The sequence below is a fragment of the Taurulus bubalis genome, assembly GCF_910589615.1.
Source record: "Taurulus bubalis genome assembly, chromosome: 12".
NCBI lineage: Eukaryota > Metazoa > Chordata > Actinopteri > Perciformes > Cottidae > Taurulus > Taurulus bubalis.
The window spans coordinates 27,707,878-27,779,966 of NC_136600.1; the positions used below are offsets into that span (position 1 = coordinate 27,707,878).

At 40.5% G+C, this 72,089-nt stretch overlaps 2 protein-coding genes across 2 annotated transcripts; both read left to right on the plus strand.

Annotated features, from left to right (window-relative positions):
- Window positions 1-1,924: 1,924 nt before the first annotated feature.
- On the plus strand, window positions 1,925-26,607 carry LOC306744738 (gamma-aminobutyric acid type B receptor subunit 2-like; the record flags this gene model as incomplete). The annotated part of the gene is made up of 18 exons (XM_079227419.1): window positions 1,925-2,140; window positions 3,148-3,285; window positions 3,941-4,099; window positions 4,209-4,310; window positions 4,694-4,759; window positions 4,861-5,049; window positions 5,646-5,888; window positions 23,030-23,090; window positions 23,239-23,319; window positions 23,395-23,545; window positions 23,673-23,802; window positions 24,033-24,236; window positions 24,482-24,586; window positions 25,441-25,626; window positions 25,709-25,831; window positions 25,909-25,984; window positions 26,187-26,292; window positions 26,404-26,607. The coding sequence occupies 18 exons, from the start codon at window positions 1,925-1,927 to the stop codon at window positions 26,564-26,566; spliced, it is 2,499 nt and encodes an 832-aa protein (XP_079083545.1). The 3' UTR covers window positions 26,567-26,607.
- A 25,710-nt stretch (window positions 26,608-52,317) lies between these two features.
- Window positions 52,318-68,718, plus strand: tmem116 (transmembrane protein 116; the record flags this gene model as incomplete). Its single annotated transcript, XM_079227422.1, has 11 exons — window positions 52,318-52,392; window positions 54,109-54,155; window positions 54,229-54,292; window positions 54,970-55,080; window positions 66,675-66,779; window positions 67,298-67,332; window positions 67,404-67,487; window positions 67,554-67,674; window positions 67,744-67,885; window positions 67,967-68,046; window positions 68,413-68,718. 11 exons carry the CDS (start codon window positions 52,318-52,320, stop codon window positions 68,578-68,580), a joined length of 1,032 nt encoding a protein of 343 aa, XP_079083548.1. The 3' UTR covers window positions 68,581-68,718.
- Between the last annotated feature and the right edge of the window lie 3,371 nt (window positions 68,719-72,089).

A 72,089-nucleotide genomic window follows, 5' to 3' on the forward strand; every position in this document is an offset into this window, starting at 1 on the left:
GTGAGGTGTGTAGAGCAGCAGGACCTGGTCTTAGTGAGGTGTCTAAAGGAGCAGGACCTGGTCTTAGTGAGGTGTGTAGAGGAGCAGGACCTGGTCTTAGTGAGGTGTGTAGAGCAGCAGGACCTGGTCTTAGTGAGGTGTGTAGAGCAGTAGGACCTGGTCTTAGTGAGGTGTGTAGAGGAGCAGGACCTGGTCTTAGTGAGGTGTGTAGAGGAGCAGGACCTGGTCTTAGTGAGGTGTGTAGAGCAGCAGGACCTGGTCTTAGTGAGGTGTGTAGAGGAGCAGGACCTGGTCTTAGTGAGGTGTCTAAAGGAGCAGGACCTGGTCTTAGTGAGGTGTGTAGAGCAGCAGGACCTGGTCTTAGTGAGGTGTGTAGAGCAGTAGGACCTGGTCTTAGTGAGGTGTGTAGAGCAGCAGGACCTGGTCTTAGTGAGGTGTCTAAAGGAGCAGGACCTGGTCTTAGTGAGGTGTGTAGAGCAGCAGGACCTGGTCTTAGTGAGGTGTGTAGAGGAGCAGGACCTGGTCTTAGTGAGGTGTGTAGAGGAGCAGGACCTGGTCTTAGTGAGGTGTGTAGAGGAGCAGGACCTGGTCTTAGTGAGGTGTGTAGAGGAGCAGGACCTGGTCTTAGTGAGGTGTGTAGAGCAGCAGGACCTGGTCTTAGTGAGGTGTCTAAAGGAGCAGGACCTGGTCTTAGTGAGGTGTGTAGAGGAGCAGGACCTGGTCTTAGTGAGGTGTGTAGAGGAGCAGGACCTGGTCTTAGTGAGGTGTGTAGAGGAGCAGGACCTGGTCTTAGTGAGATGTGTAGAGCAGCAGGACTTGGTCTTAGTGAGGTGTGTAGAGGAGCAGGACCTGGTCTTAGTGAGGTGTGTAGAGGAGCAGCAGGACCTGGTCTTAGTGAGGTGTGTAGAGCAGTAGGACCTGGTCTTAGTGAGGTGTGTAGAGCAGCAGGACCTGGTCTTAGTGAGGTGTGTAAAGCAGCAGGACCTGGTCTTAGTGAGGTGTGTAGAGCAGCAGGACCTGGTCTTAGTGAGGTGTGTAAAGCAGCAGGACCTGGTCTTAGTGAGGTGTGTAGAGCAGCAGGACCTGGTCTTAGTGAGGTGTGTAAAGCAGCAGGACCTGGTCTTAGTGAGGTGTGTAGAGCAGCAGGACCTGGTCTTAGTGAGGTGTGTAGAGCAGCAGGACCTGGTCTTAGTGAGGTGTGTAAAGCAGCAGGACCTGGTCTTAGTGAGGTGTGTAGAGCAGCAGGACCTGGTCTTAGTGAGGTGTGTAAAGCAGCAGGACCTGGTCTTAGTGAGGTGTGTAGAGCAGCAGGACCTGGTCTTAGTGAGGTGTGTAGAGGAGCAGGACCTGGTCTTAGTGAGGTGTGTAGAGGAGCAGGACCTGGTCTTAGTGAGGTGTCTAAAGGAGCAGGACCTGGTCTTAGTGAGGTGTGTAGAGGAGCAGGACCTGGTCTTAGTGAGGTGTGTAGAGGAGCAGCAGGACCTGGTCTTAGTGAGGTGTGTAGAGCAGTAGGACCTGGTCTTAGTGAGGTGTCTAAAGGAGCAGGACCTGGTCTTAGTGAGGTGTCTAAAGGAGCAGGACCTGGTCTTAGTGAGGTGTCTAAAGGAGCAGGACCTGGTCTTAGTGAGGTGTCTAAAGGAGCAGGACCTGGTCTTAGTGAGGTGTCTAAAGGAGCAGGACCTGGTCTTAGTGAGGTGTCTAAAGGAGCAGGACCTGGTCTTAGTGAGGTGTCTAAAGGAGCAGGACCTGGTCTTAGTGAGGTGTCTAGAGGAGCAGCAGGACCTGGTCTCAGTGAGGTGCAGTGACACTGATCCGCCTGCTGAGGACCCTGATCTGACATCTGGTGTCCACGTTGATCCTTTTATCTCCCGGCTGCTTACTGAGGATTACGGGTCCCTGCAGGAGCAGCAGAGGGACCGCGTTCATGAAGATGATGGCGGTGTTCAGGTTGCTGCCGGTCTGCTGGCTCCTGTTGGGTCCGGTTCCGGCTCGGGTCCTCCACCCCCTCCCCGTGCTGTGGGTGCTGCCGGACAGGGACCGCCTGGTGGCCCCGGCGGTCCGGCTGGCTCTGCAGGACCTGAGGAGACAGCCGCCCCCTCTGGGGAACTACGAGATCAAGCTCCAGCTGCTGGACTCACAGGTGGGTCACCTGGGGCCGGGTCACCTGGGGACCGGGTCCCCAGAGTCTGAGGTCTGTGTGAATGTTACTGTCTTCTACTCACGATGCTCATAATGGTGTTAGATTATTGATTATTGATGACTTTATATACTGGTAGTAGTTTAATCTACAATAAAACTTCATTTAGTATTCACCCCTAAAGCGGTCAGATGAATGTAGTACAACATGTACCTCTGAGATGTATAAAGTACAACATGTACCTCTCAGATGTAGTACAGTATAAAGTACAACATGTACCCCTGAGATGTAGTACAGTATAAAGTACAACATGTACCTCTGAGATGTAGTACAGTAGAAGTACAACATGTAGTACACTAAAAAGTACTATATGTACCTCTGAGATGTATAAAGTACTATATGTACCTCTGAGATGTAGTACAGTATAAAGTACAACATGTACCTCTGAGATGTAGTACAGTAGAAGTACAACATGTAGTACACTAAAAAGTACTATATGTACCTCTGAGATGTATAAAGTACTATATGTACCTCTGAGATGTAGTACAGTATAAAGTACAACATGTACCTCTGAGATGTAGTACAGTAGAAGTACAACATGTAGTACACTAAAAAGTACTATATGTACCTCTGAGATGTATAAAGTACTATATGTACCTCTGAGATGTAGTACAGTATAAAGTACAACATGTACCTCTGAGATGTAGTACAGTATAAAGTACAACATGTACCTCTCGTTGAAGCCCCCCTGTCCTGCTTCGTCTCAGGTGAGACTGGTCTAAACAGGTTCTGACTGGTCTGAACTGGTCCTGACTGGTCTGACCTGGTCCTGACTGGTCCTCACTGGTCCTCACTGGTCCTCACTGCTCCTGACTGGTCCTGACTGGTCCTGACTGGTCTGACCTGGTCCTGACTGGTCCTCACTGGTCCTGACTGGTCCTCACTGGTCTTGACTGGTCCTGACTGGTCTGACCTGGTCTCAGAGGTGTCTCATGTGTCCTCGTCCTCAGTGTGACCCGGCTGAATCCCTCAAAGCTCTGTTTGATGCCCTGTGGGCGGGGCCAGACTACCTGCTGCTGTTTGGAGGGGCGTGTCCTTCTGTGACGCCGCTCATCGCTCGCTCTCTGCCGGCTCTCAACCTGCTACAGGTACACAGCGGGTCCACTTCCTCTAGTCCGCTTCCTCTAGTCTGCTTCCCCTAGTCTGCTTCCTCTAGTCCGCTTCCTCTAGTCTGCTTCCTCTAGTCCGCTTCCTCTAGTCCGCTTCCTCTAGTCCGCTTCCTCTAGTCTGCTTCCCCTAGTCTGCTTCCTCTACTCCACTTCCTCTAGTCTGCTTCCTCTAGTCCGCTTCCTCAAGTCTGCTTCCCCTAGTCCGCTTCCTCTACTCCACTTCCTCTCGTCTGCTTCCTCTCGTCTGCTTCCTCTAGTCTGCTTCCTCTAGTCCGCTTCTAGTTCGCTTCCCCTAGTCCGCTTCCCCTAGTCCGCTTCCTCTACTCCGCTTCCACTAGTCCGCTTCCTCTACTCAGCTTCCTCTAGTCTGCTTCCTCTAGTCCGCATCCACTAGTCCGCTTCCACTTTACACTATCCCTAGCACACTTCCCTAGCACACTTCCCCAGCACACTATCCCTAGCACACTTCACCTAGCATACTATCCCTAGCACGCCTCACCTAGCATACTATCTCTAGCACACTTCACCTAGCACACTATCCCAGCATACTTCCCTAGCACGCCTCAGAACATTTCTAAACTAAAGAACGTCTGTCAGGTAACTTTGCGGTGCTTCCTGTCCTCGGATGTCTCAGGTGTCTTTCTCAGCCTCGTCCAACAGGAAGTGGAACGGGAACCTGTTCAGCACGGTGCCGTCGGACCGAGCTCTGAACCAGGCCACGGTGAAGCTGCTGCAGCGCTTCAGGTGGACCAGAGTCGGTGTGATCACTCAGGAGGGGCCCCGGCTCTCAGAGGTGAGGGGTCTTCCTTCTCCTGGTTGGTCCTTCAGCACCACCTTTATCCTCCTGGTCGGTCCTTCAGCACCACCTTCATCCTCCATCTCTTCTGTGTGTTCCGGTCCAGATGAAGAAGGACCTGAACCGGCAGCTGCTGAAGGCCGACGTTCAGGTGGTGTTCTGGGGAAGTCTCTCTGAAGACGTCTGCAGCAGCTTGAGGAGGCTAAAGGTCCGGAGCACGTTTAGTTCTGGACTTGAAGGTCCGGAGCACATTTAGTTCAGGTCCTGAAGGTCTGGAGCACTTTTAGTTCAGGTCCTGAAGGTCTGGAGCACATTTAGTTCTGGACTTGAAGGTCCGGAGCACTTTTAGTTCAGGTTCTGAAGGTCTGGAGCACATTTAGTTCAGGTCCTGAAGGTCTGGAGCACATTTAGTTCTGGACTTGAAGGTCTGGAGCACATTTAGTTCAGGTCCTGAAGGTCTGGAGCACATTTAGTTCAGGTCCTGAAGGTCTGGAGCACATTTAGTTCAGGTCCTGAAGGTCTGGAGCACATATAGTTCAGGTCCTGAAGGACCTCTTGGAGTCTGACTTCTCACTGCTGCTTTGTTTACAGGAACAGGACGTTCGGATCGTCATCTGCCAGTTGGAGGAGGAGTCTGTCTCCTCGGTTTTTTGCTGTGTAAGTCTCTACATGTGGGTCTACATAAAGGTCTCCTACCAGTTGGACTAGTTATTTAAAACAGGCAATGCCAATAGTGAAGCTGTGATTCTGTGCTTCAGGCCTACAGGCTGAACATGCTGGGAGCTCGGTACCAGTGGCTGGTTGTTGATGGAGGAACCGCTGGATGGAGGCTAGAGGGAATGGATCCTGGCTGCACGGCCTCCAGGCTGCTGCCGGCTGCCGGTGGATCCATCAGGATGCAGATGAGAGCGCTCGGCAACACAGAGACCCCAGGGATCTCCGGACAGGTCAGGAACCAAGACCTCACTCCCACCGATGCACCATCACCTTCTAACCACGACCTCACTCCCACAGATGCACCATCACCTTCTAACCACGACCTCACGCCCACCAGTCATCTTCTAACCACAACCTCACTCACACCGATGCACCATCACCTTCTAACCATAACCTCACTCCCACCAGTCACCTTCTAACCACGACCTCACTCCCACCAGTCACCTTCTAACCACGACCTCACTCCCACCAGTCACCTTCTAACCACGACCTCACTCCCACCAGTCATCTTCTAACCACGACCTCACTCCCACCAGTCACCTTCTAACCATAACCTCACTCCCACCAGTCACCTTCTAACCACGACCTCACTCCCACCAGTCACCTTCTAACCATGACCTCACTCCCACCAGTCACCTTCTAACCATGACCTCAATCCCACCAGTCATCTTCTAACCACGACCTCACTCCCACCAGTCACCTTCTAACCATGACCTCACTCCCACCAGTCACCTTCTAACCGTGACCTCACTCACACCAGTCACCTTCTAACCACGACCTCACTCCCACTGAATGTTTTTTCTGTTTCTGTGCTCTGCGTCGGCAGACTCCTCAGGAGTACCAGGACTCCTACCTCAGACAGGTGACCCAGGACGGGTCAAAGGTCAGCCCCCTTCACACCTTCGCCTACGACGCTGTCTGGGTGGCTGCCAGCGCGCTCAGCCAGGTGATGGAGACTGTAAAGCTCCGAGAGAAGTACGGCAGCCAGAGAAACGTGAGCACTACTGGGGAGGAAGTCCGTAGGACGCTGCTGGAGGCCATGAAGGAGACGCAGTTTGAAGGAGTCACGGTGAGCAGGTTGACACACCTGAGAAGCACCTAAGACACACCTGGGATAAACACACCTGAAACACACCTGAGATGAACAAACCTAAACCACACCAGAGATAAACACACCTGAGATAAACACGCCTGTGATGAACACACCTGAGATAAACACACCTGAAACACACCTGAGGTAGACACATCTGAGGTACACTCACCTGAGATAAACACACCTGATATAAAGTCACCTGAGATAAAAACACCTGAGGTAAACCTGAGATGAACACACCTGAAACACACCTGAGATAAACACGCCTGAGATAAACACACCTGAGATAACTCACCTGAGATAAACAAACCTGAAACACAACTGAGATAAACTCACCTGAGATAAACTCACCTGAGATAAACACACCTGAAACACACCTAGATAAACACACCTGAGATAAACTCACCTGAAACACACCTGAGATAACTCACCTGAGATAAACTCACCTGAGATAACTCACCTGTGATAAACACATCTGAGACACACCTGAGATAAACTCACCTGGGATAAACTCACCTGGGATAAACACACCTCAGATAAACACACCTGAGATAAACACACCTGAGACATACACACCTGAAATAAACACACCTGAGATAAACACACCTGAGATAAACACACCTGATATAAAGTCACCTGAGATAAAAACACCTGAGGTAAACCTGAGATAAACACACCTGAAGCACACCTGAGATAAACACACGTGAGATAAACAAGCCTGAGAAACACACCTGAGATAACTCACCTGAGATAAACCTGATATGAACACACCTGATATAACTTACCTGTGATGAACACATCTGAGATAAACACACCTGAGATAAACACACCTGAGATAAACACACCTGAGATAAACTCACCTGAGATAAACTCACCTGAGATAAACTCACCTGTGATAAACTCACCTGTGATAAACTCACCTGAGAAAAACACACCTGAGACAAACACACCTGAAATAAACACACCTGAGATAAACACACCTGAAATGCACCTGAGATAAAAACACCTGAGGTAAACCTGAGATAAACATGCCTAAGATAAACACACCTGAGATAAACGCACCTAAAATAAACTCACCTGAGAAACACCTGAGATACACTCACCTGAGATAAACACACCTGAGATAAACACACCTGAGATAAACAAGCCTGAGATAATCACATCTGAGATAAACACACCTGAGATAAACACACCTGATATAAAGTCACCTGAGATAAACTCACCTGAGATACACTCACCTGAGACACACCTGAGATAAACACACCTGAAAAAAACACACCTGAGATACACTCACCTGATATAAAGTCACCTGAGGTAAAAACACCTGAGGTAAACCTGAGATAAACACACCTGAGGTAGACACACCTGAGATAAACTCACCTGAAACACACCTGAGGTAGACACACCTGAGATACACTCACCTGAGAAAAACACACCTGATATAAAGTCACCTGAGATAAACTCACCTGAGGTAAACCTGAGATAAACACGCATGAGATAAACTCACCTGAGATAAACCTGATATAAACACACCTGAGATAAAAAAAAGCCTGAGATAATCACACCTCAGATAAAGTCACCTGAAACACACCTGATACAAACACACCTGAGACACACCTGAGATACACTCACCTGAGACACACCTGAGATACACTCACCTGAGACACACCTGAGACACACTCACCTGAGACACACCTGAGACACACTCACCTGAGACACACCTGAGATACACTCACCTCAGACACACACCTGAGACACACACCTGAGAAACACCCCTGAAACACACCTGAGATGAACACACCTGAGATAAACACACCTGAGATAACTCACCTGTGATAAACTCACCTGAGATAAACACACCTGAGACAAACACACCTGAAATAAACACACCTGAGATAAACACACCTGAAATGCACCTGAGATAAAAACACCTGAGGTAAACCTGAGATAAACATGCCTAAGATAAACACACCTGAGATAAACGCACCTAAAATAAACTCACCTGAGAAACACCTGAGATACACTCACCTGAGATAAACACACCTGAGATAAACACACCTGAGATAAACAAGCCTGAGATAAACAAGCCTGAGATAAACACACTTGATATAAACTCACCTGAGATACACTCACCTGAGACACACCTGAGATAAACACACCTGAAAAAAACACACCTGAGATACACTCACCTGAAATGCACCTGAGATAAAAACACCTGAGGTAAACCTGAGATAAACATGCCTAAGATAAACACACCTGAGATAAACGCACCTAAAATAAACTCACCTGAGAAACACCTGAGATACACTCACCTGAGATAAACACACCTGAGATAAACACACCTGAGATAAACAAGCCTGAGATAATCACATCTGAGATAAACACACCTGAGATAAACACACCTGATATAAAGTCACCTGAGATAAACACACTTGATATAAACTCACCTGAGATACACTCACCTGAGACACACCTGAGATAAACACACCTGAAAAAAACACACCTGAGATACACTCACCTGATATAAAGTCACCTGAGGTAAAAACACCTTCGGTAAACCTGAGATAAACACGCCTGAGATAAACACGCCTGAGATAAACACACCTGAGAAACTCACCTGAAACATACCTGAGGTAGACACACCTGATGTAAAGTCACCTGAGATAAACACACCTGAGGTAAACACACCTGAGGTAAACACACCTGAGATAAAAACACCTGAGGTAAACCCACCTGAGATAAACTCACCTGAGATAAACACACCTAAGATAAACACCTGAGACAAACACACCTGAGACAAACACACCTGAGACAAACACACCTGTGATAAACACACCTGAGACAAACACACCTGAAATAAACACACCTGAGACAAACACACCTGAAATGCACCTGAGATAAAAACACCTGAGGTAAACCTGAGATAAACATGCCTAAGATAAACACACCTGAGATAAACACACCTAAAATAAACTCACATGAAACACACCTGACGTAGACACACCTGAGATACACTCACCTGAGATACACTCACCTGAGATAAAAAACACCTGAGGTCAACCTGAGATAAACACACCTGAGGTAGACACACCTGAGATAAACTCACCTGAAACACACCTGAGGTAGACACACCTGAGATACACTCACCTGAGAAAAACACACCTGATATAAAGTCACCTGAGATAAAAACACCTGAGGTAAACATGAGATAAACACGCATGAGATAAACTCACCTGAGATAAACCTGATATAAACACACCTGAGATAAAAAAAAGCCTGAGATAATCACACCTCAGATAAAGTCACCTGAGATAAACACACCTGAGATAAAGTCACCTGAAACACACCTGATACAAACACACCTGAGACACACCTAAAATACACTCACCTGAGACACACCTGAGATAAACACACCTGAGACACACCTGAGATAGACACACCTGAGATACACTCACCTGAGACACACCTGAGATACACTCACCTGAGACACACCTGAGATACACTCACCTGAGACACACCTGAGATACACTCACCTGAGACACACCTGAGATACACTCACCTCAGACACACACCTGAGACACACACCTGAGAAACACCCCTGAAACACACCTGAGATGAACACACCTGAGATAAACACACCTGAAATAAACACACCTGAGATACACTCACCTGAGACACACCTGAGATAAACACACCTGAAAAAAACACACCTGAGATACACTCACCTGATATAAAGTCACCTGAGGTAAAAACACCTGAGGTAAACCTGAGATAAACACACCTGAGGTAGACACACCTGAGATAAACTCACCTGAAACACACCTGAGGTAGACACACCTGAGATACACTCACCTGAGAAAAACACACCTGATATAAAGTCACCTGAGATAAAAACACCTGAGGTAAACCTGAGATAAACACGCATGAGATAAACTCACCTGAGATAAACCTGATATAAACACACCTGAGATAAAAAAAGCCTGAGATAATCACACCTCAGATAAAGTCACCTGAAACACACCTGATACAAACACACCTGAGACACACCTAAAATACACTCACCTGAGACACACCTGAGATACACTCACCTGAGACACACCTGAGACACACTCACCTGAGACACACCTGAGATACACTCACCTGAGACACACCTGAGATACACTCACCTCAGACACACACCTGAGACACACACCTGAGAAACACCCCTGAAACACACCTGAGATGAACACACCTGAGATAAACACACCTGAGATAACTCACCTGAGATAAACTCACCTGAGATAAACACACCTGAGACAAACACACCTGAAATAAACACACCTGAGATAAACACACCTGAAATGCACCTGAGATAAAAACACCTGAGGTAAACCTGAGATAAACATGCCTAAGATAAACACACCTGAGATAAACGCACCTAAAATAAACTCACCTGAGAAACACCTGAGATACACTCACCTGAGATAAACAAGCCTGAGATAATCACATCTGAGATAAACACACCTGAGATAAACACACCTGATATAAAGTCACCTGAGATAAACACACTTGATATAAACTCACCTGAGATACACTCACCTGAGACACACCTGAGACACACTCACCTGAGACACACCTGAGACACACTCACCTGAGACACACCTGAGATACACTCACCTGAGACACACCTGAGATACACTCACCTCAGACACACACCTGAGATACACTCACCTCAGACACACACCTGAGACACACACCTGAGATGAACACACCTGAGATACACTCACCTGAGATGAACACACCTGAGATAAACACACCTGAGATAAACAAGCCTGAGATAATCACATCTGAGATAAACACACCTGAGATAAACACACCTGATATAAAGTCACCTGAGATAAACACACTTGATATAAACTCACCTGAGATACACTCACCTGAGACACACCTGAGATAAACACACCTGAAAAAAACACACCTGAGATACACTCACCTGATATAAAGTCACCTGAGGTAAAAACACCTTCGGTAAACCTGAGATAAACACGCCTGAGATAAACACGCCTGAGATAAACTCACCTGTGATAAACTCACCTGTGATAAACACACCTGAGACAAACACACCTGAAATAAACACACCTGAGATAAACACACCTGAAATGCACCTGAGATAAAAACACCTGAGGTAAACCTGAGATAAACATGCCTAAGATAAACACACCTGAGATAAACGCACCTAAAATTAACTCACCTGAGAAACACCTGAGATACACTCACCTGAGATAAACACACCTGAGATAAACACACCTGAGATAAACAAGCCTGAGATAATCACATCTGAGATAAACACACCTGAGATAAACACACCTGATATAAAGTCACCTGAGATAAACACACTTGATATAAACTCACCTGAGATACACTCACCTGAGACACACCTGAGATAAACACACCTGAAAAAAACACACCTGAGATACACTCACCTGAAATGCACCTGAGATAAAAACACCTGAGGTAAACCTGAGATAAACATGCCTGAGATAAACACACCTGAGATAAACGCATCTAAAATAAACTCACCTGAGAAACACCTGAGATACACTCACCTGAGATAAACACACCTGAGATAAACACACCTGAGATAAACAAGCCTGAGATAATCACATCTGAGATAAACACACCTGAGATAAACACACCTGATATAAAGTCACCTGAGATAAACACACTTGATATAAACTCACCTGAGATACACTCACCTGAAACACACCTGAGATAAACACACCTGAAAAAAACACACCTGAGATACACTCACCTGATATAAAGTCACCTGAGGTAAAAACACCTTCGGTAAACCTGAGATAAACACGCCTGAGATAAACACGCCTGAGATAAACACGCCTGAGATAAACACACCTGAGAAACTCACCTGAAACATACCTGAGGTAGACACACCTGATGTAAAGTCACCTGAGGTAAACACACCTGAGGTAAACACACCTGAGGTAAACACACCTGAGGTAAACACACCTGAGGTAAACCCACCTGAGATAAACTCACCTGAGATAAACTCACCTGAGATAAACACCTGAGACAAACACACCTGAGACAAACACACCTGTGATAAACACACCTGAGACAAACACACCTGAAATAAACACACCTGAGACAAACACACCTGAAATGCACCTGAGATAAAAACACCTGAGGTAAACCTGAGATAAACATGCCTAAGATAAACACACCTGAGATGAACACACCTAAAATAAACTCACATGAAACACACCTGACGTAGACACACCTGAGATACACTCACCTGAGATACACTCACCTGAGATAAAAAACACCTGAGGTAAACCTGAGATAAACACACCTGAGGTAGACACACCTGAGATAAACTCACCTGAAACACACCTGAGGTAGACACACCTGAGATACACTCACCTGAGAAAAACACACCTGATATAAAGTCACCTGAGATAAAAACACCTGAGGTAAACCTGAGATAAACACGCATGAGATAAACTCACCTGAGATAAACCTGATATAAACACACCTGAGATAAAAAAAAAGCCTGAGATAATCACACCTCAGATAAAGTCACCTGAGATAAACACACCTGAGATAAAGTCACCTGAAACACACCTGATACAAACACACCTGAGACACACCTAAAATACACTCACCTGAGACACACCTGAGATAAACACACCTGAGACACACCTGAGATAGACACACCTGAGATACACTCACCTGAGACACACCTGAGATACACTCACCTGAGACACACCTGAGATACACTCACCTGAGACACACCTGAGACACACTCACCTGAGACACACCTGAGACACACTCACCTGAGACACACCTGAGATACACTCACCTCAGACACACACCTGAGACACACACCTGAGAAACACCCCTGAAACACACCTGAGATGAACACACCTGAGATAACTCACCTGTGATAAACACACCTGAAATAAACACACCTGAGATAAACACACCTGAAATGCACCTGAGATAAAAACACCTGAGGTAAACCTGAGATAAACATGCCTAAGATAAACACACCTGAGATAAACGCACCTAAAATAAACTCACCTGAGAAACACCTGAGATACACTCACCTGAGATAAACACACCTGAGATAAACACACCTGAGATAAACACACCTGAGATAAACACACCTGAGATAAACACACCTGAGATAATCACACCTGAGATAAACACACCTGATATAAAGTCACCTGAGATAAACACACTTGATATAAACTCACCTGAGACACACCTGAGATAAACACACCTGAAAAAAACACACCTGAGATACACTCACCTGATATAAAGTCACCTGAGGTAAAAACACCTTCGGTAAACCTGAGATAAACACGCCTGAGATAAACACACCTGAGAAACTCACCTGAAACATACCTGAGGTAGACACACCTGATGTAAAGTCACCTGAGATAAACACACCTGAGGTAAACACACCTGAGGTAAACACACCTGAGATAAAAACACCTGAGGTAAACTCACCTGAGATAAACTCACCTGAGATAAACACACCTGAGACAAACACACCTGAGACAAACACACCTGAGACAAACACACCTGAGACAAACACACCTGAGACAAACACACCTGAGACAAACACACCTGAGACAAACACACCTGAAATAAACACACCTGAGACAAACACACCTGAAATGCACCTGAGATAAAAACACCTGAGGTAAACCTGAGATAAACATGCCTAAGATAAACACACCTGAGATAAACACACCTAAAATAAACTCACATGAAACACACCTGATGTAGACACACCTGAGATACACTCACCTGAGATACACTCACCTGAGATAAAAAACACCTGAGGTAAACCTGAGATAAACACACCTGAGGTAGACACACCTGAGATAAACTCACCTGAAACACACCTGAGGTAGACACACCTGAGATACACTCACCTGAGAAAAACACACCTGATATAAAGTCACCTGAGATAAAAACACCTGAGGTAAACCTGAGATAAACACGCATGAGATAAACTCACCTGAGATAAACCTGATATAAACACACCTGAGATAAAAAAAAGCCTGAGATAATCACACCTCAGATAAAGTCACCTGAGATAAACACACCTGAGATAAAGTCACCTGAAACACACCTGATACAAACACACCTGAGACACACCTAAAATACACTCACCTGAGACACACCTGAGATAAACACACCTGAGACACACCTGAGATACACTCACCTGAGACACACCTGAGATACACTCACCTGAGACACACCTGAGATACACTCACCTGAGACACACCTGAGATACACTCACCTGAGACACACCTGAGATACACTCACCTGAGACACACCTGAGACACACTCACCTGAGACACACCTGAGACACACTCACCTGAGACACACCTGAGACACACTCACCTGAGACACACCTGAGACACACTCACCTGAGACACACCTGAGACACACTCACCTGAGACACACCTGAGATACACTCACCTGAGACACACCTGAGATACACTCACCTGAGACACACCTGAGATACACTCACCTGAGACACACCTGAGATACACTCACCTGAGACACACCTGAGATACACTCACCTGAGACACACACCTGAGATACACTCACCTGAGACACACACCTGAGACACACACCTGAGAAACACCCCTGAAACACACACCTGAGAAACACCCCTGAAACACACCTGAGATGAACACACCTGATATAAAGTCACCTGAGATAAAAACACCTTCGGTAAACCTGAGAGAAACACACCTGAAACACGCCTGAGATAAACACACCTGAAATAAACTCACCTGAGAAACACCTGAGATACACTCACCTGAGATACACTCACCTGAGACACACCTGAGATAAACACACCTGAAAAAAACACACCTGAGATACACTCACCTGATATAAAGTCACCTGAGGTAAAAACACCTTCGGTAAACCTGAGATAAACACGCCTGAGATAAACACGCCTGAGATAAACACACCTGAGAAACTCACCTGAAACATACCTGAGGTAGACACACCTGATGTAAAGTCACCTGAGATAAACACACCTGAGGTAAACACACCTGAGGTAAACACACCTGAGATAAAAACACCTAAGGTAAACTCACCTGAGATAAACTCACCTGAGATAAACACACCTAAGATAAACACCTGAGACAAACACACCTGAGACAAACACACCTGAGACAAACACACCTGAGACAAACACACCTGAGACAAACACACCTGAGACAAACACACCTGAGACAAACACACCTGAAATAAACACACCTGAAATGCACCTGAGATAAAAACACCTGAGGTAAACCTGAGATAAACATGCCTAAGATAAAAACACCTGAGGTAAACCTGAGATAAACATGCCTAAGATAAACACACCTGAGATAAACACACCTAAAATAAACTCACATGAAACACACCTGAGATACACTCACCTGAGATAAAAAACACCTGAGGTAAACCTGAGATAAACACACCTGAGGTAGACACACCTGAGATAAACTCACCTGAAACACACCTGAGGTAGACACACCTGAGATACACTCACCTGAGAAAAACACACCTGATATAAAGTCACCTGAGATAAAAACACCTGAGGTAAACCTGAGATAAACACGCATGAGATAAACTCACCTGAGATAAACCTGATATAAACACACCTGAGATAAAAAAAGCCTGAGATAATCACACCTCAGATAAAGTCACCTGAGATAAACACACCTGAGATAAAGTCACCTGAAACACACCTGATACAAACACACCTGAGACACACCTAAAATACACTCACCTGAGACACACCTGAGATAAACACACCTGAGACACACCTGAGATACACTCACCTGAGACACACCTGAGATACACTCACCTGAGACACACCTGAGATACACTCACCTGAGACACACCTGAGATACACTCACCTGAGACACACCTGAGATACACTCACCTGAGACACACCTGAGACACACTCACCTGAGACACACCTGAGACACACTCACCTGAGACACACCTGAGACACACTCACCTGAGACACACCTGAGACACACTCACCTGAGACACACCTGAGACACACTCACCTGAGACACACCTGAGACACACTCACCTGAGACACACCTGAGACACACTCACCTGAGACACACCTGAGACACACTCACCTGAGACACACCTGAGATACACTCACCTGAGACACACCTGAGATACACTCACCTGAGACACACCTGAGATACACTCACCTGAGACACACCTGAGATACACTCACCTGAGACACACACCTGAGACACACACCTGAGAAACACCCCTGAAACACACACCTGAGAAACACCCCTGAAACACACCTGAGATGAACACACCTGATATAAAGTCACCTGAGATAAAAACACCTTCGGTAAACCTGAGAGAAACACACCTGAAACACGCCTGAGATAAACACACCTGAAATAAACTCACCTGAGAAACACCTGAGATAAACACACCTGAGATAAACACACCTGAGATACACTCACCTGAGACACACCTGAGATAAACACACCTGAAAAAAACACACCTGAGATACACTCACCTGATATAAAGTCACCTGAGGTAAAAACACCTTCGGTAAACCTGAGATAAACACGCCTGAGATAAACACGCCTGAGATAAACACACCTGAGAAACTCACCTGAAACATACCTGAGGTAGACACACCTGATGTAAAGTCACTTGAGATAAACACACCTGAGGTAAACACACCTGAGGTAAACACACCTGAGATAAAAACACCTGAGGTAAACTCACCTGAGATAAACTCACCTGAGATAAACACACCTAAGATAAACACCTGAGACAAACACACCTGAGACAAACACACCTGAGACAAACACACCTGAGACAAACACACCTGAGACAAACACACCTGAGACAAACACACCTGAAATAAACACACCTGAAATGCACCTGAGATAAAAACACCTGAGGTAAACCTGAGATAAACATGCCTAAGATAAAAACACCTGAGGTAAACCTGAGATAAACATGCCTAAGATAAACACACCTGAGATAAACACACCTAAAATAAACTCACATGAAACACACCTGAGATACACTCACCTGAGATAAAAAACACCTGAGGTAAACCTGAGATAAACACACCTGAGGTAGACACACCTGAGATAAACTCACCTGAAACACACCTGAGGTAGACACACCTGAGATACACTCACCTGAGAAAAACACACCTGATATAAAGTCACCTGAGATAAAAACACCTGAGGTAAACCTGAGATAAACACGCATGAGATAAACTCACCTGAGATAAACCTGATATAAACACACCTGAGATAAAAAAAGCCTGAGATAATCACACCTCAGATAAAGTCACCTGAGATAAACACACCTGAGATAAAGTCACCTGAAACACACCTGATACAAACACACCTGAGACACACCTAAAATACACTCACCTGAGACACACCTGAGATAAACACACCTGAGACACACCTGAGATACACTCACCTGAGACACACCTGAGATACACTCACCTGAGACACACCTGAGATACACACACCTGAGACACACTCACCTGAGACACACCTGAGACACACTCACCTGAGACACACCTGAGACACACTCACCTGAGACACACCTGAGATACACTCACCTGAGACACACCTGAGATACACTCACCTCAGACACACACCTGAGACACACACCTGAGAAACACCCCTGAAACACACCTGAGATGAACACACCTGAGATAAACACACCTGATATAAAGTCACCTGAGATAAAAACACCTTCGGTAAACCTGAGAGAAACACACCTGAAACATACCTGAGGTAGACACACCTGATATATAGTCACCTGAGATAAAAACACCTTCGGTAAACCTGAGAGAAACACACCTGAAACACGCCTGAGATAAACACACCTGAGATAAACTCACCTGAAACATACCTGAGGTAGACACACCTGATATATAGTCACCTGAGATAAAAACACATTCGGTAAACCTGAGAGAAACACACCTAAAACACGCCTGAGATAAACACGCCTGAGATAAACTCACCTGAGATAAACCTGTGATAAACTCACCTGTGATAAACTCACCTGTGATAAACACACCTGAGATAAACACACCTGAGATGAACACACCTGATATAAAGTCACCTGAGATAAAAACACCTTCGGTAAACCTGAGATAAACACGCCTGAGATAAACACGCCTGAGCTACACGCACCTGAGGTAGACACACCTGAGATACACTCACCTGAGATACACTCACCTGAGATAAACACACCTGATATAAAGTCACCTGAGATAAAAACACCTGAGGTAAACACACCTGAGGTACACACACCTGAGATAAACTCACCTGAGATAAACCTGAGATAAACACACCTGAGATTGTTAATGCGTGCTAATTATTGGATGCCTGGTGTAGCCTCCAGAAGAACTCAGTTCAACAACTTCTCTCGTTCTCTATATTTATTTACTAAATGATCACAAGCAAAGTAGTCAGCGCTGCAATTGCAAAAGCAGTGAGTGGTACAGCCTACACGCAGGTTGGGTCAAGAACAACTGCCCCCCAAACGGAAGTGGGGCCTTTCATACACAGGTTATCGTCACAGGTTCGTCTCGCCTCGTCCTAACATCTGATTGGCTCTATCCTGTCAAGAGGAGGAGAATCCCGTGTTCTCATCTTTTCTCACAAGACTGGACCGTGCAACGACCCGTCTGCTTCACTAATGTCAACATACTGATAAACAGTTGTGAGTGTTGAAGTGCGCAGGCGTGTGACTGACTTCCCTTGAGAACTGGACCTTTCATAGACACAACCAACTCCAGCTGCATAGCTGTGTTATACTGACCTCGCTGACCTGAACTTTAATAGGCAATAAGAGTAATGGAGAATATCTGCAGAATATAAGGATTTATATTATCAATCCCCCCTTTTACATAATTTATTATGTAAACTAAACAATAATATAAAGCTCAAACCATGGTCTATATCAGTTCATAACTATGTGTGTTAATTATTTAACAGACTGGAAATCTCTAACAGACATGGGTTACATCAGTTCATAACTCTATGTGTGTGTTACTTAACAGAGTGGAAATCTCTAAACAGACATAACAGCACGCCTATGTTATAAATGTTTTTATAGAAAGCTAACATATTTTTTTGTTCTCTCTGCCTGAGTGTTCTGCCAATTCATGGGACATTGCTCTCAGACCATCTAAGGCCTTAGTGAAAGATCCATCTGGGGCTATGTTATTCGGGATGAAAGTGCAACAAGTTTGGCCAAACATTGAGCACATTCCTCCCTTCTCTGCTAACAAGATAACTCACCTGTGATAAACACACCTGAGATAAACTCACCTGAGATAAACACACCTGATACACAGCTAAGATAAACACACCTGAAATAAACACACCTGAGATAAACTCACCTGAGATGAACACACCTGAAACGCACCTGAGATAAACACACCTGCGATAAACACACCTAAAAACACACCTGAGATCAACTCACCTGTGATAAACACACCTGAGATAAACTCACCTGAGACAAACACACCTGAGACAAACACACCTGAGACAAACACACCTGAGACAAACACACCTGAGACAAACACACCTGAGATGCACTCACCTGAGATAAACACACCTGATATAAAGTCACCTGAGATAAAAACACCTGAGGTAAACCTGAGATAAACACACCTGAAACACGCCTGAGATAAACACACCTGAGATAAACAATCCTGAGATAACTCACCTGTGATAAACACACCTGAGATAAACTCACCAGTGATGAACACACCTGAGATAAACCTGAGATAAACACACCTGAGATAAACACACCTGAGATTAACACACCTGAAATAAACCTGTGATAAACACACCTGAGATAACTCACCTGTGATGAACACACCTGAGATAACTCACCTGTGATGAACACACCTGAAACACACCTGAGATAAACTCACCTGTGATGAACACACCTGAGATAACTCACCTGTGATGAACACACCTGAGACACACCTGAGATAAACTCACTTGGGATAAACACACCTGAGACAAACACACCTGAAATAAACACACCTGAGATAAACACACGTGAAATGCGCCTGAGATAAACACACCTGAGATGAACTCACCTGAAACACACCTGAGGTAGACACACCTGATATAAAGTCACCTGAGATAAAAACACCTGAGATAAACACACCTGAAACACACCTGAGATAAACACGCCTGAGATAAACACACCTGAGATAAAGAAGCCTGAGATAAACACACCTGTGATAAACACACCTGAGATAACTCACCTGTGATAAACACACCCGAGACACACCTGAGATAACTCACCTGTGATAAACACACCTGAGATAACTCACCTGAGATAAACACACCTGAAATAAACACACCTGAGATAAACACACCTGAAATAAACCTGAGATGAACACATCTGAAACTCACCTGAGATAAACTCACCTGAGATAAACACACCTGAGGTAAACACACCTCAAACACACCTGAGGTAGACACACCTGAAATAAAGTCACCTGAGATAAAAACACCTGAGGTAAACCTGAGATAAACACGCATAAGATAAACACACCTGAGATAAAGAAGCCTGAGATAAAGACACCTGAGATAAACACACCTGAAACACTTCTGAGATAAACACACCTGAGATAAACACACCTGATATAAAGTCACCTGAGATAAACACACTTGATATAAACTCACCTGAGATAAACACACCTGAAAAAAACACACCTGAGACAAACACACCTGAGACACACCTGAGATGCACTCACCTGAGAGACAACTGAGATAAACACACCTGAAACACACCTGAGATGAACACACCTGAGATAAAAACACCTTCGGTAAACCTGAGATAAACACGCCTGAGATAAACACGCCTGAGATAAACTCACCTGAAACATACCTGAGATACACTCACCTGAGATAACAACACCTGAGATAAACACGACTGAGATAAACCTGAGATAAACACGACTGAGATAAACACGACTGAGATAAACACACCTGAAATAAACACACCTGAGAGAAACTCACCTGAGATAAACACACCTGAAACGCACCTGAGACAAACACACCTGAGATAAACACACCTGAAACGCACCTGAGGTAGACACACCTGAGATACACTCACCTGAGATAAACACACCTGATATAAAGTCACCTGAGATAAAAACACCTGAGGTAAACCTGAGATAAACACACCTGAAACACACCTGAGATAAACTCACCTGAGATAAACACACCTGATATAACGTCACCTGAGATAACAACACCTGAGATACACTCACCTGAGATAAACACGACTGAGATAAACCTGAGATAAACACGACTGAGATAAACACGACTGAGATAAACACGACTGAGATAAACACGACTGAGATAAACACACCTGAAACGCACCTGAGGTAGACACACCTGAGATACACTCACCTGAGATAAACACACCTGATATAAAGTCACCTGAGATAAAAACACCTGAGGTAAACCTGAGATAAACACACCTGAGATAAACACACCTGAGATAAACACACCTGAGATAAACTCACCTGAGATAAACACACCTGAGATAACTCACTAGTGATAAATACACCTGAGATAAACACAACTGAGACACACCTGAGATAAACACACCTGAGATTAACACACCTGAGATAAACCTGAGATAAACACACCTGAGATAACTCACCTGTGATAAACACACCCAAGATAAACTCACCAGTGATAAATACACCTGAGATAAACACACCTGAGATTAACACACCTGAGATAAACCTGAGATAAACCTGAGATAAACACACCTGAGATAACTCACCTGTGATAAACACACCTGAGACACACCTGAGACAAACTCACCTGGGATAAACACACCTGAGATAACTCACCTGTGATAAACACACCTGAGACAAACACACCTGAAATAAACACACCTGAAATAAACACACCTGAGACAAACACACCTGAAATAAACACACCTGAAATAAACACACCTGAGGTAAACACACCTGAGGTAAACACACCTGAGGTAGACACACCTGAGATACACTCACCTGAGATAAACACACCTGATATAAAGTCACCTGAGGTAAACCTGAGATAAACACACCTGAGATAAACACACCTGAGATAAAGAAGCCTGAGATAAACTCACCTGAAACACACCTGAGATAAACTCACCTGTGAAAAACACACCTGAGATAACTCACCTGTGATAAACACACCTGAGACACACCTGAGATAAACTCACCTGGGATGAACACACCTGAGATAACTCACCTGTGATAAACACACCTGAGACAAACACACCTGAAATAAACACACCTGAGATAAACACACCTAAAATGCACCTGAGATAAACACACCTGAGATAAACCTGAGATAAACACACCTGAGATAAACACACCTGAGATTAACACACCTGAGATAAAGAAGCCTGAGATAAACTCACCTGAGATAAACCTGAGATAAACTCACCTGTGATACACTCACCTGTGATAAACACACCTGTGATAAACACACCTGAGATAAACACACCTGAGATAAAGAAGCCTGAGATAAACTCACCTGAAACACACCTGAGATAAACTCACCTGTGAAAAACACACCTGAGATAACTCACCTGTGATAAACACACCTGAGACACACCTGAGATAAACTCACCTGGGATAAACACACCTGAGATAACTCACCTGTGATAAACACACCTGAGACAAACACACCTGAAATAAACACACCTGAGATAAACACACCTAAAATGCACCTGAGATAAACACACCTGAGATAAACCTGAGATAAACACACCTGAGATAAACACACCTGAGATTAACACACCTGAGATAAACCTGAGATAAACATACCTGAGATAAACACACCTGAGATAAACACACCTGAGATACTCACCTGAGACACGCCTGAGATAAACACACCTGAAACACACCTGAGATAAACACACCTGATATAAACTCAACTGAGATAAACACACCTGAGATAAACACACATACCCACATATACATGTGTATGTTTATTTATATTCATGAATATATATTTGTTTGTTTGTTGTTTCAGGGTCCAGTGATGTTTCGTAACGGAGAGAGAATGACGTCCATCGAACTGATCCAGCTTCAAAGTGAATGTTTGATATTATTGACTCCTGATCAGCAGTGTGTACATGATTGATTACTGATCAGCAGTGTGTATATGATTGATTACTGATCAGCAGTGTGTATATGATTGATTACTGATCAGCAGTGTGTATATGATTGATAACTGATCAGGCAGCAGGTATGTGGTGGTGGGAGACTTCAACACTTCCACCCAACAGCTGCGAGTGCTGAACCAGCTGCTGAAGTTTCCAGGTGAGTCCCTGAATGCATCACAGGCCGTCTCAGTGACCCGTTGATCAGGATGACGCTGACCGTTTGCTGCTGCAGGCCCAGGACCAGCCAGAGACCGGACTCTGGTCTTCGTGCAGCGGCAGCACGTCAGCTTCCTACTGTACAGCACGCTGTCCTCAGCTGCAGCGGTGACCATCTTCATCACGCTGACCGTCCTCTTCCTCACTGTCCTCCGCCGTGAACACGGGTACTTTTCCAACGTTCACTTTAACAATAATCAAGATGCAAATATTCAAACATACACATAAATGTAGGGATTATAAACATGAAAGCCTGCGTTATGGATCCATCCTGCTGTATATTCATGTCTGCAGGCCTGGAGCCCAGGACCAGCTGCTGCTGCTGGTCCTCCTGCTGGGCCTCCTGCTGGCCTCCTCCTCCGTTCTGCTCTCTGGTCTGGACGAGGCCTCTTGGTCTCGCTGGACGTCCCAGCTGCTCTGCTCCGTGAGTCCCTGAAGACCTCAGAGTACTTTTACTGGAGTACTGCACTCACTGTACTACGGAGTATTTCCTTGCTCATGTGTTATGATGGATGCTTATCGTGGATACATAATATTTTTACTGTTGGTACTTCAGGTATGTAAAGGTGCTGTCACGTGTAGAGCAGTATTTGTACACAGTAGTACTGCGAGTACACGTCTGCCTCACGGGTCCCGTCCTGCTGGCCTCCACAGGTCCGGCTGTGGACCGGGTCCCTGGGCCTCACAGGGGTCTTCTCCGTGCTGTTCCTGCGGTCCTGGAGGCTTCACGCGCTCTGCAGCGTCCGGCGGCGTCCGGCCGGCTGCGCGCTGCTGCTGCTGCTGCTGGACGCGCTGCTGCTGGGCAGCTGGGCGCTGGTGGACCCGCTCAGACGGGACGCGCTGCAGCTCGGAGCGCAGGTAGGACCGCAGGACCGGCTCCTGGGAGGACTGGTACTAGAGTTCTACTAAAATACAGTTAAAGTACACGAGTGCCACACAGCTAAAGTAGAAGACTTTCAGTAAACAAGACAAAAAGGTTTAAGCCAGTTGTTTAATCTCATGAATGTATTTTAGTTTTGTATATAACAAATGTAACTGAGTAAAATGTACAATGTAGTATAAAGGAGCAGGACCACCACTGACCTCTGACTTCTTTGTCTCAGAGCGTCTCTCAGGATGAAGTGGTCCAGCTGGTCTCTGAGTGCTGCAGCAGCTCCAACATGCAGCTGTGGCTCGCTGCCGTGTGCGGATACAAAACTGCTCTGCTGGTCAGAACCCACCGGAACCTGCTGGCTAGAACCTGCTGGCTAGAACCTGCTGGCTAGAACCTGCTGGCTAGAACCTGCTGGCCTAGAACCTGCTGGCCTAGAACCTGCTGGCTAGAACCTGCTGGCTAGAACCTGCTGGCTAGAACCTGCTGGCCTATAACCTGCTGCCTACAACCTGCTGCCTAGAACCTGATGGCTAGAAGTTCCTGGCCTAGAACCTGCTGGCTAGAACCTGCTGGCTAGAACCTGATGGCTAGAACTTCCTGGCCTAGAACCTGCTGCCTAGAACTTCCTGGCCTAGAACCTGCTGGCTAGAACCTGCTGGCTAGAACCTGCTGGCCTAGAACCTGCTGGCTAGAACCTGCTGGCTAGAACCTGCTGGCCTATAACCTGCTGCCTAGAACCTGCTGCCTAGAACCTGATGGCTAGAAGTTCCTGGCCTAGAACCTGCTGGCTAGAACCTGCTGGCCTTGAACCTGCTGGCCTTGAACCTGCTGGCCTTGAACCTGCTGGCCTTGAACCTGCTGGCTAGAACCTGCTGGCTAGAACCTGCTGCCTAGAACCTGCTGGCTAGAACTTCCTGGCCTAGAACCTGCTGGCTAGAACCTGCTGGCTAGAACCTGCTGGCCTTGAACCTGCTGCCTAGAACCTGCTGGCTAGAACCTGCTGGCTAGAACTTCCTGGCCTAGAATCTGCTGGCCTTGAACCTGCTGGCTAGAACCTGCTGGCTAGAACTTCCTGGCCTAGAACCTGCTGGCTAGAACCTGCTGGCCTTGAACCTGCTGCCTAGAACCTGCTGCCTAGAACCTGCTGGCCTAGAACCCTAGCCCTCTGCTGATGCTCCCTCTCTTCAGGGTCTGGGCTGTCTGGTGGCCTGCAGCGTGCGGACGCTGGGCGTGTTCGTGGTGGCGGCGTTCAGCGCGTCGGGACTGTTGGGGTCGCTGCTGACGGCCCACAATCCTCCTGTGCAGCTGTGCGTGACCGGCTGCCTCGTCCTCTGCTGCAACCTCTTCATCCTCAGCTGGCTGTTCGGGCCGAAGGTCAGTGTGTCCGTCTGAGGAGTGGGAGGCAGAGCCTCCGTCCTCGGGGACGACGCCCACATGCAGGTTCCTTTCTTTGCAGCTCCTGCGTCGGCACGGCAGCGAGCTGCAGCAGCCGGCGGCCGCGAGGGAGGACGAGGACGAGGACGAGGACGGCACGAGGCTGAGCCGCCTCAACCGGCAGATGAAGACCCGCACCGCTCAGGTGAGGACGCGGAGACGTCGGCTCACTTCCTGTGTGAGCGAGTTCCCGCTCAGCGCCGTCTCATGTGTTCTTCGCAGCTGGACGCGGAGATGGAGAACATCAGCTTGATGCTGTGTGAGACGTGCCGGCCCGCGGCGAGGAGGCGAGACCCGGGTGAGGACAGGAAGTCACACTTGGTGATGGAGCTAGCTAGACTAGCAGTTTCTCCCTGCTTCCACTCTTTGTGCTATGCTAGCCTAGTTAGCTTCATCACCAAAGAAGAAAGAAACAAAGAAACAAAAAATGCCATATCCTGATGTTATAACATACATACATATATATGTTTATACGTATATGACCTGTCTGGTCTCAGCAGGCGGACTCAGATCGGTGACGTGGTCTCATGAAGCTCAGGTCTGTCCTGAGGACAGAAACCCGGAGAGGGAACCTTTGAGTCCAGACAGCATCAACTCTCCTGACCAGTGAGAAGTCTTGTTCCTGCAGTCGTAGTACTAATACCCTGCAGTATTAGTACTAATACCCTGCAGTAGTGTTGTACTAGTCGTTTGACTTCCTTTCCGTGTTTCTCTCAGCGTGCGGCGTCGTCTGTCCGTCCAGCTGCCGATCCTCCATCTTTCCTACCTGCCCGGCGGCGTCAGCGCCAGCAGCTCCGGTCTGTTCACGACGATGACTTCCTGTTCCCCTGAGACCGCTGACTTCCTGTCTGTTCACGATGATGACTTCCTGTTCCCCTGAAGCCGCTGGACCAATCCCACGCCAGCTGTGACCTTCAATGAGAGCGCTTTATTTTAACATTACATTGATTTGTATTAAGAATATGAATACTTCACATTTGCAATTAAAATGTTTTCTAATGAACTAAATATCCTGAAGTGCTTCCTGTTTAATCAGCTGATTTCAGCACAAACCTCTTCAGGCACTGCTGTGTGGGAGTTATGGGAGTTATGGTTTAGAGACGTACAATCTGATCTTTATTGAAGATATAGTGGCCGAAGCTGCAGGGCTCAGCATACTGATGAGGCCGGTGTCAGGAAGGTCACCAAAGGTCAGGAAGGTCACACATATTATTTCTAACTAACAAAGGTATGGAAACAGAACAAACCGGGTAATTTCCTTTCAAACCTTTTGTTAAGAAACCATAATGTCCGAGAGGAGATTAATGCCATATTCACCAATTATTACAAATGACTGTACACATCAGAAGTACATAAAGGGGACTCAAACAAACGGCTTTTTGGAATATGTAACCCTTCCACAGATGGATGAGCACATTCCTTCTGAGGGGTGACAGGAAGCTGATGACGGCTTTGCTCCGGGAATGAACGGCTCCTTTAGTACCGAACCCAGAGGAGCCGTCCTCGCCTGAAGGGTACTTGGTATGTATTGTACTTACTTATGGATAAACAATACTTGGTATGTATTGTACTTACTTATGGATAAACAATACTTGGTATGTATTGTACTTACTTATGGATAAACAATACTTGCTATGTATTGTACTTACTTATGGATAAACAATACTTGGTATACATTGTACTTACTTATGGATAAACAATACTTGGTATGTATTGTACTTACTTATGGATAAACAATACTTGGTATGTATTGTACTTACTTATGGATAAACAATACTTGGTATGTATTGTACTTACTTATGGATAAACAATACTTGGTATGTATTGTACTTACTTATGGATAAACAATACTTGCTATGTATTGTACTTACTTATGGATAAACAATACTTGGTATGTATTGTACTTACTTATGGATAAACAATACTTGCTATGTATTGTACTTATGGATAAACAATACTTGCTATGTATTGTACTTATGGATAAACAATACTTGCTATGTATTGTACTTACTTATGGATAAACAATACTTGGTATGTATTGTACTTACTTATGGATAAACAATACTTGCTATGTATTGCACTTATGGATAAACAATACTTGGTATGTATTGTACTTACTTATGGATAAACAATACTTGGTATGTATTGTACTTACTTATGGATAAACAATACTTGGTATGTAATGTACTTACTTATGGATAAACAATACTTGCTATGTATTGTACTTATGGATAAACAATACTTGGTATGTATTGCACTTATGGATGAACAATACTTGGTATGTATTGTACTTATGGATAAACAATACTTGGTATGTATTGTACTTACTTATGGATAAACAATACTTGGTATGTATTGTACTTACTTATGGATAAACAATACTTGGTATACATTGTACTTACTTAGGGATAAACAATACTTGGTATGTATTGTACTTACTTATGGATAAACAATACTTGCTTGGTATGTATTGTACTTACTTATGGATAAACAATACTTGGTATACATTGTACTTACTTATGGATAAACAATACTTGCTTGGTATGTATTGTACTTATGGATAAACAATACTTGGTATGTATTGTACTTACTTATGGATAAACAATACTTGGTATGTATTGTACTTACTTATGGATAAACAATACTTGGTATGTAATGTACTTACTTATGGATAAACAATACTTGGTATGTATTGTACTTACTTATGGATAAACAATACTTGGTATGTAATGTACTTACTTATGGATAAACAATACTTGGTATGTAATGTACTTACTTATAAATAAACAATACTTGGTATGTAATGTACTTACTTATGGATAGACAATACTTGGTATGTAATGTACTTACTTATGGATAAACAATACTTGGTATGTAATGTACTTACTTATGGATAAACAATACTTGGTATGTATTGTACTTACTTATGGATAAACAATACTTGGTATGTATTGTACTTACTTATGGATAAACAATACTTGGTATGTAATGTACTTACTTATGGATAAACAATACTTGGTATGTAATGTACTTATGGATAAACAATACTTGGTATGTATTGTACTTACTTATGGATAAACAATACTTGGTATGTATTGTACTTACTCATGGATAAATAATACTTGGTATGTAATGTACTTACTTATGGATAAACAATACTTGGTATGTAATGTACTTACTTATGGATAAACAATACTTGGTATACATTGTACTTACTTATAAATAAACAATACTTGGTATGTAATGTACTTACTTATGGATAGACAATACTTGGTATGTAATGTACTTACTTATGGATAAACAATACTTGGTATGTAATGTACTTACTTATGGATAAACAATACTTGGTATGTATTGTACTTACTTATGGATAAACAATACTTGGTATGTATTGTACTTACTTATGGATAAACAATACTTGGTATGTATTGTACTTACTCATGGATAAATAATACTTGGTATGTAATGTACTTACTTATGGATAAACAATACTTGGTATGTAATGTACTTACTTATGGATAAACAATACTTGGTATACATTGTACTTACTTATGGATAAACAATACTTGGTATGTATTGTACTTATGGATAAACAATACTTGGTATGTATTGTACTTACTTATGGATAAACAATACTTGGTATGTATTGTACTTATGGATAAACAATACTTGGTATGTATTGTACTTACTTATGGATAAACAATACTTGGTATACATTGTACTTACTTATGGATAAACAATACTTGGTATGTATTGTACTTACTTATGGATAAACAATACTTGGTATACATTGTACTTACTTATGGATAAACAATACTTGGTATGTATTGTACTTACTTATGGATAAACAATACTTGGTATGTATTGTACTTACTTATGGAAAACCAATACTTGGTATACATTGTACTTACTTATGGATAAACAATACTTGGTATGTAATGTACTTACTTATGGATAAACAATACTTGGTATGTATTGTACTTACTTATGGATAAACAATACTTGGTATCTATTGCACTTACTTATGGATAAACAATACTTGGTATGTATTGCACTTACTTATGGATAAACAATACTTGGTATGTAATGTACTTACTTATGGATAAACAATACTTGGTATACATTGTACTTACTTATGGATAAACAATACTTGGTATGTATTGCACTTACTTATGGATAAACAATACTTGGTATACATTGTACTTACTTATGGATAAACAATACTTGGTATGTAATGTACTTACTTATGGATAAACAATACTTGGTATGTATTCTACTTACTTATGGATAAACAATACTTAGTATGTATTGTACTTACTTATGGATAAACAATACTTGGTATGTAATATACTTACTTATGGATAAACAATACTTGGTATGTATTGTACTTATGGATAAACAATCCTTGGTATGTAATGTACTTACTTATGGATAAACAATACTTGGTATGTATTGTACTTACTTATGGATAAACAATACTTGGTATGTAATGTACTTACTTATGGATAAACAATACTTGGTATGTATTGTACTTACTTATGGATAAACAATACTTGGTATGTAATGTACTTACTTATGGATAAACAATACTTGGTATGTAATGTACTTACTTATGGATAAACAATACTTGGTATGTATTGTACTTACTTATGGATAAACAATACTTGGTATGTAATATACTTACTTATGGATAAACAATACTTGGTATGTATTGTACTTATGGATAAACAATACTTGGTATGTATTGTACTTACTTATGGATAAACAATACTTGGTATGTATTGCACTTATGGATAAACAATACTTGGTACGTATTGTACTTACTTATGGATAAACAATACTTGGTATGTATTGTACTTACTTATGGATAAACAATACTTGGTATGTAATGTACTTACTTATGGATAAACAATACTTGGTATGTATTGTACTTACTTATGGATAAACAATACTTGGTATGTAATGTACTTACTTATGGATAAACAATACTTGGTATGTAATGTACTTACTTATGGATAAACAATACTTGGTATGTATTGTACTTACTTATGGATAAACAATACTTGGTATGTATTGTACTTACTTATGGATAAACAATACTTGGTATGTATTGCACTTATGGATAAACAATACTTGGTATGTATTGTACTTACTTATGGATAAACAATACTTGGTATGTAATGTACTTAACTATGGATAAACAATACTTGGTATGTATTGTACTTACTTATGGATAAACAATACTTGCTATGTATTGTACTTACTTATGGATAAACAATACTTGCTATGTATTGTACTTACTTATGGATAAACAATACTTGCTATGTATTGTACTTACTTATGGATAAACAATACTTGGTATGTATTGTACTTACTTATGGATAAACAATACTTGGTATGTAATGTACTTACTTATGGATAAACAATACTTGGTATGTATTGTACTTACTTATGGATAAACAATACTTGGTATGTATTGTACTTACTTATGGATAAACAATACTTGGTATGTAATGTACCTACTTATGGATAAACAATACTTGGTATGTATTGTACTTACTTATGGATAAACAATACTTGGTATGTATTGTACTTACTTATGGATAAACAATACTTGCTATGTAATGTACTTACTTATGGATAAACAATACTTGGTATGTATTGTACTTACTTATGGATAAACAATACTTGGTATGTATTGTACTTACTTATGGATAAACAATACTTGGTATGTATTGTACTTACTTATGGATAAACAATACTTGGTATGTATTGTACTTACTTATGGATAAACAATACTTGGTATGTATTGTACTTACCTATGGATAAACAATACTTGGTTTGTATTGTACTTACTTATGGATAAACAATACTTGGTATGTATTGTACTTACTTTTGGATAAACAATACTTGCTTGGTATGTATTGTACTTATAGATAAACAATACTTGGTATGTAATGCACTTACTTATGGATAAACAATACTTGCTTGGTATGTATTGTACTTACTTATGGATAAACAATACTTGGTATGTATTGTATTTACTTATGGATAAACAATACTTGGTATGTATTGTACTTACTTATGGATAAACAATACTTGGTGTACATTGTACTTACTTATGGATAAACAATACTTGCTTGGTATGTATTGTACTTACTTATGGATAAACAATACTTGGTATGTAATGTACTTATGGATAAACAATACTTGGTATGTATTGTACTTACTTATGGATAAACAATACTTGGTATGTAATGTACTTATGGATAAACAATACTTGGTATGTATTGTACTTACTTATGGATAAACAATACTTGGTATGTAATGTACTTACTTATGGATAAACAATACTTGGTATGTAATGTACTTACTTATGGATAAACAATACTTGGTGTGTATTGTACTTACTTATGGATAAACAATACTTGGTATGTAATGTACTTACTTATGGATAAACAATACTTGGTATGTATTGTACTTACTTATGGATAAACAATACTTGGTATACATTGTACTTACTTATGGATAAACAATACTTGGTATGTATTGTACTTACTTATGGATAAACAATACTTGCTTGGTATGTATTGTACTTACTTATGGATAAACAATACTTGGTATGTATTGCACTTATGGATAAACAATACTTGGTATGTAATGTACTTACTTATGGATAAACAATACTTGGTATACATTGTACTTACTTATGGATAAACAATACTTGGTATACATTGTACTTACTTATGGATAAACAATACTTGGTATGTATTGTACTTACTTATGGATAAACAATACTTGCTTGGTATGTATTGTACTTACTTATGGATAAACAATACTTGGTATACATTGTACTTACTTATGGATAAACAATACTTGGTATGTATTGTACTTACTTATGGATAAACAATACTTGCTTGGTATGTATTGTACTTACTTATGGATAAACAATACTTGGTATGTATTGCACTTATGGATAAACAATACTTGGTATGTATTGTACTTACTTATGGATAAACAATACTTGGTATACATTGTACTTACTTATGGATGAACAATACTTGGTATACATTGTACTTACTTATGGATAAACAATACTTGGTATGTTTTTGTACTTACTTATGGATAAACAATACTTGCTTGGTATGTATTGTACTTACTTATGGATAAACAATACTTGGTATGTATTGTACTTACTTATGGATAAACAATACTTGGTATGTATTGTACTTACTAATGGATAAACAATACTTGGTATACATTGTACTTACTTATGGATAAACAATACTTGGTATGTATTGTACTTACTTATGGATAAACAATACTTGGTATACATTGTACTTACTTATGGATAAACAATACTTGGTATGTATTGTACTTACTTATGGATAAACAATACTTGGTATGTATTGTACTTACTTATGGATAAACAATACTTGGTATACATTGTACTTACTCATGGATAAACAATACTTGGTATGTATTGTACTTACTTATGGATAAACAATACTTGGTATACATTGTACTTACTTATGGATAAACAATACTTGGTATGTATTGTACTTACTTATGGATAAACAATACTTGGTATGTATTGTACTTACTTATGGATAAACAATACTTGGTATACATTGTACTTACTTATGGATAAACAATACTTGGTATGTATTGTACTTACTTATGGATAAACAATACTTGGTATGTAATGTACTTACTTATGGATGAACAATACTTGGTATGTAATGTACTTACTTATGGATAAACAATACTTGGTATGTATTGTACTTACTTATGGATAAACAATACTTGGTATGTAATGTACTTACTTATGGATAAACAATACTTGGTATGTATTGTACTTACTTATGGATAAACAATACTTGGTATGTATTGTACTTATGGATAAACAATACTTGGTATGTAATGTACTTACTTATGGATGAACAATACTTGGTATGTATTGTACTTATGGATAAACAATACTTGGTATACATTATACTTACTTATGGATAAACAATACTTGGTATGTATTGTACTTACTTATGGATAAACAATACTTGGTATGTATTGTACTTACTTATGGATAAACAATACTTGCTATGTATTGTACTTACTTATGGATAAACAATACTTGCTATGTATTGTACTTACTTATGGATAAACAATACTTGGTATGTATTGTACTTACTTATGGATAAACAATACTTGGTATGTAATGTACTTACTTATGGATAAACAATACTTGGTATGTAATGTACTTACTTATGGATAAACAATACTTGGTATGTATTGTACTTACTTATGGATAAACAATACTTGCTATGTAATGTACTTACTTATGGATAAACAATACTTGGTATGTATTGTACTTATGGATAAACAATACTTGGTATGTAATGTACTTACTTAGGGATGAACAATACTTGGTATGTATTGTACTTATGGATAAACAATACTTGGTATACATTATACTTACTTATGGATAAACAATACTTGGTATGTATTGTACTTATGGATAAACAATACTTGGTATACATTATACTTACTTATGGATAAACAATACTTGGAATACATTGTACTTACTTATGGATAAACAATACTTGGTATGTATTGTACTTACTTATGGATAAACAATACTTGCTTGGTATGTATTGTACTTATTTATGGATAAACAATACTTGGTATGTATTGTACTTACTTATGGATAAACAATACTTGGTATGTAATGTACTTACTTATGGATAAACAATACTTGGTATACATTGTACTTACTTATGCATAAACAATACTTGGTATGTATTGTACTTACTTATGGATAAACAATACTTGGTATGTATTGTACTTACTTCTGGATAAACAATACTTGCTTCGTATGTATTGTACTTATGGATAAACAATACTTGGTATGTAATGTACTTACTTATGGATAAACAATACTTGGTATGTAATGTACTTACTTATGGATAAACAATACTTGGTATGTAATGTACTTACTTATGGATAAACAATACTTGGTGTGTATTGTACTTATTTATGGATAAACAATACTTGGTATGTAATGTACTTACTTATGGATAAACAATACTTGGTATGTATTGTACTTACTTATGGATAAACAATACTTGGTATGTATTGTACTTACTTATGGATAAACAATACTTGGTATGTATTGTACTTACTCATGGATAAACAATACTTGGTATGTATTGTACTTACTTATGGATAAACAATACTTGGTATACATTGTACTTACTTATGGATAAACAATACTTGGTATGTATTGTACTTACTTATGGATAAACAATACTTGCTTGGTATGTATTGTACTTATGGATAAACAATACTTGGTATGTATTGTACTTACTTTTGGATAAACAATACTTGGTATGTATTGTACTTACTTATGGATAAACAATACTTGCTTGGTATGTATTGTACTTACTTATGGATAAACAATACTTGGTATACATTGTACTTACTTATGGATAAACAATACTTGGTATGTATTGTACTTAGTTATGGATAAACAATACTTGCTTGGTATGTATTGTACTTACTTATGGATAAACAATACTTGGTATGTATTGCACTTATGGATAAACAATACTTGGTATGTATTGTACTTACTTATGGATAAACAATACTTGGTATACATTGTACTTACTTATGGATGAACAATACTTGGTATACATTGTACTTACTTATGGATAAACAATACTTGGTATGTTTTTGTACTTACTTATGGATAAACAATACTTGCTTGGTATGTATTGTACTTACTTATGGATAAACAATACTTGGTATGTATTGTACTTACTTATGGATAAACAATACTTGGTATGTATTGTACTTACTTATGGATAAACAATACTTGGTATACATTGTACTTACTTATGGATGAACAATACTTGGTATGTATTGTACTTACTTATGGATAAACAATACTTGGTATACATTGTACTTACTTATGGATAAACAATACTTGGTATGTATTGTACTTACTTATGGATAAACAATACTTGGTATGTATTGTACTTACTTATGGAAAACCAATACTTGGTATGTATTGTACTTACTTATGGATAAACAATACTTGCTTGGTATGTATTGTACTTATGGATAAACAATACTTGGTATGTATTGTACTTACTTATGGATAAACAATACTTGGTATGTATTGTACTTACTTATGGATAAACAATACTTGGTATGTATTGTACTTACTTATGGATAAACAATACTTGGTATGTATTGTACTTATGGATAAACAATACTTGGTATACATTGTACTTACTTATGGATGAACAATACTTGCTTGGTATGTATTGTACTTATTTATGGATAAACAATACTTGGTATGTATTGTACTTACTTATGGATAAACAATACTTGGTATGTAATGTACTTACTTATGGATAAACAACACTTGGTATACATTGTACTTACTTATGGATAAACAATACTTGGTATGTAATGCACTTACTTATGGATAAACAATACTTGGTATACATTGTACTTACTTATGGATAAACAATACTTGGTATGTAATGTACTTACTTATGGATAAACAATACTTGGTATACATTGTACTTACTTATGGATAAACAATACTTGGTATGTAATGTACTTACCTATGGATAAACAATACTTGGTATGTATTGTACTTACTTATGGATAAACAATACTTGGTATGTATTGTACTTACTTATGGATAAACAATACTTGCTATGTATTGTACTTACTTATGGATAAACAATACTTGGTATGTATTGTACTTACTTATGGATAAACAATACTTGGTATGTAATGTACTTACTTATGGATAAACAATACTTGGTATGTAATGTACTTACTTATGGATAAACAATACTTGGTATGTATTGTACTTACTTATGGATAAACAATACTTGCTATGTAATGTACTTACTTATGGATAAACAATACTTGGTATGTATTGTACTTACTTATGGATAAACAATACTTGGTATGTATTGTACTTACTTATGGATAAACAATACTTGGTATGTAATGTACTTACTTATGGATAAACAATACTTGGTATGTATTGTACTTACTTATGGATAAACAATACTTGGTATGTATTGTACTTACTTCTGGATAAACAATACTTGCTTCGTATGTATTGTACTTATGGATAAACAATACTTGGTATGTAATGTACTTACTTATGGATAAACAATACTTGGTATGTAATGTACTTACTTATGGATAAACAATACTTGGTATGTAATGTACTTACTTATGGATAAACAATACTTGGTGTGTATTGTACTTACTTATGGATAAACAATACTTGGTATGTAATGTACTTACTTATGGATAAACAATACTTGGTATGTATTGTACTTACTTATGGATAAACAATACTTGGTATGTATTGTACTTACTTATGGATAAACAATACTTGGTATGTATTGTACTTACTCATGGATAAACAATACTTGGTATGTATTGTACTTACTTATGGATAAACAATACTTGGTATACATTGTACTTACTTATGGATAAACAATACTTGGTATGTATTGTACTTACTTATGGATAAACAATTCTTGCTTGGTATGTATTGTACTTATGGATAAACAATACTTGGTATGTATTGTACTTACTTATGGATAAACAATACTTGGTATGTATTGTACTTACTTATGGATAAACAATACTTGGTATGTATTGTACTTACTTATGGATAAACAATACTTGGTATGTATTGTACTTATGGATAAACAATACTTGGTATACATTGTACTTACTTATGGATAAACAATACTTGCTTGGTATGTATTGTAATTATTTAGGGATAAACAATACTTGGTATGTATTGTACTTACTTATGGATAAACAATACTTGGTATGTAATGTACTTACTTATGGATAAACAATACTTGGTATACATTGTACTTACTTATGGATAAACAATACTTGGTATGTAATGCACTTACTTATGGATAAACAATACTTGGTATACATTGTACTTACTTATGGATAAACAATACTTGGTATGTAATGTACTTACTTATGGATAAACAATACTTGGTATACATTGTACTTACTTATGGATAAACAATACTTGGTATGTATTGTACTTTTGGATAAACAATACTTGGTATACATTATACTTACTTATGGATAAACAATACTTGGAATACATTGTACTTACTTATGGATAAACAATACTTAGTATGTTTTGTACTTACTTATGGATAAACAATACTTGCTTGGTATGTATTGTACTTACTTATGGATAAACAATACTTGGTATGTATTGTACTTACTTATGGATAAACAATACTTGGTATGTATTGCACTTATGGATAAACAATACTTGGTATGTATTGTACTTACTTATGGATAAACAATACTTGGTATGTAATGTACTTACTTATGGATAAACAATACTTGGTATGTAATGTACTTACTTTTGGATAAACAATACTTGGTATGTATTGTACTTACTTATGGATAAACAATACTTGGTATGTATTGTACTTACTAATGGATAAACAATACTTGGTATACATTGTACTTACTTATGGATAAACAATACTTGCTTGGTATGTATTGTACTTACTTATGGATAAACAATACTTGCTTGGTATGTATTGTACTTATGGATAGACAGTACTTGGTATGTATTGTACTTACTTATGGATAAACAATACTTGGTATGTATTGTACTTACTTATGGATAAACAATACTTGGTATGTATTGTACTTACTTATGGATAAACAATACTTGGTATGTAATGTACTTACTTATGGATAAACAATACTTGGTATGTATTGTACTTCCTTATGGATAAACAATACTTGGTATACATTGTACTTACTTATGGATAAACAATACTTGGTATGTAATGTACTTACTTATGGATAAACAATACTTGGTATGTATTGTACTTACTTATGGATAAACAATACTTGGTATACATTGTACTTACTTATGGATAAACAATACTTGGTATGTAATGTACTTACTTATGGATAAACAATACTTGGTATGTATTGTACTTACTTATGGATAAACAATACTTGGTATACATTGTACTTACTTATGGATAAACAATACTTGGTATGTAATGTACTTACTTATGGATAAACAATACTTGGTATACATTGTACTTACTTATGGATAAACAATACTTGGTATGTAATGTACTTACTTATGGATAAACAATACTTGGTATGTATTGTACTTACTTATGGATAAACAATACTTGCTTGGTATGTATTGTACTTACTTATGGATAAACAATACTTGGTATGTATTGTACTTACTTATGGATAAACAATACTTGGTATGTATTGCACTTATGGATAAACAATACTTGGTATGTATTGTACTTACTTATGGATAAACAATACTTCGTATGTATTGTACTTACTTATGGATAAACAATACTTGGTATGTAATGTACTTACTTATGGATAAACAATACTTGGTATGTAATGTACTTACCTATGGATAAACAATACTTGGTATGTATTGTACTTACTTATGGATAAACAATACTTGGTATACATTGTACTTGCTTATGGATAAACAATACTTGGTATGTATTGTACTTACTTATGGATAAACAATACTTGCTTGGTATGTATTGTACTTACTTATGGATAAACAATACTTGCTATGTATTGTACTTACTTATGGATAAACAATACTTGGTATGTATTGTACTTACTTATGGATAAACAATACTTGGTATGTAATGTACTTACTTATGGATAAACAATACTTGGTATGTAATGTACTTACTTTTGGATAAACAATACTTGGTATGTATTGTACTTACTTATGGATAAACAATACTTGCTATGTAATGTACTTACTTATGGATAAACAATACTTGCTTGGTATGTATTGTACTTACTTATGGATAAACAATACTTGGTATGTATTGTACTTACTTATGGATAAACAATACTTGGTATGTATTGTACTTACTTATGGATAAACAATACTTGGTATACATTGTACTTACTTATGGATAAACAATACTTGGTATGTATTGTACTTACTTATGGATAAACAATACTTGGTATACATTGTACTTACTTATGGATAAACAATACTTGGTATGTATTGTACTTACTTATGGATAAACAATACTTGGTATGTATTGTACTTACTTATGGATAACCAATACTTGGTATACATTGTACTTACTTATGGATAAACAATACTTGGTATGTATTGTACTTACTTATGGATAAACAATACTTGGTATGTATTGTACTTACTTATGGATAAACAATACTTGGTATACATTGTACTTACTCATGGATAAACAATACTTGGTATGTATTGTACTTACTTATGGATAAACAATACTTGGTATACATTGTACTTACTTATGGATAAACAATACTTGGTATGTAATGTACTTACTTATGGATAAACAATACTTGGTATGTAATGTACTTACCTATGGATAAACAATACTTGGTATGTATTGTACTTACTTATGGATAAACAATACTTGGTATACATTGTACTTACTTATGGATAAACAATACTTGGTATGTATTGTACTTACTTATGGATAAACAATACTTGCTTGGTATGTATTGTACTTACTTATGGATAAACAATACTTGCTATGTATTGTACTTACTTATGGATAAACAATACTTGGTATGTATTGTACTTACTTATGGATAAACAATACTTGGTATGTAATGTACTTACTTATGGATAAACAATACTTGGTATGTAATGTACTTACTTTTGGATAAACAATACTTGGTATGTATTGTACTTACTTATGGATAAACAATACTTGCTATGTAATGTACTTACTTATGGATAAACAATACTTGCTTGGTATGTATTGTACTTACTTATGGATAAACAATACTTGGTATGTATTGTACTTACTTATGGATAAACAATACTTGGTATGTATTGTACTTACTTATGGATAAACAATACTTGGTATACATTGTACTTACTTATGGATAAACAATACTTGGTATGTATTGTACTTACTTATGGATAAACAATACTTGGTATACATTGTACTTACTTATGGATAAACAACACTTGGTATGTATTGTACTTACTTATGGATAAACAATACTTGGTATGTATTGTACTTACTTATGGATAACCAATACTTGGTATACATTGTACTTACTTATGGATAAACAATACTTGCTATGTATTGTACTTACTTATGGATAAACAATACTTGGTATGTATTGTACTTACTGATGGATAAACAATACTTGGTATACATTGTACTTACTCATGGATAAACAATACTTGGTATGTATTGTACTTACTTATGGATAAACAATACTTGGTATACATTGTACTTACTTATGGATAAACAATACTTGGTATGTATTGTACTTACTTATGGATAAACAATACTTGGTATGCATTGTACTTACTTATGGATAAACAATACTTGGTATACATTGTACTTACTTATGGATAAACAATACTTGGTATGTATTGTACTTACTTATGGATAAACAATACTTGGTATGTAATGTACTTACTTATGGATGAACAATACTTGGTATGTAATGTACTTATGGATAAACAATACTTGGTATGTATTGTACTTACTTATGGATAAACAATACTTGGTATGTATTGTACTTACTTATGGATAAACAATACTTGGTATGTATTGCACTTATGGATAAACAATACTTGGTATGTATTGTACTTACTTATGGATAAACAATACTTGGTATGTATTGTACTTATGGATAAACAATACTTGGTATGTAATGTACTTACTTATGGATAAACAATACTTGGTATGTATTGCACTTATGGATAAACAATACTTGGTATGTATTGTACTTACTTATGGATAAACAATACTTGGTATGTATTGTACTTATGGATAAACAATACTTGGTATGTATTGTACTTACTTATGGATAAACAATACTTGGTATGTAATGTACTTACCTATGGATAAACAATACTTGGTATGTATTGTACTTACTTATGGATAAACAATACTTGGTATGTATTGTACTTACTTATGGATAAACAATACTTGCTATGTATTGTACTTACTTATGGATAAACAATACTTGGTATGTATTGTACTTACTTATGGATAAACAATACTTGGTATGTAATGTACTTACTTATGGATAAACAATACTTGGTATGTAATGTACTTACTTATGGATAAACAATACTTGGTATGTATTGTACTTACTTATGGATAAACAATACTTGCTATGTAATGTACTTACTTATGGATAAACAATACTTGGTATGTATTGTACTTACTTATGGATAAACAATACTTGGTATGTATTGTACTTACTTATGGATAAACAATACTTGGTATACATTGTACTTACTTATGGATAAACAATACTTGGTATGTATTGTACTTACTTATGGATAAACAATACTTGGTATACATTGTACTTACTTATGGATAAACAACACTTGGTATGTATTGTACTTACTTATGGATAAACAATACTTGGTATGTATTGTACTTACTTATGGATAACCAATACTTGGTATACATTGTACTTACTTATGGATAAACAATACTTGCTATGTATTGTACTTACTTATGGATAAACAATACTTGGTATGTATTGTACTTACTGATGGATAAACAATACTTGGTATACATTGTACTTACTCATGGATAAACAATACTTGGTATGTATTGTACTTACTTATGGATAAACAATACTTGGTATACATTGTACTTACTTATGGATAAACAATACTTGGTATGTATTGTACTTACTTATGGATAAACAATACTTGGTATGCATTGTACTTACTTATGGATAAACAATACTTGGTATACATTGTACTTACTTATGGATAAACAATACTTGGTATGTATTGTACTTACTTATGGATAAACAATACTTTGTATGTAATGTACTTACTTATGGATGAACAATACTTGGTATGTAATGTACTTACTTATGGATAAACAATACTTGGTATGTATTGTACTTACTTATGGATAAACAATACTTGGTATGTATTGTACTTACTTATGGATAAACAATACTTGGTATGTATTGCACTTATGGATAAACAATACTTGGTATGTATTGTACTTACTTATGGATAAACAATACTTGGTATGTATTGTACTTATGGATAAACAATACTTGGTATGTAATGTACTTACTTATGGATAAACAATACTTGGTATGTATTGCACTTATGGATAAACAATACTTGGTATGTATTGTACTTACTTATGGATAAACAATACTTGGTATGTATTGTACTTATGGATAAACAATACTTGGTATGTATTGTACTTACTTATGGATAAACAATACTTGGTATGTAATGTACTTACCTATGGATAAACAATACTTGGTATGTATTGTACTTACTTATGGATAAACAATACTTGGTATGTATTGTACTTACTTATGGATAAACAATACTTGCTATGTATTGTACTTACTTATGGATAAACAATACTTGGTATGTATTGTACTTACTTATGGATAAACAATACTTGGTATGTAATGTACTTACTTATGGATAAACAATACTTGGTATGTAATGTACTTACTTATGGATAAACAATACTTGGTATGTATTGTACTTACTTATGGATAAACAATACTTGCTATGTAATGTACTTACTTATGGATAAACAATACTTGGTATGTATTGTACTTACTTATGGATAAACAATACTTGGTATGTATTGTACTTACTTATGGATAAACAATACTTGGTATGTAATGTACTTACTTATGGATAAACAATACTTGGTATGTATTGTACTTACTTATGGATAAACAATACTTGGTATGTATTGTACTTACTTATGGATAAACAATACTTGCTTCGTATGTATTGTACTTATGGATAAACAATACTTGGTATGTAATGTACTTACTTATGGATAAACAATACTTGGTATGTAATGTACTTACTTATGGATAAACAATACTTGGTATGTAATGTACTTACTTATGGATAAACAATACTTGGTATGTATTGTACTTACTTATGGATAAACTATACTTGGTATGTAATGTACTTACTTATGGATAAACAATACTTGGTATGTATTGTACTTACTTATGGATAAACAATACTTGCTTGGTATGTATTGTACTTATGGATAGACAATACTTGGTATGTATTGTACTTACTTATGGATAAACAATACTTGGTATGTATTGTACTTACTTATGGATAAACAATACTTGGTATGTATTGTACTTACTTATGGATAAACAATACTTGGTATGTAATGTACTTACTTATGGATAAACAATACTTGGTATGTATTGTACTTACTTATGGATAAACAATACTTGGTATACATTGTACTTACTTATGGATAAACAATACTTGGTATGTAATGTACTTGCTTATGGATAAACAATACTTGGTATGTATTGTACTTACTTATGGATAAACAATACTTGGTATACATTGTACTTACTTATGGATAAACAATACTTGGTATGTAATGTACTTACTTATGGATAAACAATACTTGGTATACATTGTACTTACTTATGGATAAACAATACTTGGTATGTATTGTACTTACTTATGGATAAACAATACTTGCTTGGTATGTATTGTACTTACTTATGGATAAACAATACTTGCTTGGTATGTAATGTACTTACTTATGGATAAACAATACTTGGTATGTATTGTACTTACTTATGGATAAACAATACTTGCTTGGTATGTATTGTACTTACTTATGGATAAACAATACTTGGTATGTATTGTACTTACTTATGGATAAACAATACTTGGTATGTATTGCACTTATGGATAAACAATACTTGGTATGTATTGTACTTACTTATGGAAAAACAATACTTCGTATGTATTGTACTTACTTATGGATAAACAATACTTGGTATGTAATGTACTGACTTATGGATAAACAATACTTGGTATGTAATGTACTTACTTATGGATAAACAATACTTGGTATGTAATGTACTTACTTATGGATAAACAATACTTGCTTGGTATGTATTGTACTTACTTATGGATAAACAATACTTGGTATGTATTGTACTTACTTATGGATAAACAATACTTGCTTGGTATGTATTGTACTTACTTATGGATAAACAATACTTGGTATACATTGTACTTACTTATGGATAAACAATACTTGGTATGTAATGTACTTACTTATGGATAAACAATACTTGGTATGTATTGTACTTATGGATAAACAATACTTGGTATACATTATACTTACTTATGGATAAACAATACTTGGTATACATTGTACTTACTTATGGATAAACAATACTTGGTATGTATTGTACTTACTTATGGATAAACAATACTTGCTTGGTATGTATTGTACTTACTTATGGATAAACAATACTTGGTATGTATTGTACTTACTTATGGATAAACAATACTTGGTATGTATTGCACTCATGGATAAACAATACTTGGTATGTATTGTACTTACTTATGGATAAACAATACTTGGTATGTAATGTACTTACTTATGGATAAACAATACTTGGTATGTAATGTACTTACTTATGGATAAACAATACTTGGTATGTATTGTACTTACTTATGGATAAACAATACTTGGTATGTATTGTACTTACTTATGGATAAACAATACTTGGTATACATTGTACTTACTTATGGATAAACAATACTTGCTTGGTATGTATTGTACTTACTTATGGATAAACAATACTTGCTTGGTATGTATTGTACTTATGGATAGACAATACTTGGTATGTATTGTACTTACTTATGGATAAACAATACTTGGTATGTATTGTACTTACTTATGGATAAACAATACTTGGTATGTATTGTACTTACTTATGGATAAACAATACTTGGTATGTAATGTACTTACTTATGGATAAACAATACTTGGTATGTATTGTACTTACTAATGGATAAACAATACTTGGTATACATTGTACTTACTTATGGATAAACAATACTTGGTATGTAATGTACTTACTTATGGATAAACAATACTTGGTATGTATTGTACTTACTTATGGATAAACAATACTTGGTATACATTGTACTTACTTATGGATAAACAATACTTGGTATGTAATGTACTTACTTATGGATAAACAATACTTGGTATACATTGTACTTACTTATGGATAAACAATACTTGGTATGTAATGTACTTGCTTATGGATAAACAATACTTGGTATGTATTGCACTTATGGATAAACAATACTTGGTATGTAATGTACTTACTTATGGATAAACAATACTTGGTATGTAATGTACTTACTTATGGATAAACAATACTTGCTTGGTATGTATTGTACTTACTTATGGATAAACAATACTTGGTATGTATTGTACTTACTTATGGATAAACAATACTTGCTTGGTATGTATTGTACTTACTTATGGATAAACAATACTTGGTATGTATTGTACTTACTTATGGATAAACAATACTTGGTATGTATTGTACTTACTTATGGATAAACAATACTTGGTATGTATTGCACTTACTTATGGATAAACAATACTTGGTATGTATTGTACTTACTTATGGATAAACAATACTTGGTATACATTGTACTTACTTATGGATGAACAATACTTGCTTGGTATGTATTGTACTTACTCATGGATAAACAATACTTGGTATGTATTGTACTTACTTATGGATAAACAATACTTGGTATGTATTGTACTTACTTATGGATAAACAATACTTGGTATGTAATGTACTTACTTATGGATAAACAATACTTGGTATGTATTGCACTTACTTATGGATAAACAATACTTGGTATGTATTGTACTTACTTATGGATAAACAATACTTGGTATGTAATGTACTTACTTATGGATAAACAATACTTGGTGTGTATTGTACTTACTTATGGATAAACAATACTTGGTATGTAATGTACTTACTTATGGATAAACAATACTTGGTATGTATTGTACTTACTTATGGATAAACAATACTTGGTATGTAATGTACTTACTTATGGATAAACAATACTTGGTATACATTGTACTTACTTATGGATAAACAATACTTGGTATGTATTGTACTTACTTATGGATGAACAATACTTGGTATGTATTGTACTTACTTATGGATAAACAATAGTTGCTTGGTATGTATTGTACTTACTTATGGATAAACAATACTTGGTATGTATTGTACTTACTTATGGATAAACAATAGTTGCTTGGTATGTATTGTACTTACTTATGGATAAACAATACTTGGTATGCATTGTACCTACTTATGGATAAACAATACTTGGTATGTATTGCACTTATGGATAAACAATACATGGTATGTATTGTACTTACTTATGGATAAACAATACTTGGTATGTAATGTACTTACTTATGGATAAACAATACTTGGTGTGTATTGTACTTACTTATGGATAAACAATACTTGGTATGTAATGTACTTACTTATGGATAAACAATACTTGGTATGTATTGTACTTACTTATGGATAAACAATACTTGGTATGTTATGTACTTACTTATGGATAAACAATACTTGGTATACATTGTACTTACTTATGGATAAACAATACTTGGTATGTATTGTACTTACTTATGGATGAACAATACTTGGTATGTATTGTACTTACTTATGGATAAACAATAGTTGCTTGGTATGTATTGTACTTACTTATGGATAAACAATACTTGGTATGTATTGTACTTACTTATGGATAAACAATAGTTGCTTGGTATGTATTGTACTTACTTATGGATAAACAATACTTGGTATGCATTGTACCTACTTATGGATAAACAATACTTGGTATGTATTGCACTTATGGATAAACAATACTTGGTATTTATTGTACTTACTTATGGATAAACAATACTTGGTATGTAATGTACTTACTTATGGATAAACAATACTTGGTATGTAATGTACTTACTTATGGATAAACAATACTTGGTATGTAATGTACTTACTTATGGATAAACAATACTTGGTATGTATTGTACGTACTTATGGATAAACAATACTTGCTTGGTATATATTTTACTTACTTATGGATAAACAATACTTGGTATGTATTGCACTTATGGATAAACAATACTTGGTATGTATTGTACTTACTTATGGATAAACAATACTTGGTATTTAATGTACTTACTTATGGATAAACAATACTTGGTATGTATTGTACTTATGGATAAACAATACTTGGTATGTATTGTACTTACTTATGGATAAACAATACTTGGTATGTATTGTACTTACTTATGGATAAACAATACTTGGTATGTAATGTACTTACTTATGGATAAACAATACTTGGTATGTAATGTACTTACTCATGGATAAACAATACTTGGTATACATTGTACTTACTTATGGATAAACAATACTTGGTATGTATTGTACTTACTTATGGATAAACAATACTTGGTATGTATTGTACTTACTTATGGATAAACAATACTTGGTATGTATTGTACTTACTTATGGATAAACAATACTTGGTATGTAATGTACTTACTTATGGATAAACAATACTTGGTATGTATTGTACTTACTTATGGATAAACAATACTTGGTATGTAATGTACTTACTTATGGATAAACAATACTTGGTATGTATTGTACTTACTTATGGATAAACAATACTTGCTTGGTATGTATTGTACTTACTTATGGATAAACAATACTTGGTATGTATTGCACTTATGGATAAACAATACTTGGTATGTATTGTACTTACTTATGGATAAACAATACTTGGTATACATTGTACTTATGGATAAACAATACTTGGTATGTATTGTACTTACTTATGGATAAACAATACTTGGTATGTATTGTACTTACTTATGGATAAACAATACTTGGTATGTATTGTACTTACTTATGGATAAACAATACTTGGTATGTATTGTACTTACTTATGGATAAACAATACTTGGTATACATTGTACTTACTTATGGATAAACAATACTTGGTATGTATTGTACTTACTTATGGATAAACAATACTTGCTTGGTATGTATTATACTTACTTATGGATAAACAATACTTGGTATGTATTGTACTTACTTATGGATAAACAATACTTGGTATGTATTGTACTTACTTATGGATAAACAATACTTGGTATGTATTGTACTTACTTATGGATAAACAATACTTGGTATGTATTGTACTTACTTATGGATAAACAATACTTGGTATACATTGTACTTACTTTTGGATAAACGATACTTGCTTGGTATGTTTTGGAGCATCTGCTTGAGCAGAGCCCCTCTGTTGTGGAACCAGAAGCGTTCAAGGTCCAGGGAGAAAGTTAGAGCAGTTTTGCTTTCAGCTGACCTAAACCTACGGTTCACGAAATTTACACTAAATTAATTACTAAAAATATTTAACTTCACTTAGTTACTGTTAACACATAGTGATATTTTATAGTAGAAAAAATGGATTATTTGCATAATTAAAAAGAGGAAATACAGGGAAGTTTTTTTCTTTCCTGTGTTCTATCATCAACCAATAAATCAGGAACTCATATAATATATACACCAGTGGCGGGCCGTGGATTTTCTACCTGCGCATTCAGTGATCAGCTGTGCGTTCCTGTAAAATTTGACGAAAAACGGCTATCCAGGTATACCCAAAGTAAATTGGAAGCTGTACTTTTTCATTTTGAGACTGAAAATATTCATGATATATATATATACTATATACCTATTTAAAAAGGCTTATACACTCATACCAAACTCATACCAAACTATAAATAGGAGGTACAGTGTACACTAGAATGTCCAGTAAAAGACGCCCGCGGGACGGCAGAACATTAACAGTTAACACAGCAGAGATGTGGTCAGTGATGTGGTTTCTCCTGTCGTCACTTCTGATGTTGTGGCTGAAACGGTGGACATGCTACCGTCATGTCTAGACAGTTATCTTTCTCACAGAAACACCAGTTGAGTTATGTATGTTCAGAACGTCACAATGCACACGTGTTCATTATCCATGCTCAAGTCAACATGCAGGAAACTTAGAAATTAGATATATTTTGAAGCATTTTGTGTCAGTATTCTGTTATTTAGGGTTCATCAGACTTTACTGTTACATTTACATTTTTGAGATGTGCATATAAAATGGATTGCACTGAGTCCGATCAAGGTGAACCCCTGAGTGTGGTCATGGCTCCTGATCAGGTTGTTCACAAAGCGGTACTCCCTCAGACTGTGGATGGACACCAGGTGGGCTCTCATGGACACACAGTGGAGCTCTGCATCAGCCCACTTCATCCGATTGCTCACATACTGGTAGCAGTAGTTCCTGAAGCTGGTCCAGAAAGCAGGACAGTTGCCTCGCAGTTGCTCCTCAGTGGAGTTGACTTGCAGTTGCGCCTCAGTGGAGTTGAATTGCAGTTGCTCCTCAGTGGAGTTGAATTGCAGTTGCTCCTCAGTGGAGTTGACTTCACCAGAAGGAGCCGCGGGACCCAGAGCCAGACCCACCAAGAAGAGGAGCAGGAGCATGATGACGTCTGGATGAGGGTTGTTGTGTTGGTTGATCTGCAGGACAAATGACAGGCGGCTCCCCTTATATGCTTCAGAGAGGGTGTGTTTGCTGCTGGCTCGTTATTATTGGTCAGCTGAACTTGGAGAACTCTCTCAGTGAGAGGACAAGTCATCAGAGACATTGCCTGTCTGCCAGAATGTCAGCCATGACGCAATGTTCCAACATGATGTGACAGGCCAAGGACATTGACCCTCTTTTTAAGTGGTCGGCAATAATTGGTAACAATATTGCACATGAAATAAGCCACATGGCCTTTAAAACCCCGTACCAGTGTACATAAAGGCAATAATAAATAACATTTCCACAGAACAGCGATAAATATGAGTACTAATTTTAAGTTTAGGCAAGTGCCCTTCAAGAATTACACCTTTCTTTTGTTCTTATGACCCTCTATTGAAGTGTTCAGCAATGATCAGTAACATTGCACATGAATTTAATTTAGTTATGATAAACATGAATCACATTCTACACTTCGAACAGGGTGTGGACCATCTGCTGTGGTTGGAGATGGAGGAGGGAGTGGGTGAGGTGTGAGTCTCCTGCAGGACAGTGTGTCTCCAGAACAGGAAGAGGAGAGTGGAGGATGGAGAGAGGGAATAGATGTGGGAGAGGCGGTGGGAGCCGGGTGAACACCGGGCCAGAGCCAGTGGCAACAGGCCGGTAAGGTTTGGGGTTTTGGAGACCCTGCTCTCAACAGGGACCTCCGGTGCACGGTCCATGAGGGTCCCGTGTCCTCCGATGTCCCCCAGGTCCTCACTGCCGTCCTCCATCCGTTTGCCGTTCTAGGTGAAAAGAAGTGTAGATAGATATGCTAATGCACTAAATGGCCTTGAACCATCTTGTGTATTGGAGGTCAAAAAAAGAGAGACTTCTTAAAGTTTAACCTTTTATTTAGTTTTTTTCAACTAAACAAAATAAAATAAAACTTGTTGAACGATCATTTCTGCTATCTTAATAAAATAAATAAATAAAATAAAACAAGGTATTTGTGCGTCTCAGGTAGGAGCGACTGCTTCAGCTGCTGTCCAGCGCTGAAAGGGTCACATGGTCTCTGACGTCACAGTAGAGATTAGGCCGAACCTGAATAATTCAGCACCATGAAATTTGCACATTTGTCCTTTACACATAAGCCCAAATTGGCATACCTTTAACAATACAAGTCTAAACAGTTGTAGGATAATTCCTATATATTAAAACAAACATACAGTTGTACGTAAGAGCAGGTGCAGGGTCCATCCATTTGAGAAACTGTATAATTATACTTCAGGGGTCCACAACCAGGCTTACATAGTAGGACATGTCCCACACACACGATACACCACATGGCGTTTACAACTCTGTGCCAGTGTACATGAAGGCACGGGCAAATCACATTTCCACAGAACAGGAATGAATATGGAGAAGAGCATTTTCACAGAATGGTGATGAATGTGAATACTAACTTGGGTTTAGTTTAACTGTGGTCTATGAGCCTCTATTTAAGTGGTCGGCAACAATTGGTAACAATATTGCACATGAAATAAGCCACATGGCTAAGCCACATCCTGTGACTGCTCCCTCACACCAGCAGGTGGCGCCAGCAGACCACAGTAATAAACACCAGAAGGAGTTCTACACAGTGGTAGCAAATAAAATGTACTGAGTACTATTTGATGTACTATACTTCTACTGTACATTTCTGAGGGCAATACTGGTATTTCTACTGCAGTATTAGTACCGTCAGATACATAAAGTGCAGTATAAAGTATTTACCTCTGAGATCGAGGAAGTTTGAAGCAGAGCTGTAAATATCACAGAAACTCAAATGTGTCCTTAAGTACATTACCTGAGTACAAGTACACACATGTACACATAACTCACCCTGTTTCATAGATAGAGAGGTGGTACTTCTGTCCTCAAGGTGGCGCTAAGAGTCCTGGTCCGTGGTGGACTCTCAGGAAGCTTCCTCACTGCCATGAGTCTGGTCCTGGTCTGGTTTCCAGCCTCCCAGGGGGCGTGTCCATGCTGGCACAGTGGGCGGAGTCAGAGTGCATGACAGACCTTCCTTCTTCATTCTAGATTCATCTTCTCTCATCATGTCGACTCCAGAGAGCCTGACCCCAACCACCAGCAGCGAGAGCAACTCCACCGGGGCCCAGGACTGGTCTGAGGTCAGTGTTACACTCTACACCAGTACTAGCAACTACCTGGAGTACTAGCAACTACCTGGAGTACTAGCAACTACCTGGAGTACTAGCAACTAACTAGAGTAGTAGAAACTACCTGGAATACTAGCAACTAACTAGTGTACTAACAACTACCTGGAGTACTAGCAACTAACTAGAGTAGTAGCAACTACCTGGAATACTAGCAACTAACTAGTGTACTAACAACTACCTGGAGTACTAGCAACTAACTAGAGTAGTAGCAACTACCTGGAATACTAGCAACTAACTAGTGTACTAGCAACTACCTGGAGTACTAACAACTACCTAGAGTACTAGCAACTACCTAGAGTACTCGTATCTACCTTGAGTACTAGCAACTAACTAGAGTAGTAGCAACTAACTAGAGTAGTAGCAACTACCTGGAGTACTAGCAACTACCTGGAGTACTAGCAACTAACTAGAGTAGTAGCAACTACCTGGAGTACTAGCAACTACCTGGAGTACTAGCAACTAACTAGTGTACTAACAACTACCTGGAGTACTAGCAACTAACTAGAGTAGTAGCAACTACCTGGAATACTAGCAACTAATTAGTGTACTAACAACTACCTGGAGTACTAGCAACTAACTAGAGTAGTAGAAACTACCTGGAATACTAGCAACTAACTAGTGTACTAACAACTACCTGGAGTACTAGCAACTACCTGGAGTACTAGCAACTAACTAGAGTAGTAGCAACTACCTGGAATACTAGCAACTAACTAGTGTACTAACAACTACCTGGAGTACTAGCAACTAACTAGAGTAGTAGCAACTACCTGGAATACTAGCAACTAACTAGTGTACTAGCAACTACCTGGAGTACTAGCAACTACCTGGAGTACTAACAACTACCTGGAGTACTAGCAACTAACTAGAGTAGTAGCAACTAACTAGAGTAGTAGCAACTACCTGGAGTACTAGCAACTACCTGGAGTACTAGCAACTAACTAGAGTAGTAGCAACTACCTAGAGTACTAGCAACTACCTGGAGTACTAGCAACTAACTAGAGTAGTAGCAACTACCTGGAGTACTAGCAACTAACTAGAGTAGTAGCAACTACTTGGAGTACTAGCAACTAACTAGTGTACTAACAACTACCTGGAGTACTAGCAACTAACTAGAGTAGTAGCAACTACCTGGAGTACTAGCAACTAACTAGTGTACTAACAACTACCTGGAGTACTAGCAACTACCTAGAGTACTAACAACTACCTGGAGTACTAGCAACTACCTAGAGTACTATCCGCATGGAGCGATTATTGTACCCTTGAACAGTACATTATTGCACGACACAGTACTGCCTCTCGTACCTTATTGCTTAATTAATCCCCTTGAGGAAATTCTTCTCTGCATTTGACCATCCTTGGGTAGCTGAGACATTCAGCATCTTCACCATGTCAGTTATGTAAATGTGATGAAGAAGAGGACCTGAGTAACTGAGACATTCAGCATCTTCACCATGTCAGTTATGTAAATGTGATGAAGAAGAGGACCTGAGTAACTGAGACATTCAGCATTTTCATCATGTCCGTTATGTAAATGTGATGAAGAAGATGCTGATATGAGTCATATTATTCATAAAGTGCTGCTTTCCTGTTTGTCTTGTGGACTGTCTTTTAGTAAACGTCTCCACTTCCTGTCCTTTTCTTTCTGAATAACTGATCTGGGGTCTGCAGGTGTATGAAGCAGTCCGCTGGATCCAGCTGGTCATGGCTGTGCTCAGGTCAGTGAGTACCAACATCTTTAGAGTGATGTGTGTGTGTTCTGCTCATTGTAAAGCCTGCTTGTGTTGGCAGTGCTCTGGGTTCTGGCTCCATCATCGCCTGTGTGATGTCACTGAGGCTCCGCCGCTCTCCGGAGGTCAGCTTCCTGTTCCACGTCTTCCTGCTCTGAAGGTTTAAGGCGTGACGTGACGCTCAGATGGGAGACAAAGACTCAAGGCCACAAAGACTCAAGGCCACAAAGACTCACGATCACAAAGACTCACGGCCACAAAGGCTCACGACCACAAAAACTCACGGCCACAAAGACTCACGACCACAAAGACTCACGGCCACAAAGACTCACGGCCACAAAGACTCAAGGCCACAAAGACTCACAAAGACTCACAAAGACTCACGACCACAAAGACTCACAGCCACAAAGACCCATGGCCACAAAGAGTCACGGCCACAAAGAGTCACGGCCACAAAGACTCACAGCCACAGGCTCCAAAAGGACTCTGAGCATCTCGTCACTTTTAACTTGAACCTTCAGACCACACGCTTGTGTTTCTGTTTTAGTCTGGTTGGATTATTAGGAGAAAACAGCTGGATAGTCCTTTACTGTCAGAGATACATATATCTATATCGATATAGATATATAGAAATATATATATCTATATTGATATAGATATATAGATATATATATATCTATATCGATATATATATATCTACATATCTAAATAGATATACTGAGATATATAGATATAGGTATATCTATATATCTATAGATATAGATATATAGATATAGAGTAACAAGTGGAACTGTGTTTGCAGCTGCAGCCTCTGTTCCTGCTCAGCGTGTCCGACCTGCTGCTGGCTCTCTGCTGGCTGATCGGAGCTGCTCTGTTCTCTCAACACTGTTACCACCTGCACACTGTGGAGCAGGTACGTCCCTCTGTTCTACGTCATTCTGTTCTACGTCACTCTGTTCTACGTCACTCTGCTCTACGTCATTCTGCTCTACGTCACTCTGCTCTACGTCATTCTGCTTGACGTCATTCTGTTCTACGTCACTATGTACTACGTCACTCTGTTCTACGTCACTCTGTTCTACGTCACTCTGTTCTACGTCACTCTGTTCTACGTCACTCTGCTCTACGTCACTCTGCTCTACGTCATTCTGCTCTACGTCACTCTGCTCTACGTCATTCTGCTTGACGTCATTCTGTTCTACGTCACTATGTACTACGTCACTCTGTACTACGTCACTCTGTTCTACGTCACTCTGTTCTACGTCACTCTGCTCTACGTCACTCTGCTCTACGTCATTCTGCTTGACGTCATTCTGTTCTACGTCACTCTGTTCTACGTCACTCTGTTCTATGTCACTCTGTTCTACGTCATTCTGTTCTACGTCACTCTGTTCTACGTCACTCTGTTCTACGTCACTCTGTTCTACGTCACTCTGCTCTACGTCACTCTGCTCTACGTCATTCTGCTCTACGTCACTCTGCTCTACGTCATTCTGCTTGACGTCATTCTGTTCTACGTCACTATGTACTACGTCACTCTGTACTACGTCACTCTGTTCTACGTCACTCTGTTCTACGTCACTCTGCTCTACGTCACTCTGCTCTACGTCATTCTGCTTGACGTCATTCTGTTCTACGTCACTCTGTTCTACGTCACTCTGTTCTATGTCACTCTGTTCTACGTCATTCTGTTCTACGTCACTCTGTTCTACGTCACTCTGTTCTATGTCACTCTGTTCTACGTCATTCTGTTCTACGTCACTCTGTTCTACGTCACTCTGTTCTACGTCACTCTGTTCTACGTCACTGCTCTACGTCATTCTGCTTGACGTCACTCTGTTCTACATCATTCTGTTCTACGTCACTCTGCTCTACGTCACTCTGCTCTACGTCACTCTGTTCTTCGTCACTCTGTTCTATGTCACTTTTTCCTACGTCACTCTGTTCTACGTCATTCTTTCCTACGTCACTCTGTTCTACGTTACTCTTTCCTACGTCACTCTGCTCTACGTCACTCTGCTCTATTTCATTCTTTCCTACGTCACTCTGTTCTACGTCACTCTTTCCTACGTCACTCTGTTCTACGTTACTCTTTCCTACGTCACTCTGCTCTACGTCACTCTGCTCTATGTCACTCTGCTCTGTCATTCTTTCCTACGTCACTCTGCTCTACATCACTCTGTTCTACGTCACTCTGTTCTACGTCATTCTGTTCTACGTCACTCTTTCCTACGTCACTCTGCTCTACGTCACTCTGCTCTACGTCACTCTGCTCTACGTCATTCTGTTCTATGTCACTCTGTTCTAAGTCACTCTGCTCTATATCACTCTGCTCTATGTCATTCTTTCCTACGTCACTCTGCTCTACATCACTCTGCTCTACGTCACTCTGCTCTGTCACTCTTCTCTATGTCACTCTTCTCTATGTCACTCTGCTCTATGCCATTCTTTCCTACGTCACTCTGCTCTACGTCACTCTGTTCTACGTCACTCTTTCCTACGTCACTCTGTTCTACGTCACTCTGCTCTACGTCACTCTTTCCTACGTCACTCTGCTCTACGTCACTCTTTCCTACGTCACTCTGCTCTACGTCACTGCTCTACGTCACTCTGCTCTACGTCACTCTTTCCTAAGTCATTCTTTCCTACATCACTCTGCTCTACATCACTCTACTCGACGTCACTCTGCTCTACGTCACTCTGCTCTACGTCACTCTGTTCTACGTCACTCTGCTCTACGTCACTCTGTTCTACATCACTCTGCTCTACGTCACTCTGCTCGACGTCAATCTTTCCTACGTCACTCTGTTCTACGTCACTCTGCTCTACGTCACTCTTTCCTACGTCACTCTTTCCTATGTCACTCTGCTCTACGTCACTCTGTTCTACATCACTCTGCTCGACGTTACTCTGCTCGACGTCAATCTTTCCTACGTCACTCTGCTCTACGTCACTCTGGTCCACGTCACTCTTTCCTAAATCACTCTGCTCTACGTCACTCTGCTCGACGTCACTCTTTCCTACATCACTCTGCTCTACGTCACTCTGTTCTACGTCATTCTGTTCTACGTCACTCTGTTCTACGTCATTCTGTTCTACGTCACTCTGTTCTACGTCACTCTGTTCTATGTCACTTTTTCCTACGTCACTCTGTTCTACGTCATTCTTTCCTACGTCACTCTGTTCTACGTTACTCTTTCCTACGTCACTCTGTTCTACGTCATTCTTTCCTACGTCACTCTGTTCTACGTCACTCTGTTCTACGTCATTCTGTTCTACGTCACTCTTTCCTACGTCACTCTGCTCTACGTCACTCTGCTCTACGTCACTCTGCTCTACGTCATTCTGTTCTACGTCACTCTGTTCTACGTCACTCTGCTCTATATCACTCTGCTCTATGTCATTCTTTCCTACGTCACTCTGCTCTACATCACTCTGCTCTACGTCACTCTTCTCTATGTCACTCTGCTCTATGTCACTCTGCTCTATGTCACTCTGCTCTATGTCATTCTTTCCTACGTCACTCTGCTCTACGTCACTCTGTTCTACGTCACTCTGATCTATGTCACTCTTTCCTACGTCATTCTTTCCTACATCACTCTGCTCTACATCACTCTGTTCTACGTCACTCTGTTCTACGTCATTCTGTTCTACGTCACTCTTTCCTACGTCACTCTGCTCTACGTCACTCTGCTCTACGTCACTCTGCTCTACGTCATTCTGTTCTATGTCACTCTGTTCTACGTCACTCTGCTCTATATCACTCTGCTCTATGTCATTCTTTCCTACGTCACTCTGCTCTACATCACTCTGCTCTACGTCACTCTGCTCTGTCACTCTTCTCTATGTCACTCTTCTCTATGTCACTCTGCTCTATGCCATTCTTTCCTACGTCACTCTGCTCTACGTCACTCTGTTCTACGTCACTCTGTTCTACGTCATTCTGTTCTACGTCACTCTTTCCTACGTCACTCTGCTCTACGTCACTCTGCTCTACGTCACTCTGCTCTACGTCATTCTGTTCTACGTCACTCTGTTCTACGTCACTCTGCTCTATATCACTCTGCTCTATGTCATTCTTTCCTACGTCACTCTGCTCTACATCACTCTGCTCTACGTCACTCTGCTCTGTCACTCTTCTCTATGTCACTCTGTTCTACGTCATTCTGTTCTACGTCACTCTTTCCTACGTCACTCTGCTCTACGTCACTCTGCTCTACGTCACTCTGCTCTACGTCATTCTGTTCTACGTCACTCTGTTCTACGTCACTCTGCTCTATATCACTCTGCTCTATGTCATTCTTTCCTACGTCACTCTGCTCTACGTCACTCTGTTCTACGTCACTCTGATCTATGTCACTCTTTCCTACGTCATTCTTTCCTACATCACTCTTTCCTACATCACTCTGCTCTACGTCACTCTGCTCTACGTCACTCTGTTCCACGTCACTCTTTCCTACATCACTCTGTTCTACGTCACTCTTTCCTAAATCACTCTGCTCTACGTCACTCTGCTCTACGTCACTCTTTCCTACATCACTCTGCTCTACGTCACTCTGCTCTACGTCACTCTGTTCTACGTCACTTTTTCCTACGTCACTCTGCTCTACGTCACTGCTCTACGTGACTCTGCTCTACGTCACTCTTTCCTAAGTCATTCTTTCCTACATCACTCTGCTCTACATCACTCTTCTCTATGTCACTCTGCTCTATGTCACTCTGCTCTATGTCATTCTTTCCTACGTCACTCTGCTCTACGTCACTCTGTTCTACGTCACTCTGATCTACGTCACTCTTTCCTACGTCACTCTGCTCTACGTCCCTCTTTCCTACGTCACTCTGCTCTACGTCACTGCTCTACGTGACTCTGCTCTACGTCACTCTTTCCTAAGTCATTCTTTCCTACATCACTCTGCTCTACATCACTCTGCTCTACGTCACTCTGCTCTACATCACTCTGCTCTATGTCACTCTGTTCTACGTCACTCTGCTCTACGTCACTCTGTTCTACATCACTCTGCTCTACGTCACTCTGCTCGACGTCAATCTTTCCTACGTCACTCTGTTCTACGTCACTGCTCTACGTCACTCTTTCCTACGTCACTCTTTCCTATGTCACTCTGCTCTACGTCACTCTGTTCTACATCACTCTGCTCTACGTCACTCTGTTCTACATCACTCTGTTCTACATCACTCTGCTCGACGTCAATCTTTCCTACGTCACTCTGCTCTACGTCACTCTGGTCCACGTCACTCTTTCCTACATCACTCTGTTCTACGTCACTCTTTCCTAAATCACTCTGCTCTACGTCACTCTGCTCGACGTCACTCTTTCCTACATCACTCTGCTCTACGTCACTCTGCTCTACGTCACTCTGTTCCACGTCACTCTTTCCTACATCACTCTGTTCTACGTCACTCTTTCCTAAATCACTCTGCTCTACGTCACTCTGCTCGACGTCACTCTTTCCTACATCACTCTGCTCTACGTCACTCTGTTCTACGTCACTCTGCTCTACGTCACTCTGCTCTACGTCACTCTTTCCTATGTCATTCTTTCCTACATCACTCTGTTCAACGTCACTCTGCTCTACGTCACTCTGCTCTACGTCACTCTTTCCTACGTCACTCTGTTCTACGTCACTCTGCTCTATTTCATTCTTTCCTAAGTCACTCTGTTCTACGTCACTCTTTCCTACGTCACTCTGCTCTACGTCACTCTGCTCTACGTCACTGTGCTCTATGTCAATCTGTTCTACGTCACTCTGCTCTACGTAACTCTGTTCTACATCACTCTGCTCTACGTCATTCTGCTCGATGTTAAACTTTCCTGCGTCACTCTGTTCTATGTCACTCTGCTCTACGTCACTCTTTTCCCCGTCACTCTTTCCTACGTTACTCTGCTCGACGTCACTCTTTCCTACATCACTCTGCTCTACGTCACTCTGTTCTACGTCACTCTGCTCTACGTCAGTCTGCTCTACGTCACTCTTTCCTATGTCATTCTTTCCCACATCACTCTGTTCTACGTCACTCTGCTCTACGTCACTCTGCTCTACGTCACTCTTTCCTACGTCATTCTGTTCTACGTCACTCTGCTCTATTTCATTCTTTCCTAAGTCACTCTGTTCTACGTCACTCTGCTCTACGTCACTGTGCTCTATGTCAATCTGTTCTACGTCACTCTGCTCTACGTCACTCTGTTCTACATCACTCTGCTCTACGTCATTCTGCTCGATATTAATCTTTCCTACGTCACTCTGTTCTATGTCACTCTGCTCTACGTCACTCTTTTCTACGTCACTCTTTCCTACGTCACTCTGCTCAACGTCAATCTGTTCTACGTAACTCTGTTCTACGTCACTCTGCTCTATGTCACTCTGCTCTATGTCATTCTTTCCTACGTCACTCTGCTCTACGTCACTCTGCTCTACGTCACTCTTTCCTACGTCACTCTGCTCTACGTCACTCTGCTCTACGTCACTCTGTTCTACGTCACTCTGCTCTATGTCATTCTGCTTGACGTCACTCTGTTCTACGTCACTCTGTTCTACGTCACTCTGCTCTACGTCACTCTGCTCTACGTCACTCTTTCCTACGTCACTCTTTCCTACATCACTCTGCTCTACGTCACTCTGTTCTACGTCACTCTGTTCTACGTCACTCTGCTCTACGTCATTCTGCTTGACGTCATTCTGTTCTACGTCACTCTGTTCTACGTCACTCTGTTCTACGTCACTCTGCTCTACGTCATTCTGCTTGACGTCATTCTGTTCTACGTCATTCTGTTCTACGTCACTCTGCTCTACGTCATTCTGCTTGACGTCATTCTGTTCTACGTCACTCTGTTCTACGTCACTCTGTTCTACGTCATTCTGTTCTACGTCATTCTGTTCTACGTCACTCTGCTCTACGTCATTCTGCTTGACGTCATTCTGTTCTACGTCACTCTGTTCTACGTCATTCTGCTTGACGTCATTCTGTTCTACGTCATTCTGTTCTACGTCACTCTGCTCTACGTCATTCTGCTTGACGTCATTCTGTTCTACGTCACTCTGTTCTACGTCACTCTGTTCTACGTCACTCTGTTCTACGTCATTCTGTTCTACGTCACTCTGCTCTACGTCATTCTGCTTGACGTCACTCTGTTCTACATCATTCTGTTCTACGTCACTCTGCTCTACGTCACTCTGTTCTACGTCACTCTGTTCTACGTCACTTTTTCCTACGTCACTCTGTTCTACGTCATTCTTTCCTACGTCACTCTGTTCTACGTCATTCTTTCCTACGTAACTCTGTTCTACGTTACTCTTTCCTACGTCACTCTGCTCTACGTCACTCTGCTCTATTTCATTCTTTCCTACGTCACTCTGTTCTACGTCACTCTTTCTTACGTCACTGCTCTATTTCATTCTTTCCTACGTCACTCTGTTCTACGTCACTCTTTCCTACGTCACTCTGTTCTACGTCACTCTGTTCTACGTCACTCTGTTCTACGTCATTCTGTTCTACGTCATTCTGTTCTACGTCACTCTGCTCTACGTCATTCTGCTTGACGTCATTCTGTTCTACGTCACTCTGTTCTACGTCATTCTGCTTGACGTCATTCTGTTCTACGTCATTCTGTTCTACGTCACTCTGCTCTACGTCATTCTGCTTGACGTCATTCTGTTCTACGTCACTCTGTTCTACGTCACTCTGTTCTACGTCACTCTGTTCTACGTCATTCTGTTCTACGTCACTCTGCTCTACGTCATTCTGCTTGACGTCACTCTGTTCTACATCATTCTGTTCTACGTCACTCTGCTCTACGTCACTCTGTTCTACGTCACTCTGTTCTACGTCACTTTTTCCTACGTCACTCTGTTCTACGTCATTCTTTCCTACGTCACTCTGTTCTACGTCATTCTTTCCTACGTAACTCTGTTCTACGTTACTCTTTCCTACGTCACTCTGCTCTACGTCACTCTGCTCTATTTCATTCTTTCCTACGTCACTCTGTTCTACGTCACTCTTTCTTACGTCACTGCTCTATTTCATTCTTTCCTACGTCACTCTGTTCTACGTCACTCTTTCCTACGTCACTCTGTTCTACGTCACTCTTTCCTACGTCACTCTGTTCTACGTCACTCTTTCTTACGTCACTCTGCTCTATTTCATTCTTTCCTACGTCACTCTGTTCTACGTCACTCTTTCCTACGTCACTCTGTTCTACGTTACTCTTTCCTACGTCACTCTGTTCTACGTTACTCTTTCCTACGTCACTCTGCTCTTTGTCACTCTGCTCTATGTCACTCTGCTCTATGTCATTCTTTCCTACGTCACTCTTTCCTACGTCACTCTGCTCTACATCACTCTGTTCTACGTCACTCTGTTCTACGTCATTCTGTTCTACGTCACTCTGTTCTACGTCACTCTTTCCTACGTCACTCTGCTCTACGTCACTCTGCTCTACGTCATTCTGTTCTACGTCACTCTGTTCTACGTCACTCTGCTCTATGTCGCTCTGCTCGATGTCATTCTTTCCTACGTCACTCTGCTCTACATTACTCTGCTCTACGTTACTCTGCTCTACGTCACTCTGCTCTACGTCACTCTTCTCTATGTCACTCTGCTCTATGTCATTCTTTCCTACGTCACTCTGCTCTACGTCACTCTGTTCTACGTCACTCTGATCTATGTCACTCTTTCCTACGTCATTCTTTCCTACATCACTCTGTTCTACATCACTCTGCTCTACGTCACTCTTTCCTACGTCACTCTGCTCTACGTCACTCTGCTCTACGTCACTGCTCTACGTCACTCTGCTCTACGTCACTCTTTCCTAAGTCATTCTTTCCTACATCACTCTGTTCTACATCACTCTGCTCTACGTCACTCTGCTCTACGTCACTCTGTTCTACGTCACTCTGCTCTACATAAATCTGTTCTACATCACTCTGCTCGACGTCACTCTGCTCGACGTCAATCTTTCCTACGTCACTCTGCTCTACGTCACTCTGGTCCACGTCACTCTTTCCTACATCACTCTGTTCTACGTCACTCTTTCCTAAATCACTCTGCTCTACGTCACTCTGCTCGACGTCACTCTTTCCTACATCACTCTGCTCTACGTCACTCTGCTCTACGTCACTCTGTTCCACGTCACTCTTTCCTACATCACTCTGTTCTACGTCACTCTTTCCTAAATCACTCTGCTCTACGTCACTCTGCTCTACGTCACTCTTTCCTACATCACTCTGCTCTACGTCACTCTGCTCGACGTCAATCTGTTCTACGTCACTCTGCTCTATGTCAGTCTGCTCTATGTCATTCTTTCCTACATCACTCTGCTCTACGTCACTCTGCTCTACGTCACTCTTTCCTATGTCATTCTTTCCTACATCACTCTGTTCTACGTCACTCTGCTCTACGTCACTCTGCTCTACGTCACTCTGCTCTACGTCACTCTTTCCTACGTCACTCTGTTCTACGTCACTCTGCTCTATTTCATTCTTTCCTAAGTCACTCTGTTCTACGTCACTCTTTCCTACGTCACTCTGCTCTACGTCACTCTGCTCTACGTCACTCTGCTCTACGTTAATCTGTTCTACGTCACTCTGTTCTACATCACTCTGCTCTACGTCATTCTGCTCGATGTTAATCTTTCCTACGTCACTCTGTTCTATGTCACTCTGCTCTACGTCACTCTTTTCTACATCACTCTTTCCTACGTCACTCTGCTCAACGTCAATCTGTTCTACGTAACTCTGTTCTACGTCACTCTGCTCTATGTCACTCTGCTCGATGTCATTCTTTCCTACGTCACTCTGCTCTACATCACTCTGCTCTACGTCACTCTGCTCTACGTCACTCTGCTCTATGTCACTCTTCTCTATGTCACTCTGCTCTATGTCATTCTTTCCTACGTCACTCTGCGCTACGTCACTCTGTTCTACGTCACTCTGATCTATGTCACTCTTTCCTACGTCATTCTTTCCTACATCACTCTGTTCTACATCACTCTGCTCTACGTCACTCTTTCCTACGTCACTCTGCTCTACGTCACTCTGCTCTACGTCACTGCTCTACGTCACTCTGCTCTACGTCACTCTTTCCTAAGTCATTCTTTCCTACATCACTCTGTTCTACATCACTCTGCTCTACGTCACTCTGCTCTACGTCACTCTGTTCTACGTCACTCTGCTCTACATCACTCTGTTCTACATCACTCTGCTCGACGTCACTCTGCTCGACGTCAATCTTTCCTACGTCACTCTGTTCTACGTCACTCTGCTCTACGTCACTCTTTCCTACGTCACTCTTTCCTATGTCACTCTGCTCTACGTCACTGTTCTACATCACTCTGCTCTACGTAACTCTGCTCGACGTCAATCTTTCCTACGTCACTCTGCTCTACGTCACTCTGGTCCACGTCACTCTTTCCTACATCACTCTGTTCTACGTCACTCTTTCCTAAATCACTCTGCTCTACGTCACTCTGCTCGACGTCACTCTTTCCTACATCACTCTGCTCTACGTCACTCTGCTCTACGTCACTCTGTTCCACGTCACTCTTTCCTACATCACTCTGTTCTACGTCACTCTTTCCTAAATCACTCTGCTCTACGTCACTCTGCTCTACGTCACTCTTTCCTACATCACTCTGCTCTACGTCACTCTGCTCGACGTCAATCTGTTCTACGTCACTCTGCTCTATGTCAGTCTGCTCTATGTCATTCTTTCCTACGTCACTCTGCTCTACGTCACTCTGCTCTACGTCACTCTTTCCTATGTCATTCTTTCCTACATCACTCTGTTCTACGTCACTCTGCTCTACGTCACTCTGCTCTACGTCACTCTTTCCTACGTCACTCTGTTCTACGTCACTCTGCTCTATTTCATTCTTTCCTAAGTCACTCTGTTCTACGTCACTCTTTCCTACGTCACTCTGCTCTACGTCACTCTGCTCTACGTCACTCTGCTCTACGTTAATCTGTTCTACGTCACTCTGTTCTACATCACTCTGCTCTACGTCATTCTGCTCGATGTTAATCTTTCCTACGTCACTCTGTTCTATGTCACTCTGCTCTACGTCACTCTTTTCTACGTCACTCTTTCCTACGTCACTCTGCTCAACGTCAATCTGTTCTACGTAACTCTGTTCTACGTCACTCTGCTCTATGTCACTCTGCTCTATGTCATTCTTTCCTACGTCACTCTGCTCTACGTCACTCTTTCCTACGTCACTCTTTCCTACGTCACTCTTTCCTACGTCACTCTGCTCTACGTCACTCTGCTCTACTTCACTCTTTCCTACGTCACTCTTTCTTACGTCACTCTGCTCTACGTCACTCTGCTCGACGTCAATCTGTTCTACATCACTCTGCTCTATGTCACTCTGCTCTGTCGTTCTTTCCTACGTCACTCTTTCCTACGTCACTCTGCTCTACGTCACTCTGCACTACGTCACTCTGCACTACGTCACTCTGCACTACGTCACTCTGCTCTATGTCTGTCAACACATTCTCAACACAACTCAACTCACTTTCTGACTCACCGGTTGGCTCAGAGGGTCACTCTGTGACGCTCTCCTACGTTCACAGAAAACATGTGAACTCTTGGTTCTGTTTAGGAAAACATATGTAAAGTAAAATTATTAGGAAAAACACACAAATATAGAATAACAGCCATGTTTTAAAGTGTTAGACTAAAGATGAATGTGTCCGTCTCCCTTCTGTACATCTAGTGGTCATCAGAGGAACTGCAGCTGAACCACCAAAGCACTGACGTCAATGTAGCCAACATGATACATGAGAACATAACTCAAAATCACAGATGTGCTTGTTTCCAAACTGGGACTTGAACCCAGACCACCTGGGTGAAACCAGGAACCCACGAGAACACATGAGCTGCTTTCAGACCTGAGATCAGCTCTGTGGCTTTGTCGAAACTTAGTTGACCCATTTAGTCCCAACTCAACAAATACTGACGCTTATACCATCAAACACAATACCGACACACAAAGAACCCTTTAGAGTGAGAGGGGTTGTTCCTGATCCCATGTGAGGTGCGGGACAGGAGATCATGTGAAAGATTGTAAAGCCCTCCGAGACAAATGTGTATTTGTGATTTTGGGCTGTAAAATTAAACTGTATTGAATTGAATTGAATAGAGTCAGTTTGAGATGCACAGAAGAACCCTTTGAAGAACCCTTTAGAGTCAGTTTGAGACATTGAGGGACCCTTTAGAGTCAGCTTGAGATGCTTTGAAGAACCCTAAAGAGCTCCTTCTTTCTTTTCTACTCGTATTTAATTGTCTCAACATATGTCACAGATGTCCAGGTCCTGGACTGGTCCTGGACTGGTCCTGGACTGGGCCGGGACTGGGCCGGGACTGGGCCGGTCTGGGTCAGTCTGGGAGGAAACCGAGCAGCAGAACCAGGACAGACGTCATGAACACATTCCTGACCTACATACATTGTTCTATCTCTTGGCTCCAAACTACAACGTGTCTTTGTTCTGTCAGATTCTCTACATGGCCTCCTTCTTCTACACCTTCAACTATGTGTTGAGCCTCTACACAGGAATCAGAGACCAGTTCTACAGCTGCATCAACGGAGTCCCACTTCAGGTTCCTGCAAACTACCACATTTACTGATACAGCGACACGACACACTGCTGATGATCTCATAGAATATGAAGCATTGCTGTCGATGGAACTAGCCAACAGGATGTAGAACATGCAACACACATTAATGCAGCAGGAATATCAATCCAGATCATCGGATTCATTGTTGTTATTGTTGTTGTGCAGGGATATTTTGCCTTTAGGATGTGACGGTAATTTAAAGGAATAGTTCAACAGTTTGGGAGACACACCACTTTTCAAAGAACTGGGAGTCACTCTCACACCGGAGCTCTCAGTCAGTTAGCTTAGCTTAGCATAAAGACTGGAAACGGGGGGAAACAGCTAGCCTGGCCTAGCACATTAATAAACCTGCTGATTTTAATCGTACGATAACCACCAAACAGCCACCACAGCATGGCGTTGAAAGCAAAGCAACATCTTTCATAAAAGGTCACACTGTTCCTTTAAGACGCATCGTGGGCTCGGGGGTGACTTGTGACCCAGGTGATGTGTGGTTCCAGGTTCCCGGCAGTGTGAGCGCTGCGCTGCTCTCAGGGTGAGTCCAGCGCTCGGTAGCACTGATGTTGATGCTGGCGGATCCTCTCTGACCTGCTCTGCTGTCCGCAGTCTGCTTCCTGTCCTGCTGATGGCGCCCGTGTTCACACAAGGAAACATCAGCCAATGCCAGGCCAACTTCAGCGAGCCCTACAGGTGCGTTAAGACCCGATGAAGCGTGGTGAAGTATTTACCTGAGCTCACGGTTCTCCGCCCCACCAGGTGTCTCCTGATGTATGTCACCTCCCGGCACTTTCAGCCAACCGCAGCCTGCCGCCGGCTGCACGTCTACCGCGGCTCCGTCTTCCTCGCCACCTTCTTCCTCACCCTCCTCGGCATCACGGTGAGTGGCGGTGCGACCCGACGCCCACGAGGGGGCCTCGGGCTGAACCGCCCTGCTCTGGTGTTGCAGGTGCTCGTGGCGAAGGCCCGTCGTATTCACAGGCGGGTCGTGACCTCCAGCGGTTACCTGGGCCACCAGCAGCAGGCCTCGTTCCGCGTGATGGACCGGATGCTGCTGTACCCGCTGGTCCTCCTCCTCTGCTGGGGTCCAGGTTTGTGTCTCTTCCTGCGTCACGTGGTACCGGAGGAGCCGGTGAGCCGGGTTTGACTGCGTCTCCCTGTTGTTCCCTCAGCGGTGAGTCTGGCTCTCCTCCGGCTGCTGGCGCCCTCGGCGGGTCAGGGTGCGGCCGGCGGCGCCCTCTACATATCTCAGGTGGGTCTGGGGTCCGAACACCGCTGGGGACCAGTCTCCTTACGAGTCTCTTTGGAGACCTTTGATTGATGTACGGCCCCCTAGACCTGGACCCCTCAGAAACAGTTCGTATCTGTCAAGACATAAGTTTATTTAAGTCAATAAGTACGTTTCTGTTTATCATTGTGGGAACTTGAAGTGCAGAATTAAAACCGTGTCTTAATAAGTTCATACAGTAAAAGACAACTCAAAGTCAGGAGAGAGAATGCAGCTTTAACACATGAAGCATAGACTTCTATACAACCAGAGGAGTCGCCCCCTGGTGGTGGAATGGTTCATGTTATAGAGGAGCAACACCAGTAGCTTCAGTGTGTCCTCTGTCTGCAGGCCTTCACCTCGGCCTCTCAGGGGTTCCTCAACTGTCTGGTCTACGGATGGACTCCTGGACGCCTCCGCCGGGCCGGCAGGAGCGTTTGGTCTCGAGACAAAGACACTCAGACGCCTCTGCTGAGGTCGCAGAAGAAGACGAGCTACCAAACACTTCGCACCGGCTGAGACGGAAGAGACGACCTGAAAGTGAGAGTGAGCAGTGGAAAGTCTGAACTCTTGCTTTGGGCGAGATGGAAAACCCGACAGCTGCGTCTCCACAGAGGACGAAGACTTCAGAAGACATCTTGAACCACTGAGGCGAGAAAAAGGGGAAGAAGAAGAAGAGGGGAGTTCACGACAAAACAGGATGTGTAAAGAGGTTTGAACGTGATCGGGGTCACATGACCGCTGTGGAGGAAGAGGGGGAGGAGGAGGAGGAGGAGCCTCTTCATTGGTGAAGAGCAGGTTGGACATGAAAGGAATCTGATTTAAAACCAAACCAACAGAATCTGACGATGATGAAACTAAAATGACCTTTAGTTTAGTTTCATCTTGTTTCCATGAAGAGACCTGAAGAAGAACTTTTCTGGGTTTACAGCCGACAGACATTCCAAGATGAAGTTTGATATTTTTATGAATAACTTTGATGTGAAGGATGAAAGAAGCTGGAAACAGACGAAGAGTACGTTCCCCTCTTGACACCACAGGACCTCTCTCTTTGGTTCTGTGGTGTCAAGGGGGGAGGACTCCTCCTCCTCTTCCTCTTCCTCTTCCTCTTCCTCCTCCTCCTCCTCCTCCTCCTCCTCCTCCTCCTCCATCTGAAGTCCCAGCAGGAAGCTTCAGATCAACGAAAGAAAAAACAGAGACATGAAAATACTGAAGAAAGTTAAAAAGCATGAAACTATGATAATAAAGTTCTACTTCTAACGCTGCTTTCTTTGGTTCAGATATCTTTGTTCATGTTTTACAAAGAGACCAACAACTACAAAGAGACACACACACAATGATTGTGGATCACAGACTCAAATTAATGTTTCTTTTATAAATCATAGCTAATAAGAGTTCAGGTTGTCGGTCACTAAACGTGTGTGTGATGTACTCGTTGCGTCATGTGTTGATGTACTCGTTGCGTCATGTGTGTGATGTACTCGTTGCGTCATGTGTGTGATGTACTCGTTGCGTCATGTGTGTGATGTACTCGTTGCGTCATGTGTGTGATGTACTCGTTGCGTCATGTGTTGATGTACTCGTTGCGTCATGTGTGTGATGTACTCGTTGCGTCATGTGTGTGATGTACTCGTTGCATCATGTCTCCAGTCTGTTTTAGGAGGTTGGTCCTCACCAGAAGGAGATGTGGGTTCCCAGTGATGTAAAGCCATTGCAGACGAATCAAATGGCGATATGTTTCTGTTATCTGGGTCGCTACTGCCCCCCAGTGGTAGGGCGGTAGATTTACCCACATTGATCTGATAGCCAGAGAGACTTCTAAATCCATTGATTGTTTATGGTTGCAGAGAAACAGCAGTACATCGTCTGCGTACAACCAAATAATATGCTCCATTTATTTTAATACCACCATTAATACCATTCCCACCATTAACACCTCGTTTTGACCCTCAGACATTTTTCATTCCGAATGGTTTTCATCCCCATACTAAATACAGAATATCTCCTCAACCACAAGGGCAGTTTGAATCATTACAAAAGGGACAGACATCCCTGGTGAAACTAGTTAAGAGGTTCATATAGCAGTATATGTGTTACTGGTTTATATCAGTGCTAAGCCTTCTCTAGTGGCCTAAACAGAATCACAAAGTTAAAGCTATGTTATAATGTAATTGTTTTTCACAAATACACCACATTTATTATAATTATTTGTCCCTATTAGTTAATTTCCTCATTGCACAGCTCCTGTATTCCTCTGTTGCTCTGCTTCCAGCCTGCTGGTTAACAGAGCTCATCCAATCACATTTCACCTCTATTTCTCTATGGGATCCAGAGTGGGTTAAACTATATGGAGAGGCCTGTTAGCACTAGAATCAGAGCGCCGTGTTGAACAGCTGATCACTGAAGACGCAGGTAGAAAATCCACGGCCAACAAGAGGGGAGGAGAGAGAGTAAGTGAGAGAAGGAGGAAGGGATGGAGAGGAGACCTTTTCAATTGGAAAGACTAATCGTGGACTTTTAGCTTAAGAGTTTGTAGTTGCAGAAAAAACAGGACTAGGGTCCAGATAACATGGCCCATGCTTTTATAATACGGGTACCTGTAACTTTATAATAGAAATCTCTCTTTCAGCACAAAATAGTTGTAGCCACCAAACGTTGTGTATCGCATTTCAGCAAGGCAAACGCCACACGAGACTATTGTCTCACATACGGAACTATAAAACTGCCGGTTGGAAGCAGGTGGAGGATGACACGCAGCCCCCGATGTAAAGAAGTGCTCTCGCTGCTTCTGTCCGTCTTTTCTCCGTCATGTTTCTCCTCCATGATGTTTAGAGAACTTTCCTCGCGTCGGGAAAATACCGACGTAATTATCTCTCACCGGAAATTATCACGATTTTGTGGTCAAACCCTTTTCATTCCTCATCTTAGTTTCCGGTTTGATGCACTCGCTCCCCGCTACCTAGTCTCTCTCAGAGCGTTAACTAGTCTGCTCTCAGAGTGTTAACTAGTCTCTCTCAGAGTGTTAACTAGTCTGCTCTCAGAGTGTTAACTAGTCTCTCTCAGAGCGTTAACTAGTCTGCTCTCAGAGTGTTAACTAGTCTCGCTCAGTGTTAACTAGTCTCTCTCAGAGTGTTAACTAGTCTCTCAGAGCATTAACTAGTCTCTCAGAGGGTTATCTAGTCTCTCAGAGTGTTAACTAGTCTCTCTCAGAGTGTTAACTAGTCTGCTCTCAGAGTGTTGACTAGTCTCTCTCAGAGCGTTAACTAGTCTCTCAGAGCATTAACTAGTCTCTCTCAGAGTGTTAACTAGTCTCTCAGAGCATTAACTAGTCTCTCTCAGAGTGTTAACTAGTATCTCTCTCAGAGCATTAACTAGTCTATCAGAGCGTTAACTAGTCTCTCAGAGCATTAACTAGTCGATCTCAGAGCCTTAACTAGTCTCTCAGAGTGTTAACTAGTCTCTCTCAGAGTGTTAAAGTTTACACCAAACATGTTTTTAACTGTCGAGCTTGAAATGACAACTAACGGTTGCGCAACTTAAATCTAGCTGTTATTTTAAGTGCACTGATATGGAACGCTCTAAATGTAAACAGGCTGTACAGTACTTTATGGCTGAATAAACCCTGTGACTCACTCTCAACCAATCAGAATGCTGAATTTGATCCACCCGTATTATTAAAGGCATTAATGAGACATGAGCTCATGCAGAATGATTGGATACGATTGGCTCGTTGAGTCACATGATCGCTGGTCGCTCCTCCAGATGCTCTGAGGGATGAGCTCATCGTTACCAGGAACTCTAACTCTGCAGCTGCTGACCAGGACCACGGCCAGACTCTGACCCTGCAGGACCAGGACCACGGCCAGACTCTGACCCTGCAGGACCAGGACCACGGCCAGACTCCGATCTTGTAGGACCAGGACCACGGCCAGACTCTGACCCTGCAGGACCAGGACCAGACTCTAACCCTGCAGGACCAGGACCACGGCCAGACTCTGATCCTGCAGGACCAGGACCACGGCCAGACT